Here is a 54,394-nt window from a genome sequence, read left to right as displayed (position 1 = left end):
ATAGTTTCTCTTCCCGACCAAAGTATTTAAAACGAGCTCCACCTCGACCACCTGCAACAGGAAAATGATGCAAACACATCAATGCGTTAGCATCAACAATTTGATAATGTGATATGTAATACTATATATATATATTATTTTTTTTTGAATTGTTATATTGGTACATTTAAATCAGCAAAGAATCAAGAGTACCTCTCCCACTACTGTTGTGTATGTACTAAGCTTTAAAGTAATTCCTGCCATTAACAAAATGTGTCCGTTATCTCCTGTATGGTGAAAATATTGCATTCAAATTCAGCCATGACAACCAGCCCATATTCTGCCCACAGTAATGAGCTTGACATCAGGCGGACTAAGGAAAGATGCACTGGTAAATAGAGATTGTGTGGGTGTTTTGATGGTGTGATGACCTTGCCCTCTTGCCAGTAAAAGCTTTAGTTTACCAGAAGTTACATGAGCTGGCTGGACAAATATGCAAATGATTAACCAGAGGACAGAGTGAGACGAGCACTGCAACAGTTTGGCATCAGCCATCTGTCCCCAAATTCAGTAGTCATCGGTAACGATTTTAATAAAACTCAGTCTATTTTCTCCTTCCTTCCTTCTCAAAGAGGTATTGTTAAATTCCTGGCGTGTTAATGTATTTCACTTAGTTCACATAATTATTTTAAGCCCAACCATAATATTTTCCCTAAACCTAAGTAGTTTGTTGACTATCTGACTTTTTTTATGTCTATTTTCGACGTACTTTACCATCTTTTTTTCGACAAGTGATACTATGACTTTTCCCCGACATGCTATACTGTAACTTTTTTATGACTTTAATTTGAAATACTATACGACTTTTTTGATATACGATACAATTACTTTATTTTCAAAAATTCTGCTAGGACTTTTTTTTTTTTTTGACATAATATAGACTTTTTTTTTTCAAAATGCTATACTATAACTTTCTTATGTCTTTTTCAACACAGTATACTATGACTTTTTTTGGACATACTATACAGTATACACCATGACTTGGTTTAACTCTGGCATATTTTACCACGACGTTTCTTTATACTTTTTACGGCATAGTATATAATGACCATTTTTGTCTTTTTTCAACATACTTAAATTATTTTTTTTTTTTACCCTTTTGAAATACTACTTTTACCATTTTGGAAATGTATATTATATAGGCTTATTTTTACGACATACTACGATAATATCTTTTTTTAAACATATTTTAAATGTCATGTGACGTGACATACTTTACTATGACTTTTTCCAACACACATCATCTTGAGCAAAAGAAACAATGTAAACACATCAGAAGGATACATGAAACTGGCACCGTGTTTTAGAAACAAATCCATTTTAATATATACATCCAAAACATGGAAATGTACAAAGAGAAAATGAAACTATACAAAATATTTTTTTAAGTAAAAAATGACAACAAATCAAGATTTAAAAGCTTTTCTATTTACAACACAATGCAGAGTGTGTTTGCCACCATCTCAATGGCCCTGAGAGGGTCTACGATATCTTTGAGCTTGTCCTTTCTCAGAACCCAATCCGGTGCAAATCTGAAAAACAAAAACGAGATGTCAATTACTGCTGCAAACACTTGCAGTGTATCAGTATATCAGTACTGTATACTGTATATGCACACATATACATACTTTGGCACAGGGCGGGATTTACGAGGTGTTGCTTGAAAGAAGCTTCCGTTCATCGTTGCGTTCATTTTCTGTTTCATAACAGTTCTTTCAGCATCCATCTTGTGTTTGCGAGCAGTGAGATGGTAAATACTGCGTAATCTATCCAATACCTTGGGTAGCTTCATAACCTCCTAAAGAAAAGAAAAAATGCATTACATTTACAAAGCTATAACAGCCGTCTTTTCCTGTTGAATTTTAAATTTTCTTAATTTGAATAATATCCAGTATTTCAAAAGTCATGTTATAGTAGCTACGGACCCCAGCACGGCGCTTGTCTTGAAGGACGAGAGCGAGAAGGAAGCAGGCCTTGGTGAAGATGCCGCCGCCCTTTTCTGCTACTTTATCCCCTGCCTTCTCCCTGTATCTCTGCAGCAGGTCCAGCAGCGTCTCCACAAAGTTTTCCACCGAATACACCGCCTCGATGGTCTTGTGGTACTGAGGGAGGAAAGTAGGAGAGTGTGGAGCAGAGGGAAAGAAAGAGAGCAAGAAAGTACAAACATGGCATTAAACCTATTGAACCACTTGATCAGACAAAAGGAAAAAGATTTGAGAAAAGTATACCAAAGGTAATAAAACGCTTTTAAATCACGATGCTTGGCTGAGTGGTTGAGACTGTTAACCTAACCCAGTGGTTCTCAAACTGTGGGGCGCGCCGGTATTGCAGGTGGGGCGCAGGGGGAAATGCAGAATTTTTTTATTTCAAGAACTTTATTCATACAAACTTGAAATTTGCCGTTTTGAATCAAAATATATCGTCCACGTGAAACGTGTAGATCCGTAGAGGTTTTTTTTGGGGGGGGGGGGGGGGGGGGTCAACTGGCCAGCCAGCGTTTCTCAGATTGGAGTGAGATAAGGAGAAAAGGTGATGTCGTGATCTTCACAATAAAACATCTCTGATGTGACATGTCGAGTCTTGGCCAATCAGCGTTCAGATGTGTACAGCGTCTTAATTTCCCTCCGTTAAAGTTTGAGTTACGTTATGTACCGTTACCGTTCAGACTTGCTGGGTTAAGTTAACGTCCACTGCATGCGGAACTTTGTCAACTATTAACTTTCGTCATTATCACGATTTAGGAGGAAAAAACGTAACGTGCTAAAACATGCAGCAGCCCCCCCCCCCCCGCGTGTTCCAGTTCAGTTCACGCGGTCACTCGTTAACGTTAAACCGGAACACCGGCACATCTGGTTGCAGGTTTGTTTGTTTTAACTCAAAGTAGAATGAGGATGATTTCGTGGTCAGAATAACTTTCATGACCACGATGATGAGGCCCAGATACTGATGAGATGATGAGGTCAAAGAGCTTCAGGGGGAGGAGGCTGTTTGTGTAGCGCAGCTTGACGCAGGGCTGAGCTGTGAGTGGAGCTGGGCCTGGATAAAGGCGGAGGTCTAAACAGACGTGAGTACAGCTTCCTGCTGTCAGTGTTTTAAATACATTGATAAGGCAGGGTATGCTAAATGCAGCCTCTGCTCCAAGGAGATGAACTACAGCAACAACTGCTCACATGTCCTCTCATCTCACTGTTCACTGTGATGACCACAGTCAGTGTACTAACAGTCCCACGTGCAGCTATTATTATCACAGCTATTATTTTACTTTTAGAATGCTACATTTTAAAGCCCATATTTAAAATAAAATGCTCCAGATATGTGTGAGCATATGGCTCACACATATCTGCACTTATTTTGTTTTGTACAGGTTGCACGTTATTGTTGTTTTGAAAAGATATGCAGTGTAAAACTCAGTAAAACTCTTTATTGCCAAATATTTGAACTTGTTTTGTTTAGTTTTTCACAGGTTGCAGTTTATTGTTATTATCTTAGAAAGATATTCAGTGCAAAACAGGTTAATTTCAGCCACAATAAGCTATTTTTTGCCAAATATTAGTTATTTTTTGCACAGATTGAACTGTATTTGCATTGTTCTAACAAAGTGATTGCACATTGTGTTTGTTTTTGTCTGATGGAGCAATCTGGTTTACTTGAAAGTGATTGCAATTTTCTTTATTCTATTATTTGAAAAAGCACAGATGGAGGAGTCACACAATGTTATTTCAATAAAAGTTCAACATGGACCATTTTGTTACAATTTTGTTGGGGTGGTGGGGCATGAACATTTTTCTTCCTCCAAAGTGGGGCGTGACAGAAAACGTTTGAGAACCACTGACCTAACCCAACACTAACTGTAACCTCTTTGTAATGGAAAGCTGTACAGGCTGTACTGCTGCCATGACACAAAAGTTAAATCGGGCTCTTGTGCTGAGGGTGTGAAACATGGAAGATAAACGGAGCAGGCCTGGGTTTGTACCTTGGAGAGGTTGAGGAGGATCTGGATGGAGTAGGTGATGACGTCCATGCAAGGGACGCTCCTGTTGCAGCAGCGGATGAGTGTGACGATGACGTTGGTGGCTCCGCTCTCAACCAGCCGCTCACAGCACTCCGGGGACAGTCTGGTGGCCGTCTCTGTACATTCACACACACACACACAAGGTCTCCTGTTAGCACACACACAAACTGAGACCCGAGATCCCACTCACATAATCCGAATCAAGTGTTAGCCAAGGATACGCAACAACTCTTAATCCACGAGGTACACACACTTAGTTGTTTTTTAGGTTACCTTCTTATGTAATGAACTCAGTCTTATCTCGACAACACAAGCACTTTTGCTACTACAACACAAAACCAAAAGACAACAGAGGAGGAGCTTCTTCTCCCACACTTCCCTAAAAGTCTTCTCGTTTCTCAGTTACAGTGGTTGCAGTTGGGGGTCATGACTTGCCCAGACAATCAGGTGTGTGAAATAATTACAAACTCAAGTCCCTGAACCTTGTACTGATGTCTGTTAAGAGTCCATCACAGCTGTCCCAAATTATGAAAATTCTGTTTAATCCTGGAAGTAATCTTTGACAGACTTAACTTTTGATTGATTAGTTTAAATGATAATGAAAATAATTGGTGTCAGTCCTTTTTGCACTTAATTCTGATGTAGTCTGATATTCAAACGGATCTTTCAGAATAGGAATACTGTATCTGAACAGTCTCATACCAGCACTTGCTTTGTAAACTTTTACCAGAGATGGCAAACCTTACCGAGGTTTCTCAGGGCCTCTAGAATATAGGAGAAGTGTTTGTATCGAAGGAGGTAGTCCAGGGCGGACGACGTCTTGTTGCACAGTTTGTCCTCCTCTCGGACGCCGGCGGAGACTTTGCGAAAGCGGTGTCTTAATTTCAACAACTTGGCATCGTCATTCTGTCGGCGGGAGCGGTGTCCTCTCCACAGAGCCTGGAGGGAGAGCAGAAGGGAAATAGAGAGGAGAAGAAGAAGAGACATTAAAATGAGTTGCTAATCATTGATGCATTGGATCAGATGATGTTCACAATTCTATGCCAAAGGGAGGAAACTGTGTGAGGATTGAAATGGTGCATAATTCACCTTGGCATTTCAACTACAATTCATTCAAACTAAAGATTTTGATGTTACACCATCCTCTCAAGTTTCCCTACAGAGATCCCACCAAGAGTCTTACTGCCAAAAACAGGATATTCGGTACTAGATAAACGAACTTTAGAAGATACCTGCATACACTTTCACACAGAAAAAGAGGATTTTGAATGTTGTCTTTCATCAATTCCATTGAAGAACATTAACAAGGAGTATGAAGAGGAATGATGACGACAGCACACAAAACCTGTTTCAATGTTCATATTGACACCTGACTATTGTTGTAAGAGACACATGAAAAAGTGTGAACATATCAGAAGTAATTTGTACCAAAATTCACCACCGACTGTAGTACCTGAGCTTTGACAATGCCTTGTTGAACTCTCTCCTGGCGTCTCCGAAGGAGGAACTTGCGGACGGCCTGCTGGATGACTGAGGCCGCCTTGTGGCGACGACCTAACCAGCACTTCACCGCTCTCTGGGCTATAAGCACCTTCCTCCTGTCCTCCAGATACCGTCTCCTCTGCTGCCTCGATCTTACCCATCGCTGGGGGAAAAGTAAGGCAATCGTTGAAAGAAATGTTGTGCTTTTCAGCGATTCAATAAAGCCACCAGAAGTGCTTTTCAGTGACAGATTTTGTTTGAAAAATGGCGTTGTGCGCTCCATGTCCCTGTACCTGTACGGTGATGACAGAATGGATTTGTCTTTTGGCCGACTCCAAAGCCCAGTGGGCTCTCAGAGCTCGTTGGACCTTTATGGCCCTTAGATGGTAGAAGACCGCAGACGTAAAACGGAGCCTCCTCTCTGCCTTGGCTCTCTCTTGTACCTGGAACACAAGAGCATGCAAAGGACTATGACCTTATGTTTCACTACAAAATCACATTTAAATATGGTCAGCTTCGTTCCCTTTTTTCCTATAATTTCAGTATATTAATTTTGAATTAATCTATCCACCGTATAAAATGATCACTTGTTAAAAAATAAAAAATAATTAGTAAGCCGTTATCAAGTCTCAACAAGGTTTGTGAATGCAAACTAAAGGCCGTCTGGATGTCAGGAAAAAAGAAAAGGTTCTAGCAAAGTATGAACTTAAAATAAGACCCCATTACCTGTCGTCTTGCAATCCAGGCTCGGCAGTGTTTCTGAAGTGTCATGGCAGCTTTCCTCATCCGGGAATAGTTGTTCCTCTCCAACGTGCCAAGCTGCACAGCCCGGACCCTCCGCTGAAGTTTCATAGCTGCCTCACGCGTCCTTTGGAAGATACGCCTTTGCATTGAGCATCTCCAGCACGACTGGATCACAATTGCAGCTTGATTTTGTCGGCGCATGTCCCTCCTGACAGACCAGCCTCTAACCGCTGCCTGAAGGGTGATGGTGGATTGCTTCATATTCAGGAACTTTTCCCTTTCCTGCCTCTGAAGAATACAGGCACGATAGTATCTCTGGATGATGATGGCGGACAGACGCATGGCCTGGAATTTGACTTCCTCTCTGTGCTTTCTGAAGGCAGACTGGATCACAGTGGCAGCCTGTTGCCAGCGAGCAACCTGCTTTCTGACCTGCTGACCTCTGTATGATGCCTGAAAGATGATGGCTGCGCTGCGCATTTCCAGGTATTGTGTTCTTTGGCCTTTAGCTGCAACAGCAGCCCGATATTTCCTCTGAACAACAAGGACTGACAATTTCAATTTCAGATACTGCTTGCGTTTAGAGAAGGCTCTGTAAGCTCTCTGGATAGCACAAGCAGCATGATGCCTTCGTTTGATTATTCTTCTGGATTTCATTCCACGGAAGGCAGCTTGTAGATTAATGACAGCTTTCTTGACCTCCTGATAATGTTTGACCTCAGCGTTTCTCTGTCTCTGAGCTCTAAACCTCTGCTGTAAGACGCAGGCTGCCCAGCGTTGTTTCCTGAATGTTGACTGCTGTGTATACCTCTTAAAGTTGGCTTGAATAACAGCAGCTGCCCTGTGCATCTTAGCAACGTCGGTTCGCACACGATGACCTCTGAAAGCTGCCTGCAGAACGATGGTAGAATGTTTCATTTTTAGGAAGTTCTCTCTCTGTTGCCTCTGAAGAATACAGGCACGATAGTATCTCTGGAGGATGATGGCGGACAGACGCATGGCCTGGAATTTGACTTCCTCTCTGTGCTTTCTGAAGGCAGACTGGATCACAGTGGCAGCCTGTTGCCAGCGAGCAACCTGCTTTCTGACCTGCTGACCTCTGTATGATGCCTGAAAGATGATGGCTGCGCTGCGCATTTCCAGGTATTGTGTTCTTTGGCCTTTAGCTGCAACAGCAGCCCGATATTTCCTCTGAACAACAAGGACTGACAATTTCAATTTCAGATACTGCTTGCGTTTAGAGAAGGCTCTGTAAGCTCTCTGGATAGCACAAGCAGCATGATGCCTTCGTTTGATTATTCTTCTGGATTTCATTCCACGGAAGGCAGCCTGTAGATTAATGACAGCTTTCTTGACCTCCTGATAATGTTTGACCTCAGCGTTTCTCTGTCTCTGAGCTCTAAACCTCTGCTGTAAGACGCAGGCTGCCCAGCGTTGTTTCCTGAAGGTTGACTGCTGTGTATACCTCTTAAAGTTGGCTTGAATAACAGTAGCTGCCCTGTGCATCTTGGCAACGTCTGTTCGCACACGATGACCTCTGAAAGCTGCCTGAAGAACGATGGCAGAATGTCTGGCTTTTAGGAAGTTCTCTCTCTGTTGCCTCTGAAGAATACAGGCACGATAGTATCTCTGGAGGATGATGGCGGACAGACGCATGGCCTGGAATTTGACTTCCTCTCTGTGCTTTCTGAAGGCAGACTGGATCACAGTGGCAGCCTGATGCCAGCGAGCAACCTGCTTTCTGACCTGCTGACCTCTGTATGATGCCTGGAGGACAACAGCAGCACTGCGCATTGTTTGGTATTTTTGCATTTGTACCGTCGCTGCTGCAGTGGCCCGATACCTCCTCTGAATGGTGAGGACGGAGGACTTTAAGGTCAGATACTGCTGGTGTTCACAGTGTGCTCTGTAAGCTCTCTGGATAACGGCAGCAGCCTGATGTCTTTGTTTGATCTTCTGCCTTAATTTTATTCCCCGATATGCGGCCTGTAACACGATGGCTGCGTTCCTGCACTGTTGGTAATGTTTGACCTCAGCGTTTCTCTGTCTCTGAGCTCTAAACCTCTGCTGTAAGACACAGGCTGCCCAGCGTTGTTTCCTGAAGGTTGACTGCTGTGTATACCTCTTAAAGTTGGCTTGAATAACAGCAGCTGCCCTGTGCATCTTAGCAACGTCGGTTCGCACACGATGACCTCTGAAAGCTGCCTGAAGAACGATGGTAGAATGTTTCATTTTTAGGAAGTTCTCTCTCTGTTGCCTCTGAAGAATACAGGCGCGATAGTATCTCTGGAGGATGATGGCGGACAGACGCATGGCCTGGAATTTGACTTCCTCTCTGTGCTTTCTGAAGGCAGACTGGATCACAGTGGCAGCCTGATGCCAGCGAGCAACCTGCTTTCTGACCTGCTGACCTCTGTATGATGCCTGAAAGATGATGGCCGCGCTGCGCATTTCCAGGTATTGTGTTCTTTGGCCTTTAGCTGCAACAGCAGCCCGATATTTCCTCTGAACAACAAGGACTGACAATTTCAATTTCAGATACTGCTTGCGTTTAGAGAAGGCTCTGTAAGCTCTCTGGATAGCACAAGCAGCATGATGCCTTCGTTTGATTATTCTTCTGGATTTCATTCCACGGAAGGCAGCCTGTAGATTAATGACAGCTTTCTTGACCTCCTGATAATGTTTGACCTCAGCGTTTCTCTGTCTCTGAGCTCTAAACCTCTGCTGTAAGACGCAGGCTGCCCAGCATTGTTTCCTGAAGGTTGACTGCTGTGTATGCCTCTTAAAGTTGGCTTGAATAACAGTAGCTGCCCTGTGCATCTTGGCAACGTCGGTTCGCACACGATGACCTCTGAAAGCTGCCTGAAGAACGATGGCAGAATGTCTGGCTTTTAGGAAGTTCTCTCTCTGTTGCCTCTGAAGAATACAAGCACGATAGTATCTCTGGATGATGATGGCAGACAGACGCATGGCCTGGAATTTGACTTCCTCTCTGTGCTTTCTGAAGGCAGACTGGATCATAGTGGCAGCCTGATGCCAGCGAGCAACCTGCTTTCTGACCTGCTGACCTCTGTATGATGCCTGGAGGACAACAGCAGCACTGCGCATTGTTTGGTATTTTTGCATTTGTACCGTTGCTGCTGCAGTGGCCCGATACCTCCTCTGAATGGTGAGGACGGAGGACTTTAAGGTCAGATACTGCTGGTGTTCACAGTGTGCTCTGTAAGCTCTCTGGATAACGGCAGCAGCCTGATGTCTTTGTTTGATCTTCTGCCTTAATTTTATTCCCCGATATGCGGCCTGTAACACGATGGCTGCGTTCCTGCACTGTTGGTAATGTTTGACCTCAGCGTTTCTCTGTCTCTGAGCTCTAAACCTCTGCTGTAAGACACAGGCTGCCCAGCGTTGTTTCCTGAAGGTTGACTGCTGTGTATGCCTCTTAAAGTTGGCTTGAATAACAGTAGCTGCCCTGTGCATCTTAGCAACGTCACTTCGCACACGATGACCTCTGAAAGCTGCCTGCAGAACGATGGCAGAATGTCTCATTTTTAGGAAGTTCTCTCTCTGTTGCCTCTGAAGAATACAGGCGCGATAGTATCTCTGGAGGATGATGGCGGACAGACGCATGGCCTGGAATTTGACTTCCTCTCTGTGCTTTCTGAAGGCAGACTGGATCACAGTGGCAGCCTGATGCCAGCGAGCAACCTGCTTTCTGACCTGCTGACCTCTGTATGATGCCTGGAGGACAGCAGCAGCACTGCGCATTGTTTGGTATTTTTGCATTTGTACCGTTGCTGCTGCAGTGGCCCGATACCTCCTCTGAATGGTGAGGACGGAGGATTTCAAGGCAAGATACTGCTGGTGTTCACAGTGTGCTCTGTAAGCTCTCTGGATAACGGCAGCAGCCTGATGTCTTTGTTTGAAGAGTCGTCTGGATTTCATGCCTCGGAAGGCAGCTTGTAAGATAACAGCAGCATTTCTCTTAGCACTCAGGGCTCGCGTCTCTTCTCTCATTTTCTTGTTGGCTCTGTAACGTGTTTGCAAAACATTGGCAGCCCAGTGGAGAGTCTTGTAGTAGGTTCTCTGCCGGTGCTTTCGGAAGTGAGACTGAATCGTTACAGCTGCCGCATGCTGCATACGCAACTGCTTTCTGGCCTCGCATCCTCTGTAGGCTGCCTGCAGACAAATGACTGCTGTGCGCTTTGACAGATAGTCCAAACGCTCTTTTCTTGCCAGAGTCAATGCTCTGTACCTCTGCTGACAAACCAAAGCTGCTGCCTTGAGAGCTAGGAACCCATTTCTATCCCTAATAGTGAGAAACCTTCTCTGAATGACTGTGGCTGCTCGGTGCATCTCGAAAATCCTGCTCCTTGCCCTGTATCCCCGATATGCTGCCTGGATGAATACAGCTGCAGATTTCATTGTCCTGTACTTCTGCATCTGTTGATTCATGAGCATTTTGGCCCTGTAGCGTTCCTGAATAATGAGGGCAGCACACTTGGTGGCGAGGTAAGCCATATGCATTCTGTGCATCCTGAACTGAGCTTGGATTGCTGTGGCTGCATTGTGCCTCTTCTTTAGAACCTGTCTCACCCTAAATCCACGGTATGCCGCTTGTATTTCTACGGTGGCCTGCTTTAGCGCACGGTATTCTTTCTGCTGTGCCCTGCAGACCAGAAGAGCTCTGTATCGGCTCTGGATGACAATCGCTGCACTTTGTAGGAGGAAATACTGTTTCCTACATAAAAACATCCTAACTGAAGACTGAATGACAGTCGCTGCCCAGTGACTTTTCTTCAGCTCCGTCCTAACCCTCACGCCTCTGAATCCAGCTTGGAGTGTGACACAGGCTGCTCTCATGCGCAGGTACGCTTTCCTCGTCTCCTTTCCAGCCACGCAAGCTCTATAGCGACGCTGCACGACCATTACGCAGGCCTTCTTGGATCTGTACTCCGCTTGCGCTGTGTGGCCTCGGTAGTAAGCCTGGATCAGTGTTGCGCACCGATGCCGCTTCTCCATCGTCCTCCTGTCAGCTCTGCCTCTCCAGTTCGCTTGTATGACAAGTGCAGCATTTCTCAGAGCGTCGTAATCCTTCTTCGTCTGGAGAGCCAAAACTGAGGCTCTGTACTTTCGCTGAATCACAGCTGCGGCTTTTCTCACGGCATGGTAGTGCCGTTGGGCAGCATACATCCTGAAAGCTGCCTGGATTACCGTTGCCGACTTGTGCCGTTTTTTCAGCGACTCCCGAGCAACTTTTCCGCGATAAGCTGCCTGTATGGTAACGGCAGCACATTTCATCCGCGCAAACACTTGCCTTTGCACGTCTCTTTCCACGGAGGCCCTGAACCAGCGCTGGATTATGACCGCAGCGCATCTCATCTTCGCCACCTGTTTTCTGACAGCTTGCCCCCTGAAGGCACTCTGAAGGACAATGGCCGAGTGGTGCTGCAGCTTCAACAACTGAAAGCGGCGCCTCTGTGCGTGACCTCTGCACTGGGCCTGAATGAGCACAGTGCTTCTCTTGACCTTTCTGTATTGATGGAGACACACCTGCATTCTACACCAAGACTGAATCTTTACAGCAGCAGCAGTTCTTGCAGACATCTTTTCCTCAAACCATTTCTTAAACACAGCTTGTATCACTTTGGCAGCACGGTTTTCCTTTTCTGTTTTCTGGGTTTTCCACCTTCTGTACCCTCCCTGTATTTTCACCACTGCAGCTCTAAGGGAGAGATAATGTTCCCGATCTCTTTTCGCCAAAGCCCATGCTCGCGAGTGCTTCTGAATGACCGTCACCGCCCAGTGAATTCTTCCATAAGCAGCGGCCGCCCGCCTCATTCGCCATTGTGCTTGGACAACAATGGCGTAGTATCTGAGGCGTTGGTAAGCCCTCGCGGTCGAAAACATCCTCCATTGAGCCTGCATGCACAAGATAAGAAAATATTCAAAGAACAGTTACACAAGCGGGCTTCATTAGGAAGCAGGTGTCCTTGCCGCGACGAAATGGACAGACATTGAGATTTGAGACAAATGTTCACGAACGGCATGTAAATTCAGGACCAAAACCAACGGTCTCAATCAACAAGGAAAAGCCATAAACACCTGAAGATGTTAAAAACCACTAAATGGTATATCATGTACAACTTGGTCGTTTCTATTTCGTTAACAGTCCTTTTCATCCTCACATGAGTGTAATCCCATGTAATGAACACTCACCTGGATGACAGTTGCTGCTTCGTGCTGCAGAGCCTGAAGTTGAGCCTGTTTCTTTAGCCTCAGCCTGTTGCGGGATAAGAAACCCCTCCAGACTGATTGGATGATAACGGCAGCGTGATTCTGCCTCTTAGCTCTGCGCTTCTGGAGGAAACTCCTCACAGCTAACTGGATTTTCATGGCAGCCATGTTTCTTTCCTGTGTCCGAACAAAAATCAAGAAACAAGTTGGATTTATAATTGTTCATCAATTTTGCATTTCTGAAGATTCGTGTGATAATTCCATGTCCATCTTTCTCCTTCCTGCTTACAGCGGATATAATTAATATACAATGTACTAAATGAAAAACGAATTTTTTTGCACCTAATAGACCTTTTTAATAATTCAAAGATAGCACTTTGCTTGATGACTACGACAATAACACATAGCATATTTTCAATGTAATCATTAAATACAATAGGAAATTATAAATGAGATAAATATTACACCGCACGTGTTTAATGTATCTCCAGTTACCGTTTCATACAAATATTGTATGTATGTAGCTATTATCACAGACCGCATTGAGAGCACTTATTTCAAAAATAAAGTCCATGTGGAACAACAATAGTGCAACCATGACTCAAGTAACAACTGGCACAATTAAGTTTTTATTACAACCACCAAAAGAGATGAACAATAAAACCAAATATGATAAACATTACAACACAAACCTGCAGATTTATTTTAAAGTGACGGATTAGTTTTGGTTCTATCCAGACATAAATGGCTAAATGGTCTGGCTGAGTTGAATTCGCAAATTAAATTAAATAGAATAGAATAGCATAGCATAGATCAGATAAAAGTATCATGCAGTTGTGCCAAAACATTGAACCAACCTTGTAGAGCTCTAGATGTTTCTTTAATCTAAATTTCCTCCAGGCGCCCTGTATGACCCGAGCTGCTCTGCTTTCGTTCCGCAGATCCAGAAGACGAACACACAGGAAGGAGAGGTATGACATCACCACCTGTACATAAACACATGTGGATGAAGCTGCAGCACTTTACACACATTTTAGTATAAAAAGACCTGGTGATGGATTTAAAGCAGTCACTAGTCAAAACCCTGATTACTGTATCCTTAAATATTCTGTGTATTTTTTCATATTTGGAAAGACAGTTATGAAAAAATGTCATTGGACATGGTCTCAGATTTGACTTTACCGTGAAAGGTTTAGTGTGATAAAACTGTTAAAAGGTGTTAAATCCTTGACCAACCAATCTGTATTTGTCTCTTTAACAAATAGGAAAGAAAGAATTGCTGCTAGTTAAACTGCAATAGATAAAGATTTGAAAGACCATCAAAGAAAAAACAGTAATAATAATTAAGACAAAAGGAGACCTTAGTCTTAAAGGACCAAACCGACTACTATCTGCTTGCACTCTGCTAGAGCCGATCATATCCCAAAGCATGCAGCAATAACATTTTCAAATGACCTTAAAATATCTACAGCGTACTAAAATGAAGTGAATGGGTGGAATGGGAAATGGTTGTTGTATGCACATAAAATGTATTAGGCTTATTGTGCAGAACCACTGGTATGGTCCTTTAAGTGTGCCTTAAAGCAACACATAACTCTGAGACTACACCTATGATCGGATATTTATGAACATGAACAATATTCTTTTAATGCTGGAAAACAATGTTAGACTTTCGTGCTAAAGTCTCCACTGATGCATTTATTATACGTTGGTAATGTATCCTACAGGTCTGATAAAAACTATGATCGGTGTTCCTGCAGCAGGAAGAGAAACCCTCCCGTCTGGTCTCACCTTCTCATTGGGGATGGTGTTGGACATGTCAGCTGGGTTGATCATGGCAGGAACGCCGCCCAGGAAAGACACAGCGGCGTTGACCAGTCCAAAGTTGTTTTTCTCGTTCTCCAGTAGCTCTTTAAATTCCACCGACGGAGACTCTGGGCCTGTTCACAAAAAAGAAAATAAGAGTAACAGTCACCACAAGGCTGTTCCTGTCCCTCCAATTTCTTCATAATCTCCTTTAAAAGTCCTTCATAAGAGATCATCCTATAAATAAAAAACAATAATAGTCTTTCTATCCTTGAATCAAACACAAATCCACTTCAGGTGCAAAACATTTGAGTTAAAAACCTGGCCCTCAATAAAAAAAAAATGAATTCACTGTTCAATGAATTTTCAAAGCCTGTTTAGTTTAATAACTTTAAAATAAAAAATTCTCCTTGTAGTTTGTTTCAAATAAAACAGTCTAGCTCTCACAACAGGTGGGTTCACTGTGGATAGAGCCAGCTACAATCCTACAAAGTGCATTGTATGAAACCCGTTGGACAATAAATTCGCTGAATATATTATTGAGCCCCAGACGTCTTATCAAATTAATTCCCCCCCCCCCCCCCCACACACTCTAATACACCAAAAATGTCTGTGTGATGTTCCAATGATGCATATACATCAACTTAAAACAATTTATAGAGAGCGCATCCAAGCAGATAATTGCACTGACGACGCAGCACACAGCTGACAGCCGACACGTACCGTTCAGGCCCGTCGACAAGGAGTCAAAGGAGTTGTCTGAGTCGCTGGTTGAGCAGTCGAGCTCCAGGCGACCCCTCGGCGAGCACTCGACAGTCTGGGTGGTGCTGTGACTGACGGCCCTCGCTGGCAGGAGACCGGGGTGGTAGTGGTGGATAAGGTAGCAGAGGACGCGGCCATCCGAGAACGTCACGGTGAAGTTTTCCACCTGCACAGACAGACAGCACACTTCATTCACCGTTTCTTTTTTCTAAAGTAGGACTTTTGAGTCGGTGACAGTAATTTAGGGCTATAAAAATAAGCCTTACAAGAGTGAAAGTCCAGAGAAATGGAGCTAGTTTAGCAACCCAAGCAAAACGCAGTCTGTTTAAACACGGTAGAATATCGTTTGCCCTCCAAGTGGTTTTATGTGAAACCACCACCACTCAGCACCAAAGGCTACAACACAATAACAGCTCAATAATACAGCCAAAGACAAAGTGCAGCAGGTGAACACTGTATATATTGCCTAACCAGACGAAATTAAATCATAAACAATTCAAAAACACAACAGTATTATCTTTGGCCTGTGGGCTGAAAATTAAAATGTCAAACTCGCCTTCAGATTGTAGAAGTCGCACACAGTTCGGACCCAGTCCATCAGCAGGGTGATCTTAGTGCTGCTGTGTTCATACGGCACCCTGGTCCTTGAAGGACTCGGCTGAAGGCCCCGATCGGCCCTCAGAGACGCCAGCCTCCGTTTGGTCCTCAAGGTTCTCTTCAGGAAGCCAATTTCCTCCCTCAGCTGATCGTCGTCCAAAATCACCTCCACCTTAACAGATCATTCGATAACAGCATGTTAATCTTCGGCTTTTAAAAAAAAAAGAAAAGAAAGAAAACAAATGACAATTTTGTGCCCTACTGGCCGGCTGGCAACAAAGTCTGGTACACACATGAAACGCAAAGATGATCTTCCACAAGAGGCTCAGCGTCTTCTCTCTGTGTCCATCCACGATGTCTCTGGAATCAATGTCGGAGCCTGAAAATAAAGAGACGATACTTAAAGGCGGGGTCAAGTAAGATCTGAGATTTGTTTGTAAAAACATGATGCACTTTTAAAAGATATCTGCTGAAAACATGTGAAAAGGCTGAACTATACGATACTGAATTGTGTCATGTGTCATTTTCATCTGGTGTGATGAACTCAGATCAAATATCTATTTTTGTTTTATCTGGACTTAAAAAAAAAAAAAAAAAAAAAAGTTGAACCAAATCTGTTATTCATCCATTTAGCAAAAATGACAAATGTTCTGTTTCGTCCTTCTCAAACGTGAGGAATCTCTGCTTTTCTCCGTTTCATATCTCTGGGTTTGACCCTTTTATCGCGACAAATGGCAATAACTTGTAGACATTGTCTTGAGCTTTGGGAATTAGTGATGGGGACTTTACACCACCAAGAATAAGAATAAGAATTGACAGATTAATAATTAAATAATTGTTAGCTGCAGCTGTATATGAATGTTCTTTAATAATTGTATAAGCTGCTTTAAAAAGCCTATTCAAAGCATTAGGTATGGTCTCTTTGCAATTAAGCTGATTAAGCAGACAAAGTTATTGCGTTTACTTTTCTAACTCCCTTTATGTCTCTTATCCTGGACCGCTTAGTCACTCTTTATGCGGAGGTGCACACACACAAAGAACCATATTGTCACATGAAGGGCAAAGCAATCCAATTATGTTGCTGTGCAGCTGTACAACAGATGTTTGTGATCAAACACAATAGGTGTGCCGCGGAAAACGCAGCCCAACATGAAACACACACATGCCCACGAAGAATAACACTTCTGTGGCAAAAAAAACCCCACAGAATCTCATTTTGTGGAGGACAAACTTTCTTTCAGGTTGAGCGTGTTCCCGCTATGCAGTTTGCTCAGAAAAAAAAAAAAAAAAAAAGACATAAAAGATCCACAATTACCGTGTTCATCGTTGAGGTCGACCCCTTTGCTTTTGAGCACTTGCAAAGCCATGTCGACGTTGTGGACCTTCTGCAGGCGGCTGATGGCTGGCAGACGGAGCTTGGCTGACAAACTCCAGTCCTGGATGAGGAGCTCCATCACACGCCTGAAAGCAAACCCCACATGGAAGACTTTATATCGATGCTGCAGAAGAACATTTGTTTGCCATTATTTTTGACGTCTTCGGTGGTACGTGCTCGTTGCTGTGGCCCTTTTTCACTCCAGCATCTTCCTTGTGCTGTAGAATAAATGAATGCTGGTGGTTTGAGCGACTTATGGTCATAAATGACCAGAATCTGCAACTTAACAGACATTAACTACACCGTTTACTCTTAATCTGCTGCGTGACAATTTGCAATCCTATGAAGAATTTTTGTTTTAACATTTTAATAAAAAGAGAAGTAGGAAACTAAGTTTGAAAAAAAATCTACTTCACAGCAATTATTTTATTTTACAATTTGATGCCCAAAACGTTATGCATCATTTAATTCCAGCATGTTTCTGGGCTTTGATTGTAATAGAAGAGCAGCGCAGGATTGATTATTCAACCAATTAGCTATTTGTGAATGCAGATATGTTGCTGCCTCCCCCAACTAGAGAGAGAGAGAGATATATATATATATATATATATATATATATATATAGTTTCTAACCACTAGTAGCACTATGGAGCAGCTTTTTATGAGTGAACACATTCACCTGCATAATACTCATTTTTCGACTACTCCCCCTGATCTACGGGGGGCGGTAGTGTGCCAAGAAAGCAGCAATGTGCTGATAAAGGCAGGGAAGAAGATTGCTAGAACGTAAACATGGATAGAAATGACGCAGGTTTTAAATACTTAAATCTGCTTTGCAGGAAGGAAATGCATTCAACATGTTTGTTAGACATCAAGATAAACACAATGTTGTTTTGGTGACTAGCCCCGAATGTAAAAAACTTTTACAAGAAAATTAGAGAAGACACCTTTTTAAGGTATATACTGTCATATCCCACAACCTGATGTCCAACGAAGATTTATATCAAGGATGAAAGATTCCTGCCAAAGATCTCCTAGAAAGGGTTCATGTAGCGTACTAAATCATCTCAGCGTTGTGGCTTACAGCTCAAAATTCCTGACCACCATAAAAAAAAAAGGTCAAATAATACCGAGTCTAATTACTGGAGAAGAGATTTACTCTACAATAACTGCTGGGAGTTTGCTTTTAGACTCAAGCTGCATCTCTGTGCATTAAAAGGAGGGAAATACGTCTCCAGCCTGAGACAGCTCTGCTGAACACTGAATCCCTCCCAGCTGCAGGGATACTCACGAGTTTCTGAGCCTGAATATCCCAGCGGGGATCAGAGCATCACATTAGAATTCGTGGCGCATCACTCACACTAGACGAATGCCGCATTTCAAATCAACCGCCAAATTCTTCACAGCGAAGTTGAACTCGTCCAGGGGCTTCTGAACGTGGGAGACGGGTAACCCCAGGTAGCCGAGATGCCGGGAGAGGATCCCTTCCCCGCTCAGGAAGTCCCTGGCGAAGGCCAGGAGCAGGTCTTTACTCGTCTGTTGAGAAAAGAAAAACTAACTTATGGACGGCTGTCAGGTCTGTGCCGTCTATATGCATTTAAAAATACATACCAGTGCACTTTCTCCCTCTCAGATACAAAAAGGTAGATAGGCTATGTACACATTTATTATGTGGTCTCATTTGAAACCTGCAGCCCTCGGCCCTAAAGGAATTACTCCGCACTGTGGTCACGGAAAGATTTGGTACAAGAAAATTCTAAGAAAGGGGTCATTTTCCTTCTTACTGCCGATCATGAACTGTTCAGGAAGCAATGTTAGAATTGATCTGTGTGTATGTAAAGTGTTAAGTGTTGGTTTTTAGCTCCTAAATTAGATAAGAGGTCCAGGCAGTAAAATAGGCCCCACACAGTCATTTACACAAGTCAACACATTATTAAAATCTGTCAGACTCCGTGTGTGTGATAAATGTCTGCTCCTCTAACAACTGAAGCTGACAGCACAGAAACATTTAAGTTCTGATGGAACAATGGACGTACACTTAATGTTTCTGAACCCAAGTTCTCCATTTATCTGACTTTGATAGCTCTTAATTATTATAGACTTAAAGTAAGACTAGATTTCCTATCAATAATGGAATTAACAGTATCCGGTCTCCAGATAGTAATGAAAGACTGACATCCAGATAGATCTTCGACATAAAACTAAAATCAGGAATAAATGTGTTTTGTTTTTTTATGCTCGTTGTTGACATGGGAGGGCTTTGGCCTACCTTGAACTCTGCATCCAAGCAGAACAGACAGGGGTCGTGCTCAATCAGCCGGGACTCTTTGGCTTTGTCCAGGAAACACACGAGCAGCAGCAGCTTCTTCAGAGTAAAGCGAGACAGCGCCTCCTCGTGGCCTAACCGAGAAAAGGTCCAGAGATATTAACACCAGTCCAAAGTAACCTTAGTGAAGACAAGTCTGCAAAGGTACACAACATTGACACCTTCTAGAACAACTACATGAAATACATTTGTTTTTATATTACATAGGAAATACTAATAGTTTTTAATTAATTCCCTTATTTTCACCAGAAATTTCTTAAATAACTCCAATCAAATTCACAGCGTAACTAACTATCTTTTTGGGAAGTCAAAAACTTAAGTTGTAAATTGGGACAAGTTATCCAGTGACCTTTAATTTTCTAGTTTTCCCTTTGAGAAAATATAAAATTCCAGTAGAGCTGCAAAGATTAGTTGATTGAAAGAAAATTGATTGGCAACTATTTTGATATTAGTTTGCAATTTCTTTCGTAAAAGTCTAGTTCCAGCTTCTTAAAAATGCAGGTTAGCTGTTTTATAAAACTGCAGTTTGAATGTCAGAGTTTGATCTGACAAACCAATACATTTTTCTCACACTTCACAGACTAAATGAATGATTACTTAATGACCAAATAAATCACCCGATTTTTCAATGTAGCAGGCATTTCTAGAGCCTGCAGCATAAGTTAATAAAAGCATTGCCATTAAACTTCACCTACATGCTCTCATTTGGAGATATCTGCTAAAAATGTAATGTCAGGAAATTAAAAAGGTTTTGTTTGCATGAGTGAAAGACGTTGTTTAATTAAAGTTCAACTTCTGCCCAAGTTGTACGTTTTCAATTTGCTTCATAATGGCTATTTGCCAATAGGTTTAACCTGAGCCAATAACCCACTCAATATTGCTTGAAATTTCTTCCAGTTCCGAGAGTCACACGTCACAGTTCAGACAACACAACAACCGCTGCGCTTCAATTACCGTCTTTGTAAAGGTTCGGCACTTTGGCGTGTCGGAACTGAGCAGCGATGTCTGGGTTCCAGAGCAGCCGCTGCAGGATGAACATAGCCAGACCCAAGGCGTCGCTGTTGCTCTCCAGTGAGATCAACTCCCCGAAGATCGTCTGAGAATGAGCAACATTGTGCTTAGCAAGCGCAGGAAGCGTAGAGAACAAACTAACAAGTGAACTGTTTGGAAACACCGTTTCATCAGAATACCTCGAGCCCAATCCGTAACCACAGCGGATTGTATGAAAGAAGCCAGTTGAGGACTTTTCGGCGTTCACCTAAAAGATGACGAAAAAAAAAACAGGTAAATAATGTTACTTTAGGTTATTGAGAACTGCAGAGCATTTAAAAACCCTTCATTGACCGGTTGCATGACGTAATGTTCATTTACCTATGTCCTTCCAAAGATGGCGGTCTTTTCGGACGAGCAGCCCCTTGGACTCCACCTCCAGCTCGAGCCTCTGAATGGCCTTGATCATGGCCTCAGACGTGAACAGCTGGCAGGCAGAACGACGGAGGCGGTTCAGCTTCCGTCGGGCCGTGTAGGTGCTGAAAGACATCTCCTCTTTGGTGGGAGCTTTAGGCACACTGTACTTGTCATCGCTGCCAATGGCAAGGGACACAGCACTCACTGCACAAGAAACAAAACAAACAAAAAGGCAATGTTTAAGACTTGTACAGACTTCTAGAGCTCGGACACTCATTCAAACAAAGATTCCACTGAGTTCAAGTGGTGAAGTGTTCAGACTATATTAAAATGAGTCAACGAGCATGAGGATTAGATAGTTCTTGAACCCAAACACAACACAATAAAGCTTTCCACCAATCGTTTGAGTAGTGAAAGCCTGCTGAATGCTACCTTTAGCCACTTCGGTGTTGACTTTGAAGTCGTCCGGGGTGAGGACGTAGTTGATCCACCACGTGAATCCCCTCTCCTGCTTCTCGATCCACCTCTCATCATAGAACATGTTCTTGGCAGCAAATGGCATCGGGTGTCTCGGTATGGCTGAAAAAAAAAGAAAAAAAGAGTAAATACAAAATCTTAAGATAAAAAAAAAAAAAAGCAGAATACTTTTCTACACCACAAATGATCAAATACCCGTTTGCGTCGGCTTAATAAAGGTCAGTTTTGACTGCGCAACAGCAACCACTTTTGCAGTATTCACAGATGAAATACCACACGACCCTGTGAACAATAGACAAAAAAGGTCATTTTGTAGTTCATCACATATTTATGTTGGTAAAACTCCCAGACAGATCGTCACGACAAGAACATCATGTCATACTTCGTGAGGAGAGTCTGGAGCTCGATTGCTTTGCCTGGGCAGGAAGCACAGACCTCGCAGTCTTTAGAGAGGATGAAGTCATTGATCGCACAGAGCCTGAAGGAAAAAAAAAAAAGCATCATAGTAAATCCAGAGGGTCCAGGAACATGGCAGGTATGAAACACAGAAGTTCCTATATAGTTTTGGAAAGCATTCCAATCATTGCCGACACTGAATTTAATATGCAGGCCTGAAACAGAAGAAACAACATCTACAGTATGTTCTAGATACTACTATAAAACATAATGGTTCATCACACATCTTAACATCACATCTGCTCACCTGCTGCCCTCGGCTGTGGCCTCTGTGATGCACTTCTCCTCTCCTGCGCTGACCGTGGCGGCTCAGTTTTCCCGGCTACCACCCTGCTCCTTTTGACGCGCTCGGCTTTCCCGGCGTCCTCGCTCTTCAAATACTCCTCGCTCTTCCTCTTCTTGCTCTTCGCGGCCACGTGAATGGGAAACGAGTCTTCCTGGACAAACAGAGGCACCGACAGAGTCCGAGATGCGTGCTGCGTGAAGCTGCTGTGCAGGGGAGAGGATGAGCCCAGGGGCGACGGTAGCGGGGTGACTGCAAAAGTGACGGAAGCAGAGGCCGCAGGAGGCGTGGAAGTGGCTGGGAAAGAGAAGCGAGCCGGGGCCATAGATGGGGGGGAGGTGACGGGGAAGGTGACGGGTGTGGGCGAGCAGACGGGCCGCAGAGTCAGGCTGGAGGAAGCAGCTTCCTGGACTTGATGTCTGTTATAAATCTGGGAGCTTTGCCCTCCCTCGGTTTCTGTGCCGGGGTCTATGACGGGAAGGCTCGGAGTGACCGGTCCAGACTCGCACCGACTGCTGCCGTCAGACAGCTCGAGTGTTTTCTCCAAAAGCCGTCGCCTTGACTTCTTTATTTTCCTTCCACTCGAATGGTTTGCCTCCACTGGTGCCCTGCTCTTGGTCACCGTGGCAGAGGTAAAAGAGGCCTTTTTGACTCCTGCCATCGCATCATCGTTGTCTGAACCAACAACTTTTTTGCTGACAAAGAACGTAAGTCTCAGCTCACTGGACTCGGACCCCTGCGGGCTGTCGGGTAACGCCTTGAGGACATTTCCGTCAGCTCCACGGCCGTGATTCCCACTATTTGACTCTAGTGAATCTGAAAAGCTGCAGCTCGAACTAGTGTCCCGAGGACTGGCGTTAATGTGGCTCAGATCAGAGTCAATGAGGGCCAGTGCATCTTTCAAAGAGGGAACCGGGGGGCCAGTTAGCGCACCGCCGGCATCGGCCACATTATTTGCAGACAGTGGGCCATCTGACTGAATACGTGGCATGAGCTTCTTAAACACGTCGGGCGTCCCGACAGGTGACAGCGTCCTGTTGAGCATTTTGGTGAGCTCTTTGCTGTCGGGTTGGTTTGCGTCTGGGCTTGCAGACATGTGGCCAGAGTCCATCGGCTTTCCGGCTGGGACGAGCAGGACAAGAGGAGAGTTCCTCTGAAGACGATGGACGTTCTCCTGGACCGACAAAGCCAGAGGCCGTTGCCTCTGGGTGGAATTCAAGGCCTTCATCTCCTCCGATTTCCGAAAGTACTCGTCAGCGGGACTGAGCTTGGAGACGGATCTCTCTCTGACGGCTTTGCCCTCATTGAGAGAGGCGAGCGGGCTGCGTGGCTTTTCCCGTTTGTACTGCGGATTTCGGGACACTTGGAAGGTTTTATTGGCGGCCATCTTCAATGGTTGTCCTGTCTTCATTCTCCTTGGTGCGGCTACTTTTTCAACCTCCCTTTTGTTTTTGATCGTGTCCCATAAGCTTTTCTGAAACACAAAAGAAAAACATAAAATGTATATATGCCGTGTCAGAATTACAGTACTAGATGTACTTGTTTGGGCTCCCTGATTGTGTTTGAACGGGAACTTGTGCAGATTTACCCAAGTACCAATCGACCAAATTAGGCCTGAATTTTGGGCTGAAAACATAACTCATCGTTTTCATGATGCATCAGTCTCCCAATTATAGGTATCGCTATTAATTGTTGAGTCTGTATGAGATCAGAAAATGACCCCATCATCATTTCCGAGAGGGAAAGTTAATGACATAAAAAATATTTTACTTTCTATAATAAAAGGCAAGAAAAAGCAGCACCTTTTCACACTTGAGACATTTCGTTTTTATATTTTTTTACTTAGAAAACTTCTTCAACCATTAATCGATTTTCAAAACTGTTGCCTACTCATTTAATGCCAATTAATTAACTGATTAATAATCCACACAGCCATCTGTTTGGGTGACTGTACCAGTAGACAATCACCTTTTTCTTTTTGGGTGCTTCTGCTCTCCCCAGCAGCACAGCCTGGTGTTTGAGGAGCCCGTTGGCATTAAAGAGGATGAGCTCTCTGATCCCACCTTCTTCTGTCGGAGTCCATGTTACCGTCAAACTGAATGAGTCCTCCGGCTGAAGAACACAAAGCAAGATATGGAACAACTGCACGAATCTCACGATTCTCAGTCACATATATACGCTTATATGTGTATACAACTGTGTGAAATAAGGCGATATAATAATAATAATAAAGTGTTAACGTGTCGGTATTATTTGCTCAACAAAGCTCCCGAGCATGACAGCAGCCTGGTTTACGGTCTCTGCGGGACATGTACCGTTACGGTGAGTCGTGTCCCCCCGTTAGTGTAACGCTAGTTGCTAGCTAACAGCTCAGAACGTACCTGGATCGTGAACGTGTTGCGGTCCACAGAGAAGCCTTTACTGGAGGGGATCTTCTCAACAGTAACCTCCGCCTCCGCGTCCTCCGTGGGGTTCTCGATGTGCAGAACAACAGACTTGGAGGTGCCCAGCTTCACCGATCCGAATGTCACAAAGGGAGCCTTTGAAAACAGGGTCAGGATCAAAACTGGAACATCGTTTTCCTTGTTAGCGTCGTCTCTCCTTACTGGACTGAAGTCCAGAACTCCTCTCCGCGCTGAACCTTCTGTTTCAGCCATTTCAAATGAATAAAGTAGCGGTAGCTAATAGCTCGTTACATGTTACGCGTTTAGTTTTTTTTAAACGTTTAACGTTAGCACGTGCGCTGGTACGCGCACGATACTAATGTTGACTGCTGCTCCGATACTAGCCGACTAGCAAACGTTCAAACACGCTTCCTTCAACAACACACTGGATAACGAGCGATCTCATTTGAAATTTGGTCGCGTTGTTTAATCAGCCAATTACAATCGAGGGCGGCTACCTCTTGTCCAATGGGTAAAGAGAACAGATCGAATCCGTATGAATACACGGTTTTTGACCAATCGCTGTACGACTACGTTTTTAAACTGCCACAAGCCACGCCCATAGCATGAGAGACAAAAATGCGAAGCTGTGTCCCTCTGATATTGTTTTTAGACACTAAAGCCAAAGGACTACTTCTATTCTCTCGCTAAAATTACCACATTCCACCTAAAACCAAAACAATGCTAAGAACAAAACTAAGACATAATTATTCAAAATGTACGTATAGTAGACAGTAGAGCCCATGAGTGGTTTACATAGCTTGCTCCATTTGCCTGTCAAAGCACTCTGTAAACTCTGTTTTTAAAGGTGCTATATAAATAAAGTTATTATTATATTATTATGTATCATTCGGGTTTAACATCATGTGTAACACACATATTAATAATACTTCATTACGTTAGGGAATGTTTTAAAACAAGATGTGTCCACTATCCATAGGATCGAAGCATCTCTGCCGACCGTCTGCTTGTACTTGACGTACAGCTCGCCGTGATCGTATAGTGGTTAGTACTCTGCGTTGTGGCCGCAGCAACCCCGGTTCGAATCCGGGTCACGGCACTCTTTTAGAGAGACCATGTAGCTACATGCTATGACAAAGACGCAGCCTTCCTCTGAAATCAGAAATCAAGGCTTGAAGAATAACATTGTAATGTTCCTCCGAAGATCGCTGAGTTGAACTAACCAACTTTACAAAATACATAGTCAAATATTAGTCTACCAAAAAAGCAGCAGGCCTATATCTTGCCAGATTACAGTTCCCTCTTGAATGTAGGATAGTTGATAACAAGTACCTCAAAGTTGTGGGCTACTTAAGCACAATACTAAAATTAAGGCAACTGCTTGATACTGATAAAATGCTCATCATAGTTCCATCCCTCTGTTTCCCCCCCTAAAGGGTGGAGATCACATTGCTTATAACATGCCCCCCTTGTGACCCTGCAAAAAATTTAAAAAAGCGCTACAAAGGTGCCCTATTGGATGTTCATATGGTTAAGAAAACCTTTTTCTTCTGTCTTTTAATTTGAGCAAATACTATTTTATTCATGGTTTATTTGCACCCTTTTTTGAGGTAACAATCATAGTCAGGCCTTCACCCCAAAGTATTGCTTATGGATACATTAATATTATTCTGCCATTTGCCCAAAAGATCTTTGATTACCTTTATTGTCATCATCAGTGTGACATCCATCAGCAGCTCGGATACAACTCAGCTGAGATATGAGTCACTTCACAAGTTAGGAAAGCTGATTAAAAAATGTGTTACTCTTCATCTTAAAAGAAGAACCAAACATGTGATCTCAGGATTTCTTCCTCTGAGACGTTTTGATAAACTTAATAAAAATAAAGTGTCTTTATGGAAACAGACTGATCCTGGTTCATTCAAGTGATGCTGAATGAATAGAGGAACATGTTCAAGAATAATTTAAGAGATCCATGTTGTAGAAGAAAGCCTTTATTTGTACTCTATTGGTCAGCCTGTAAATGAAGGTGCACAAGAAATAAGAATTTCAGTTCAGTTACAATTCATGTCAAAGCTCACAAATACTTCAGGCAAAGCTTTGCTTTACATGGTTACACTTACATCCAGCTGCCGATCAAGCAATGCAATCTCCTTGTGGATCTTCCTCATTTTCAGCTGGCGGTAAGCAATTTCTGTACGCAAGTACCGCTTGTAAAGCGTCCGCACATCTTCATGGTCAACCTGAAAAAAAAAAAAAGACAAGAAAGCCATTCATAACTTTGATCAGTGTGGTGGTCAGATGCAAACTAAACTCAGACCCCCCCCCCCCCCCTCACAATGTGAGGGTATTAAATGAGAACTCACCTCCCCATCCCCAGCACAGTGAGAGGGGCCAGGCTCCGGCGGATCAGGCTGTGGTCCAGCATTTGCCTAAAGGAATGCATTGATGTAGTCCAAATACCACTCACAAGGAGTGAGTTGGATAAGAGTATTAGTTTCCACAACTTGCTTTTAACACATCACCGGAGAACGCCGACACAGTCTCCTCATCGCCTGGACTGGCCTCCTGTTAGTGAATTAGGAATTATTAGGAACTTTGGAAAATTGTCTTTGGTTTTAAAAGACACACACAATGAACATGTATAGAATCATTACACAATGATGCAGCAATATCAACTTACTTATCAGTGGGCTCCTCTCCTCCGACCAACACTATGGGCGGTGGCTGCAGCAATATGACCGAATGAAGTGCACCTACCTTTGAGATAAGACCTCCCAGTACTGCCCACCTCTCCAGAGGAGCTGCCCCCAGCTATGCCCTCTATTATGGGCCTACCCCTATTGTGCTGGAGTGCCAGCCCCTCAGCAGGAGTCAAATCTGGAGTCTTAGGTCCTCCCCCTGTCTTGACCATATCAGCCCTCTTTTTGTTTGCTAAAATATGAAGGATATGACACCGACAAGCTGTTCAATACATTACCATGGCACATATTGTATTGACTCACCACTCTGAATAATGTTTTTGTGCTTAGTTTTTACTTGCTCCCATGTCCTCTTGATGGCTGCAACTACATGGGGGTTGAAAGCACTCATAATTATATGAAAGTGTTATTAGTATACCATAGCATATCATTATTGGAGAAAATGATTAAGGTGGACTCATGATACTGCTTCAATTGATTGAATTTCTGATTATGAATAATACATACATACTGATCCGCCCATACACAGATTCGCACACACATATTCAAACTCCGAGTTCTAATCTACACATACATGTATATAGACATATATAGGACATGATACATAAGCGCATACAGTACATATATCATCATAAGTCAATTCGTATCAATTAGATAATTTGTGGGCTTGTTTTTATCTATTTATTCTGAAAGAGTTGAGATAATTATTTTCGCTAGCAAGATCTCATTGGATGATGCATTCCATTAAGCCTACTGCCAGCAGGCACATTTAAAGACATATAATCTGATTGATTGGGGTGATGAGGCACTTAAAATGAGCCGATACATTTTCCCAACACTTACGCATTTAACTTGCCCGCGATATTTTGCCATGCTTCTTGTCTAGCCCTCGCAGCAGTGGCGGTGTTAGATTTTGCCGTGATTACGGTCTTGAATTCCTCATAGCGTTCATGATCATCTCCTGCTCGTCAGCGGAGTAAAAATAGGGTCTTTCTTTGAGTTGATTTGCCATTGTACTGTTAGAAAATCATGGTTTCGGTGATCGACGCTTCCCCCTTTTGAAGTAGGACGGGCACGTGCAATTATCCTGATTACTGATAGTCTGGTTCGAATTAACAAGATTGTTTGAGCGCGGATCAGCCTTTGAGAAACCGAGATAGCCTGACTTCAATCATCGGGTTAATTTAAGCTGGCTAATAGGACCTTTGATCGACTTAGTTGAACCACGTACGAGAAACGGGGCCCAGGCTCACATACAACACAAGGAATAATTCTCAGAAAACACAAACAACTACAGCGGCCTGAAGCTTTATTTATTGCAGCATCTGTGACAATGATGTGGCAATGGACGTGTGAAGAGGCAGGGTTTGAAATACTGCAGGGCTGATGAGTTGATTGATTGCAGGTGTGTGGCTTGGAGCAGGTGAAACAGCTTGGCAGCAATCAGGGAGCCGACGGAGAAGATTATGCCAGCAGACACAGAGAGAGAGAGAGGGAGACACGAGACAGTGATCATTGAGTAATGGGATCAACATAGCAAAACATACAGAAAGACTACGTTATATCACTCAAATCACCATCACGTAGTGTGACGCTGCCTCAAGTCAAATGACATGAGTGAAAAATATAACTGACTGAAAAATATAATTTACTGCAAATAGCATAATCACAAGTTGTTATTCTCCATTATGGAAGCCGAGCACTGCCGCACTTACAATTTTTTTTTTTTTTATTCCGTTATCTGGAGATTGTCACTTAATTATGTTGTCATCTCGGGAAAAGGAGCTTTTGTCTCGAGATAATCAACCAGATAATCAGGAGTGCCAAGCCAGCAAGCATTGATGGCGTCTTGACAAATAGCAACTGATTTAAAATGAAAATGTCCGACTGAACATCAATCAAGGTCTAAGAGGAGTACAGATTGGGTTTGTGTCTTTCTGGTGGACATCACATTCAAATCAGTCCCTCCTCATTTAAGGAGATTAGCCGGCTGCAAAAAAGTTAATTATCATAATCAAATCATAATTAGCATTATCCTGAGATTTTGAGGGAAAAAAAATCTGTTTTCTTCTGACAATTGATATGGTTATCTTGAGAAATCAGCCTTTTGTTTTCTTGAGAATCTACATAAATGAACCTGTTATCACAAGAAAACAAGATCATTTTACTTGTGATCTGGAGACAACACTGCGTTAACAGCATTTAAAAAATAATTGCAATCATGGCGTTCTTGGCTTCCGTACTCCCCAAAACAGATTTGCTCCTCATCCTTCTATCCGTATGATTCCTATTTGGGTTCCTCTGTTTTTCCCTGAGTTTTGATGAGCTGCAAACTACCACAGCTGCTCAAGTGAGAGTGAATCTCAAATGGTGTGCTCCTGGAAAAAAACAACGTGTTTTGCTAACAGTTACTTCATTTCGATGTTTGAGCTTCGCTGTGCAGAATGATGAATGTGCAGAGTTAGCAGGCTGTTTTCACATTTAATTGCTGAAGAGGGAAATTTTCTGTTTCTTCTGTAGCCTACTGTAAATCTGAATTCAAGGCGTGTCGGGACGAGCGTGACTTTGTGACATTTTGACACCTTGTTCCAATATGCAGCTTGTGCAAGTGTGATATGGAAAGTTAAAACCTTCACTTTTGAGTGTGAGTTATACTAACATCAGTTTAACTTTTTTAATTAACTATTGCAGAATTATATATTCTAGATTGTTTTAACATTTCACAAGGTAATTGGCTTTATTCTTCTTTCTTTTTGTTTTTATGTTTTGAAACATATTAGGAGGGATTTTAAAACAGAAAGCTAGATTAATGGTTTTAGTATCTGTTTGCAGACATTAGCATAACTACAGCAGTGGCTTGAGTCAAACCTCCCAGTATCTATCCATTTGGAAATGTCTCTAACCTCCACTGTCTTTTTGTCTGACCCCCCACCATTTCTGCCTTTAAATGATGAGTATAATCCCCACAAAAGGCCTTTAAAGATATGCTAATGTTAATTCCGCGCGCGCGTGTGTGCGTGTTCGCGCGCGCACGCCAGTAAATAAAATAGAGTTGACTACATTGCTGACACTGCTACTGTTTAAGAAAGTTAGTTGCAAGAACAGAAAAGTTGTCTCAACAGGTAAACGCTTGCATATTTGACGACCTTAAATTTGTTTGTTTTTTAAAAGCACATACAGTAAATAGCGTATTTGTGCCGCCTGCCTTCATTGTTGCCGTAGACTGTAAAAGGATTATCTTCACTTCGAGGCTGATCACGTGGCTCGTGCGTCGACCAATCCCGTTGCCCCATGGACACGGCTCGTAATTTTGAACAGACGGTGAGCAGCCAGGCAGAGCCGCGTATCATCAATGCTGCCATTCATAATCCGGGGCAGCAAAACATCGGTTAAATACATCCTCCTCCGAGTAATGGATATTTGCACCTCTCACATCGGATGAAGGGAACACTTTAGCGCTGTCTTTGTTGTGATGGATATGAGTTCTCGTGTTATCTCCCCCGGACCCTACCGGGCCACTAAACTGGTAAGTGTTAACGTAGGTTGATAAAGTTGTGAGCTAGCTAACGTTAACGAGGGCTAACTGCTGGCTAATTCATGCGAGAACGTATCTTCAACAGCAACGCTATAACTGTGAGCCGTCTTTAAAGTAACATTACACTTTCTCGCGGGGTTAGATGATATGATACAAGAGTGTTTATCATGGTTACGTCCTGCTAACTAACATTCATTCAGCGAAGTTAGCGTTACATGGTTCACTTCTCCAATACTTTGCTGCATAAAACCATTTTTTGACTGTCGTGCTTGTAACGTCACCAAGTTTCCTGAACTCGCCAACCGAGTCATGTTTTAGTCTTAAAAAAAACACGAAATATTTACCATTCAGAAGGTGCCGAAATAGCTTTATTCGTCGTTATCAAACATATTTTTACTTAATATTCTCTATATCACCTCAATTAAAAACGAAGCTAATAAAACATAGCAGTCCAGCCTCCTGACAGTGAATTACAGTTACCCTCTCTCTATGTAAGAAGCTTTAACTTGTTTTGACACACCTTCAACTCATAGAAGTGAGCCAGCTGATGCTGCATACTGCATCATGTAATATGATCACACAGCTCTGATATGTCTTCCAGGGCTGTAACTGAACAAGATGTTCACTGTCCATCAATCCTTTACTCTTTTATTGAAATGTCAGAAGATAATGGAAGTTTGAAAACAAGGTCATGTCTTCGATTTGCTTGTTTTTAATCTGACAATCAGGTTGACAAACCAAAGAAATTCAGCTTCACGGGCTTCCAAAGTGGTAAATAGTCGTAATAAATGCGTCCTTTATTCTACAAGCGTCGCTGGAGTCGTGATCCTTTGTCTCAGCGCTGTGCTCAGACAAGGACATGATTCAGGAATGTCCCTCAGGACTCATAGTCTGACCTTTCAAATTAAACTGGCTAGTGACCTAACTTCTGCTGTACATGAACCAGTTGCTCTCATCCTCTGTTTCAGTGGAATGAGGTGACTCGGTTGTTCCGGGCTGGTATGCCTCTAAGGAAACACCGGCAGAACTTCCGGCACTACGCCTCCTGCTTCACCGCCTCTGCCGCCGTGGAGTGGATGCACCAGCTGCTGCGTAGCAACAGCAATTTCGGCCCCGATGTCACCCGGCAGCAGACGGTGCAGCTCCTGAAGAAGTTCCTGAAAAACCATGTGATCGAAGATGTGAAGGGTCGCTGGGGCGCGGAGGATCTGGAGGACAACAACGTGCTGTACAGGTAGGCAGCGCTTTTGGAGAAACCTGCTTTGTAATCATTTTTTTTTTTTAAAGGCACACAGAACTACACACTCTTGTCCTCTCTGCCCCCCAGATTCCCCTCCATGTCCCCCCTGAAGCCCATTCCATGTCCCGCTTCAGGCTCGGCCCCCGGCTCCATTAAGAAGAGGCCTTCGTTCAGGGACAAGGACAGTTTCTTCAGGTTCAGACACATCAAGAAGCAGCAGGAGAAAGAGGCCCGCGTGAGTTAGACCGGACATAGATTATTGAATCTGTGCAGGGCTCATCACCAACGTTTAAAAAGTAGTGCCAGGCTGGCAGCCAGGCATCAGTTTACAGTTGTCGTTATAAAGGTCTAAATAGTTTGGTTCATGCTCTGTTTGTGGCTTCCAGGAAAACGTAGACCCGGCCCTTGAAGCCAGAGGAGAGAATCCTCCAGCTGGAGAGCAGCAGGTGCCCAGACGAGAGCTAACGGTGGAGGATGAACAGGAGATCTGGAGAGACATCACCCTGACCCAGTACGAACCCTTCACTTTTTAAAGACACACAGACCTTACAAGTTTGTCACACAGTGGAAGCACACGTTTCCTTTTTATAGAATACATTGGGAGAAAAAAGTTGTTGCGCGAGACCAAAGCAAAGGTTGATGTCTAGTAATCGGCGAGGAGGATTTTATTTGTGTCACTAAACCTTGCGTGTTGTGTTCCAGCCTGCAGAGGATTCTGGGCGTCTCATCTCTTGATGAGGTTTTAGACCAACGTCATGTAAACCCACAGAACATCATCCATAATATGACCAAAGTCAACAAGCACGGAGTGGTCACGCTGGACGACAAAACCAGTAGGTTTATATAGCGAGAAAAACACGTTTCCATCACCAGAAAGCATAAAAATCATCATTTATATAACCTGTTAATCATCTCTCCAGACGACCTCCCACACTGGGTTTTGTCTGCCATGAAGAGCCTGGCCAACTGTGAGTTTTACATATTTTTTTGATTTTCCACACCTACATCTTGACATTTAAATGCCATCACAGCATTACTTTATGGACTGCATATTCTCAGGAATCTCAGTGAACAATCAGTCAAATTATTTTAATGTTTAGAATTCTATGTAAAGTTAGACAATGTAAACTCCTACATAGGTCTGTGTTGGGATTTTGTATGTAATTTGAAGTGTATCCTTCCCTCTCATAGCTGCGTTGACCTGCTGTCTGTTTCTAGGGCCGAAGTACGACAGCGCACAGCCGTCCTACCCTGGCTTCGAGAGAGACGTCTTCAAAACGGTGTCTGATTACTTCTACAGCCTTCCGCAGCCCGTACTCACGTACGAACTGTATGAACTGTTTATCAACGTCCTGGGTGAGCACGTTGGACCAATTTTCAGTGGGCTTTTATTTCTGATCCTGGAACAGCAGTTAAACGGAAGTGCTTTTAATGAAGGGGTTTAGTTCTAAAGGAGGCTTGCTGTGTTACAGGGAAATAACTGACCCTTTAACGGTGTCTTTTGACTGCTAACTGAGGTTTTGGTTGTTGTCACTTCTGTTTGTTGTGTCCTAACAGCATCATGAGCAGCTGTACTCTGTGTCCATGCCCGTTATGTGTCGTCTCTGATCAGCTGATGGTTGTCTGTGTGTACAGTAAACGTTTGAAATAACTAAACCCCTCTCCCTCTCCTCTTCACCGTCTGCTTGCATTGACGCTCTGCCTGACCCTGCTCGTCTCTTCTCCTTTTCTGTGCATCCGCTCTCAGTGTTTTGCGGCTACGTTCCGGCACCCGCGACGCACCAACGCGGGAAACGCAAGAAGCCCGACCTCCCCTCGGCACCCCCTCCAGCCAAGACCTCTTTCCGCTCCACAGAGTGTCTGCTGCTGTCGCTGCTCAGGCATGGGACGTGCGACGAGGCCGAGTCGCCGATGACCGAGGTGCTCGGTGGGACGCTGCAGTCGCGGCTGGCGGCGCTGAAAGGAGGCGTTGCCAGCGGGGGCAACGGACAGCTAGGAGGCAGCTGCACCAGTCTGAGCACGGTTGGTTTCGCGAGGCCTCAAACCAAGAGTTGCTCGCTGGAAACTGTCCTGGATGACTTCGCCCCTCTCACCAGGCAACGGCTGTTCCTGTCCAATGACAGCCTGGCATCCTGTGCCTATAGCAACACCAACCACGATGACAGCACTGCTTGTGAGAATGCTCCAGCAGGTACAATCAGAACCAGACTTTCGGTAGCAGGCCCGTCGGCGGCACACCGGCGGCGCTCATCTCGGCCTCGCAGCGCAGGCAGCTGTCTGGACATTGTTGTAGAAACCAGGGAGGAAGACATCAACGAGTCCAAGTTGCCGGGTCGAGCAACCAGCTGCCTCAACGTGAACACTCCCGCGGACCATCATCTCTCCTCGGCTTCACGTCCTCCCTCGTTGTATCCCCATCTTCCCTCCTTTTCCTCCTATCATCTTTTTTCCTCATCTGCTTCGGCCATAGCCCGAGGGTCTCGTGCTACTGCGGGACCCAGACCCGCCTCCAGCACCTCCGATCTTTGGACGCTCCCCCCGCCCGCTGTTGTCCGCCGCTGCATCAGCTCGCTGGACGTGTCGAAGCCGCCTCGACCCATTTCACTGTTCAAACCGCCTGTCTGTGTGCCCACCAGCATCTCCCAGCACCCCCAACCCAAACCCGAGCACAGTAAGACCCCTCTCTCCTCTCTACCTGTCTGCTTGTCTGTTGTTGTCTAATCAAACTAACATCTAACCACTGCTGGTATGCGAGGGTTTGAACTCATAAATACGACTCCTGTTGAACTCAAAAGGTGAGATCTGAGTTGAGAGAGGTGCAGACTATGATTTCACTTTTTGGGGGTCTGTTGTTTAACATTTCTACGGTTCCAGTTAACAAAGAAAGCACTGGCTCTAGGTGCATATTTCACAGGAGTGCACAAGCTTTTAAATAGCAGATTACAATACAACATTCTTTTGTTTTTATATCTTACCTGACTCATCTGTAGTTGATTAATTCCGTCATCCATTCATTTGTCTCATCTATTGAATATGATGTAGCAGTGATGGATGAATCACAAAGAGTGATTCTACCGCTGTCTCTGCTGATTGCACTCCAGACCTCACCTGTCTCTATCATCATCGTGTGTGTGTGTGTGTGTGTGTGTGTGTGTGTGTGTGTAGGCCTTCTTCAGTCTCACTGTGAGCGCGTGGCCATCGAGGCCCTGCAGCTCTGCACCCTCCTCCTCCCCCCCACCTCCCGCAGGAAGTTGCAGCTCCTCATGAGGATGATGTCGCGCATCAGCGAGAACGTAGACATGCCCCGCCTCCACCCGGCCATCGGCACCAGAACACTGGTGAGGCACAAAACGGACGGGGCGATCTTTTTCTTTTCAGCTCAAGACCTTCACATGTTTCCCATATTACACCAATTCCCTTCCTGTCTCTTTATCTCCTTGTCGTGGTTCTCATTCCAGATGGTTCACACGTTTTCGGGCTGTGTCCTGGGCAGCGCAGTGGAGTGCGATCTGGACGAGCTGTTGGCTACCAGGCTGGTTTCATTCATATTGGACCATCAACAAAGCATCCTCTCTGTCCCAGAGTACCTGCTCAGTGCCATCAGCGACCATATACAGTACCTGCGCGATGTACAGGTACTCTCATAAACTGTCACAGCATATGCACCCTGAAACCACATAGAAAACCACATCCACAAATATATTGTTAGTTGTACATGCACAGGATTAAAACGGAGACGGCTATCTTGTCGGCTAATTTTGGCTTCATCTGCTTTGATACAGCACATCAGAGACATACAGATGTTTGTTTTTTTTCTCTCTTTCTCCCGGCCCCAGGTCCCGATCGATGGCGTTTCCAACGTCGATGGCGGCGATCCGATGTGCGTTCCGATGCCCATCTACGCGTTCTGCCGTCAGATTAGTGGCGCCGAGTTTGAACAGCAAAAGCTGGCATCTTCCCAGAAGGCCATGGAGGAGCTGCTGGAGATGCTGCTGACCGACCAGAACATGAGTGAGAAGGACCGCCACAAGAAACTGAAGCAGGTAACAAAACCAGAGTAACAGAAACGCAATGCAACTGTCCCAACAAGGCAAGTTTATTTGTATAGCACATTTCAACAACAAGGTAATTCAAAGTGCTTCACTTAAAAGCATCAAAACATAAGGCGAAAAGGAGAAGAAAAAAAACAAGCAGTTCTCCTGAAGCATACTAGCAGCTTAACTTAGAAAGTCAATCCCTCAGTCATGAGTTTTATTGTCTTTGCTAAAGTTTCAGAAGCAGTACCCGGACATCTACAGCCGTCGGCTCCCCTCCTCAGACAGGGAAAACAAGACCGACAAGCCAAAGATTAAACCTCCACTCTTCAACATCAGGAAGACCAAAGTGTTCAGCATCAGGAACTGAGCTAACCATACAGGTTGTCCACCACTACAGAAGCCACAGTCATTCTCACTGCACTGAAGCTGCACTGATACCAAGAGAGACAGAAAATCCACCGATCTTTGCAGCCATGAACTCTTTCTTGTTGCGTTGGGAGTGAATTCCTGTTGTGTCTCATTTATGTCATGATGTGAGAGTTAATGCAGACTGGAAGTGTGCGCGTGCGCGTGTTAAGACAAAGGCAGGTAGACACAGTTGCTTCCTGGAGCCGTTCACATTGATTACTGTTTTCAAATCTAACCTTTTTAGTGAAGCAGGTTTTTGTTGAGTAACATCTGTGTTTTCTTTTCCCATCGCCGACCTTCTCTATCCTAGCTGATACTGACCTGTGTGTGTGGGAACCAGTGCGAACAAGCCTGATTGCAGGCTTGCATTTTGGGAGACAAATGTGTCATTTTTAGGATCACCGGTCCATATGTGAATAATTAGATCTAGTTTCCTTCATTCATTTGCCTGATGGCATTGGGAGCAGTGATGGAAAGGTATTTCCTTGAGGTGTCTCTTGTTTTTTATAAATATATATTCTAGAATCTCGAGTTTTCTTTGAAACAAACTAGTGACGCTGAACCTTTTTCTCAAAAATTCCATTCTTGTCATTTAGTTGCTTTTTTGTGTGGTGTGCTTTTAAAGGACTTTTACGTTAGTGTTTGAGTTTATTTAGATTTTCAGTATCTCAGATTTTTCAGACATAACTCAGTTCAATTTAAATGGAGCTTGTCCTTCCCAGTTTCTGTTTGTGTGTCTCATCTTGAACCCATCTCCGCTTAGGTTATTGGATACATAAATATCTCTGCACTGGATGTAGGCGTTGTAAATTGCCAGTAAGCGTATGCCAATAATAACAGTAGTTAATTTATACGTATTTAATGCTTATTCGCCTCCCTACAGAAGGTTTCACCAGACACCCGTCATATTTTGAGTAAATTGTTGCTGATGCTTATAAATACAACCTCATGAATCATTTGAAGGCAGTGAAGCGGCTATTTGCTGAACCTATTGCCTCTAATGAAAGAAGCTGGTGTCCATCATTCCCCTGATGGGTGCCAACAGGTAGTTAGTAGACAGAAGTGCAATACACAACCCATATTATTAGTGTCTAAGTGTCTGAAGGAACAGGTTTGACTTAGAATTGAATTTTTTTTTATGGGTCTTATATGAAGTATTCGTTCTTCCCGTGTGTGTGTGTGTGTGTGTGTGTGTGTGTCCCCCCATATGTGCACTCATCAGCAGTGTTTTTTTGGCTTTCCCATAGAGGTGCTATGTCGTACTCCCACACAGTTCTACTCTTCCTCTCCATTGTTTACTATGCAAAGTCCTGGGAAATAAATCTGTTCAGCCGTTCTATTTATATGCCGTTGTCCGGTTTGTGTGAAGTGATGTGCCATAAATACTCTGCACATACTGTATACTACACCAGGTACTAAACTTGTGACTAGTATTTGGTGTTTCTCCATTTTATTTACCATTAAATGCAGTTAAATCAAATGATCTAAACTGCTTATTCACCCAAAATGTCCCACTAATCTGTCTATTACACTTTGAAAGATGCTTTTTTTTTTTTAAAGTCTAGTAGGTCTGCAGAATTAAATGGATGTTTAATGTTTGTTTTCATTGATTTTATTCATTCGGTTTATCTTTTACTTTCTGTCAGCATCAGTCGGGCCTTTTTTTTTATTCATGTTTTTACAAATCAAGTGTTCATGACTGAGCTGAACTGATCCGAGTACCAAGTACTGCAGATTTGACCTCGAGACAACGCTAGGTGGAAAGTTAAGTGGATCATCAAAGTTAGAACAGTTGATCCAGAGGGGAACGGTAAAGTCATACCCAAATGTCACGGCAGTACACCGAATAGTTCATATGACATTCCACTCAAAACCACAAATGTCGACCTCGGGGGATTGCCAAAAGCTTTCACTTTCAATCCTCTCAGGAACATGACTGACTGTACAAATGACAACCCACACAATAGTTTTACTTTGTTCAGTTGTTTATTTACAGGCATCAGTTTGTTAACCTGCATTCAGCAGCAACACACAAACACGAGAAGACAGATTGCTGCTCCTTTTCAACCTTTACTAATGCATTCATTCAGTTGAATTCATCCTTCTATTCAACTGTAATTTATCAAAAGATGACAGATGACTAAAGAATTGGACATGGCCAATCATTCACTCTCTCTCCCTCCCAGAGAGAAAACTCTGCTGCTCTGTCTCCTCCTCCAGAGCGCCAGTTAAAATAGTTTTGAGTGTTTATCGAGGCGGTCTGGAACAAATTAGACAGGATTCCTCTACATGTAAATCCACGTACAAACAGCGACCCCAGCGCACTGCTTTTTAAAAGCTGACTTTATGAGTTTGACCCACATCATCTACCCGTTTGTGAGTGTTTGTGTTCCCAGGTTGACAAAGACCTGGATTCGGGGGCCCAGGGAACATTCTGCATGAGGCCGATGGCCGGACGTCTGAAAGGAGAGGAGACAAAGCTAGCTTGTTCAGCTCTTGGTAAAAGACTGGAGGAGGAGGAGGAGGAGGAGGGGGAAGAGTAGAGGAGGAAGAGAAGGGGAGCAAAAGGCATGAAACGGGAGGGGACGGCGGTGCAGAGGAAAAGAGGATGGATTGGGGGGGAGAGAAGGGGGTAGATGAGAGGTAAAAAGGGGGAGGGGGCCCAATTTCCATCCCTCACTGCAGGAAATCTGTGTGTGGTTTAAATACAAGCCAGACTCTCTTTCTGCAGAAAAACATTCTGTGTGAGGAACTTACAGCAGCATGGCCCGCCGGTGAGTGAAACGTTCTTGTTCTTTTCTCAAATGGTTTTGCATGTTTGAAGTTAGAAACTTATTGTTAACAGTTTTCAAGGTTTCAATTTGACTGTTTCTCAGGAATGAAATAAGAGAAAGCAGCTTGTAGACGCCACGCAGTGACGTTTGTTGTTTTCCTTGTTAAAAAAAAATGAGTCCGTTTTCTAGTTTTCCACAAGATCTTCTTTTACTGTAAATGGGAGAGAAAAACTGAACACAAGAAGAAAATATTCTAGATACAGTGATTGCTGCAGCAGTGAGAGACCCAATAAACCCCTGAAAAGTGATGTTTTACTGCGTAGTTTGTCAGGTCTAATGTCAACATATAAGGGTCAGGATTACTGGAAGCAAACGTCCCATAATTCAATATTATTTAGAGGGGTGTCATAGATGAATGTCAGGTTTTTATCTGCATTACATGAACCCCATTGATCAGTGTCTGTAGCCTACATTTGGAATACATAAATGTCTTCAGAGAAACGGCAAACCTCACAGTAACAAATGTTTTTAAATGTTTCATACAGCACAAGTATTAAGACTTGGTTATGTTGTGGAATTGTTCTCCTCAAAGTCATGGTTTTGTTTCCCTCTCCAGTGTGGAGCATCCTGCTGCAGGCTACAAGAAGATCTTTGAGACGGTGGAGGAGCTGAATGAACCTATACCTGCTGAGATCAGTGGTAGGAAAGAGAGCAGGCTGTTTTTGTCTTAATGTCAAAGCTAACAATAGAAAATTGTCACAAAGCCATTTTGCAGGATACCTCCCACATAGTCTGATAGATTGCTCTTAAAGGAATAGTTTGGAATTTTGGGAAATACACATCTTCTCTGAAGACATGTTTGTCTGTCAAATTTAAAAGGCTACAGACAGACTTTGTGACCTCAGGATGTTCAGCTGAAGTTCTTCTTCCTATGTTTTCATCATACTTTATTGCATTTGCTTTGGATTTAGTGGCCCGTCAGATTCTGCGATACTATAAGAACAATTATATGAAAAAGTGTAAGGGCTCTTTCTGCTATTACAGCAATGGAAATGTGTGACCCTCTCTAAATACTACGGAGCACCATTTTAGGTAACACCAAAAATATGTGACAAAGTATGATGAAACATCTGCGGGATGGCATTGCAACTGAAATTCCTCTTTGGGTCACATGTTCTGATGGGTCACAGATGGTGATGTAACACTTGCTTTGCTGTCCAAGGATTGAAAAACATACATCTGCCAACCAGCCCGTCTAAAGCTCATTAATAAACATGTTATAACTGGTTTGTTTAATCCGTACAAATGCAGAAGTGTAAAAGTGAGAATGCCTTTTTTGGGGGCAATTATGTGCTGGACTATTTATTGACTGAGTCATGTGCATATAAGACTGAACAACTGTGTGTGTGTGTGTGTGTGTGTGTGTGTGTGTGTGTGTGTGTGTGTGTGTGTGTGTGTGTGTGTGTGTGTGTGTGTGTGTGTGTGTGTGTGTGTGTGTGTGTGTGTGTGTGTGTGTGTGTGTGTGTGTGTGTTTTCAGGTGTTATACCTTCATGGCTTGGCGGCAGTCTTCTCAGGATGGGTCCAGGTCTTTTCGAGGTGGGAGGTGAACCTTTCTACCACCTGTTTGATGGACAGGCTCTCATACACAAGTTTGACCTGAAGAACGGTCAGGTGACCTACTACAGGAAGTGAGAATACACACTTGTTTGTTGTCTTGTGTGTCCTTTATCCCTCCCATGTCTCTTTCTGTAGTTTTTGGCATGGTTCTGGGTCTAAGGTAGCTGGTCCAGGAATGTTTAATGGATTTCTTAACATTGTATCTAGATGCAGATATTTTGTGACATCTGATTTGCGTTAGTGCAGAGATGTACGCAGGTTTGTGCAGCTGAGGAAAAGAGCTGACAGTAAATTCACCCAGCTGGAATGTGAAGGAGGCAAAAACAATACTTAGCTGCAGACCACAAAAATCCTTCACCCACCTCCAATAGTTTTGTCTATTGAGCAGAAATCAGCAATGAGTTTTTAATGGAAGTCAAAACTACGTTGACAGTTTAACTACCGTTAATAGACCATAAATCTCTTATGATTAACTGTGTGTGTAATCTGTCTGCTCAGGTTTATCAGGACGGATGCGTATGTTCGTGCCATGACCGAGAACAGAGTAGTGATCACTGAGTTTGGAACGGCAGCCTATCCAGACCCCTGCAAAAACATCTTCTCCAGGTGAACCACAAACCCAAATATCGTAGGTGTTGTGCTGAATGTAAACAGTTGTGTGTCTTGGGCTCTTGGTAATTGTGATGCACATTTCTTTTTACAAGATCAATTAATTAATCAAGAAAATAGTTGACAGATTGATCAATAGTGAAAGCAATTGTTGTTACAACCCTAAACCATTCATTATACTACAACACTAAAATAAAAGATTGGATCTGTTTATTGATGTATTCAGGCTTTCAGCAGCGTCTTTGTTAATATTACAGATGTGTTGTTATGTACATATAATAACAGATATAATGCCCCACGGTGTTAACATACTGTAACATTATTATTACACGCATTACTCACATGAACACACGTTTGCTTGGCTATCGACTGATCGTCAGCTGTCCTTGTTTCTGTCTAGATTCTTTACTTACTTCAAAGGAATTGAGGTGACCGATAACTGCCTAGTGAACATCTGTCCAATCGGGGAGGACTTCTATGCCGTCACAGAGACCAATTACATCACTAAGGTTGATCCTGATTCGCTGGAGACTTTAAAGAAGGCGAGTGCTGACTGGTATACATAACGCATAATCTTCTGTCTTGCAGACAAGATTAAACAGATGAAGAATGCAATTTTTCCCCCCAAAAAAACATTTTTAATTACCAGGGTATACATCCTTAGGGTAGATGATTGATCCGGTAAACCCATGACACTGACCCCTCTTCTTCTTGCTTTCTTTATAATCAATCTTTATACGTATTAAATCTCTGTCCTGTGTGCATGTATTTATACCAGGTGGACCTGTGTAAGTACCTCTCAGTGAATGGGGCGACTGCCCACGCCCACATTGACGCAGATGGTACAGTCTATAACATCGGCAATTGCTTTGGCAAGAACATGAGTCTGGCTTACAACATCGTCAAGATCCCACCTTCTCAAAAAGGTGAGTCAGCGGACTGAATATTACAGTGTCATGTTTTATTGATTATTTTACTATGAAATGGACGAAGATGAACTTATGCACACACTCACAAGACAATACTTATATTACACACTATCACTGCGGGTTTCCAGACAAGTCAGATCCCCTGGAGAGATCCCAGGTGGTCGTTCAACTGCCCAGCAGTGAGAGGTTGAAACCCTCCTACGTACACAGGTACCGACTTAGTTCTGCCTCACAATGAATACACAATACAATGAATTCAACGGAGTCCAAGCACTGCATCTGTACTTGTTTTGCCCAAACCATCACCACCAAATAATCCATTGTTTGTATCTGTGACCCCTCAAGATGTTGCCACTGCTGTTTATTGGATCCCTGTCTGTCTCTCTGCCTGTCTGTCTGTAGTTTCGGTATGACAGACAACTATTTTGTGTTTGTGGAGCAGCCGGTGAAGATCAACCTGCTCAAGTTCCTGTCGGCTTGGAGCGTCAGAGGAGCCACGTACATGGACTGCTTTGAATCCAACGAAAGCATGGGGGTAGGCCGGGGGGGCGTGGCCAGAGGGCGTTGGGTAGTTGACTTTTCAGGATCAAGTCTGTATATCATGGCTTACAGGCCCGGAGGGGCCCCTGGACCAGAACCTGGACCAATGTATGAAGTGACTGTTAACAATTGTTGTTGGTCAATCAAACACAACCACAAAGAGAAACATAATTACCAAAAAAAGAGACGCTAAAAGTTCATAAAGAGACACAAAACAACTAAAAAGACCAAAAGGAGACACAAGATGACCACAGACAGACGAAAAAGACAGAGGCACAAAGAGACGCACAAAGACATGTGTCCAGGAGCCCATTGTTTTATATAATGTCCAAGGCTGCAGCCTATTTAAAGTTATAAATAACAGTTATTTACCGGTATTATTTATCATATTAGGATATTTAAGGTTGTCTTCTTGGCATTTATTTATTACACCATAATTATCATTGCCAAGAAATGTTTCCATATTTTACAAATGTGTCCTCTTTCTTTAAATCTGTGCTCCAGGCTGACACTCCCAGCACTCCCCATTTACCCCTGGGGGTAGGAAGGCGAGTGTTTGAATGATTACATGAGTGCATCTGTTCAGTGTGTGTGTGTGTGTGTGTGTTGTAGACATGGTTCCACCTGGCCACTAAGGACCCAGCAGAATATCTGAGCAGCCACAAGTTCAGAACGTCAGCTTTCAACATCTTTCACCATATTAACACCTATGAGGAGGAGCAGGGATTCCTCGTGGTCGACCTCTGCACTTGGAAAGGGTGAGTGTGACCCTGCGTGTGTCTGCGTGAGTGTTACATGAACAGTGTAATAGTCTCACCCTGACATCCCTCTGTGTTTTTGCACAGTCATGACTTTGTGTATGACTACCTGTACCTGGCCAACATAAAGGAGGAGTGGGAGGAAGTGAAGAAAGCAGCGATGAGAGCTCCTCAGCCTGAGGTCAGACGATACGTACTGCCACTGGATATACACAGGGTGAGAGACACACACACACATGGTTGTCTTTGAGGAGCTGCTTGGTGCTTATCCTCGATCAGTATTCCACTCGAGTCAGAGTTTTCGCATTTTCTTACACTCCTGTATGAAATGGTGTGTGTGCGCACGTCATCCATATGCATGTTTGTGTGTGTTTTCAGGAAGAGCAGGGAAAGAATCTGGTGTCTCTACCCTACACTACAGCTACTGCTGTTCTTCACAGTGACGGCACTGTCTGGCTCGAACCTGAAGTCCTCTTCTCTGCACCAAGACTGGGTAATATACACACACACACATACATACAAAAACATTAAAACATGTTGTAAAATGCACAATCTATTACTCATGTTGCTGTCTCTCTTTCAGCCTTTGAGTTTCCACAGATTAACTACTCTCTGTGTGGTGGGAAGAAGTATTCCTTCGCCTACGGTCTGGGACTCAACCACTTCATTCCTGACAGGGTAGGAGCGCTTTTATCGTTCCCAGGAAGAGACAAAGACAGTGTTTGTGCTCGTCTCCCCATCCGAAAGATAATCCATAATCAATAATGTTAAAAGTGATGCTGATGTTGGTTGTTTGTTGTTGACTTGCTGTACATGTAGATAGTCAAGCTGAACGTACAGACCAAAGAGACCTGGGTGTGGCAGGAGGAAGAATGTTACCCATCGGAGCCGCTGTTCGTACCAACACCCGGAGCCACAGAGGAGGATGATGGTAGAACACACAAATGACACTTTCGCACACATGCTCACACACACATGAACACACACATGAACACATAAAACATATAGCACATTGTGATCTTTAGGATTATTTGATCCTGTACTGGTTTTTATTGTAGCTTTAGCCATAAATATGTTGAAATGTTGGAGGGCCAGTGTGTAGCGTTTTGGGGAATCTGTTAGCAGAAATGGAATGGGGTATTCACAACTATGTTTTCATCAGTGTATAATAACAGGAAACTACTTTCTACGGGGTATTCAGTAAGTTGCAATATGCAACCACACCACTAGACACCACCAAATCCTGCACACTGTCCCTTTTAAGATAATTACAGAAAGACAAGAGACACAGAAGTCCACTCGGCTGGTGATGAGATTCATTTGATAAACTCTTTGAATTTCAAATATATTGTACTATTACAGGGACTAGACTTTTTCCAGTATATTTTACAGATATGACTGCACACTTTAAAAATTCAACAGTATTATTAAATGTGTTGCCAAATAATAATAATAATTTAAGTTTGACTAAAATACAAAGTAGCCAGAGCTGGATTACCCTCAGGGAGCGTAAAGGCTCGAAGTTCACCGTGTGATAAGTGTTAATTTGTTTGGTAATACGGCCTGCACCACAACATTTTCAATTTAAAGATACATTATAGGGGCTTTAAGTTGTCACCTGCATTAATATATAGTCTTGAGGCCTTCATTTTAAGGTGCTCAATACATTTTTGCCCAGTAAAGTTTACACAAACTAGTTTATGAATTAACTATTAATTTGTTACTTTGGCCCTGAACCTTGAGATCTGTATTGAAACAGACAGCAACATCTAACGGTTGACTTCTATCTTAATCTGTTCCTGATCATATTTTGAATACAAACCTAAATCAAACCCACCCTTAGATTAACTTTAGTCTACACCTAACCCTGATCATGTCTATGGTGGAAACAGACACACAAACTCACCCCGTCTGTCTCGGTGTTGCAGGTGTGCTGCTGAGCATTGTGGTAAAGCCGGGTGCAGAGAGACCGGGCTTCCTGCTGGTGCTGGATGCCATGAAACTGAAAGAGCTGGCCAGGGCCGAGGTCAACACCATCATCCCCGTGACCTTCCACGGCATTTACAAGCCATGACCCTCACCTTCATCCCAGCCCAGCCAAGACCCCATCCAAAGTACACCATGTTGACCTTCTTACCAGCCAAGACCCCATCCAAAGTACACCATGTTCACTTTCCTACCAGCCAACCACATTTTACAATTAGAAATGGACTCCAAATAGTTGGTGGTTTTATTTTGTAAAGTTACAGTAAAAGATGTAAGCACTATTGCTTTCACCAGGCCCTTGGTATATTTATCATGTTGTTTAAATTACATGTTATTCATGTTAATTCCCTTCCACATTGGGCTCAAGCTGGCTGCTGAGATTGCTTGGAGCTAGCAGGGTCCGTTGATTGTAATGTACAAATCATAAAGACGATTGAACAGTGTCTTGTAGCTGGTAGATGAAAACAGTGCCTGTGTACAGTTTACGTTGCTTCTGTTAAATCACCTTAGCAAAAACATTTACTCCATTTACAATGTTTTATTTCATAATTAGCACTTACATATAGTTAATCATCATGACATGATCCTTCATCCTAAAGCAAGAGGTACAATTAAATATATAAAAAAATATTCATATTTTTGCAGCATGTATTTTAAAAGCTATTTGCATTTTTCTTCTTCTTTAATACAAATAAAAACAATCATATTCAACCGGTTACAGTGTAGCTGCTTTGACAAAAATGACTCAACACTCCTACTAGCTGTTTCTGGAGAGTAGATTTGAAACTTCGTCTCCTAGAAGTGTTTACTTCTGTGTAGATTAATTTATATAAAAACATTGTTTTTTGCAAGAGACAAGCGCTGAAACGGAGAGTTTCAGAAAGGGGGTGAACAAAGGTATATTCAGGCAGACAGTATGAGGGAGTATTACGTGTTTTTTGAACATCAAAGCACTTAAACATGTTCTAGTAGAAACCCAAAATAAAAGTATGAACCTCAAAATGAGCATTATGTCTCCTTTAAAGCCACGATAAAATAACTTACACCTGAAGTTTGACCTATGATGAAATAGATTTAATATTAAGAGCGGAATCGATGATGAGCAATACGGTTGCAATTAGAAGCATAATGTAACATGATCAATTAATATTCCTTTGCAAACTGTTTGCTGCTCGATTCGTCTTATTTGTAAAGTAATTACTAGAGCTGCATGTCGAATAATTGAAAAATAAAAAGAACAATATTTCCCTCTGAACTGTTGTGTAGTAGAAGTGTAAAGTGGCATGAAAAGAGTCAAGGTAAAAATGCCTCAAATTTGAACAGTATTGTGTAAATGTATTAGTTACAATACATTTTCCCTCGTAGACTTCCGATAAAATAAATGAATCCTGCTTCAAGTTTAAATTCAAGCATTATTTTTCTCAGAGATTTTGAAGAATATTATTTTAAAAGAACATGCTACATTTAATCAGTAGCTAGTATCCAATCACACAATGTTATTCTAATTTCATGTAATTAATGAAATGTTTGGGCGCAAGCAACTGGGCTAGGTTCAGCTCAACAGTGCTTTACTTCACTTCTGTTAAAACACGTTAGCAAAAACATCAACATGTACTGCTGTGAATTAAAATGTCCCCAGCATACTTGTGAAATTATCCTAGTAACAATATTTAAAAACACACTAGTTTTGCAATTTGAAAAATGTATTTACATTTTTTATTCTCTTTTTTGTTTTACAAATAAAAAAAACTACATTGCAATGATTAATTTACATTCGTAATTTACCCCAAAAAAAGTTACACGGAAAATAAATCAGTGCTACATGTAAAACACCTGTGAGGTGCTTTTGTATTGTGGATTTAAAATATATAAGAAAATAAATTTAAAAAAAGACAAGAAATCTGTTAGAAATCTATTTTATTTCCAACATTAATATCAGTTTAAGTGTAGGACGTATTTAGAATATTTTACAACATGGAACTGAACTGAAACAATTGAGTCTCGTGGCAATGAACACAATGGACTACAGCAACCAGATCGCAGCCTCTACATACGCAGGAGTGGTGATTGCAGTTTCTCCGTGGAAAGCTGATACTGCTGCTGTTTGATGATGTCCAGGCAGTTTCTGAGAACCTGCCAACATTAACAGATTCAAACACATCGTTAAGGAACACTTAAGATCAAATTGTGTCTTTATGTCTACTCTGAAAGGTCTAGATGAGTGACGGCTAGTAACAAAATGTTGTTATTTTACCTTCCTGGTGTCCTGAGGCAGAAGGACTCCATCGTCCCAGAGCCTGCCGGAGGAGAAGAAAGCAGAGCTCTCCTCCTCCAGCCTCCTATTTAGCTTATCCTCCTGCTTTTTCTCTTCCTCCTGCTCACTGTCGGGGGGAAGCAGCGAGCCGGCGTGACCCGGAGCCGTCATCGACACTCTGGCGTTGGGCCACAGGAACAGGAAGTTAGGGTCAAACGCCCGCCCACACTAAAGACGATCAGAAAACAAGGTTCAAATCATTGTGGGATGATGAATCCTACATGAGCATAAAGTAATTGCATACACAGTATATATGTTGTCTGTTGATAAGCTGTTGACATGAGTTGTTGCAACCAATGTAAAAAACATATCAGGCATATTTCTGTGAGAAATAAATAATTGGAAGTTTCTATGCACACGTTGATGATTTGTTGTTGTAGCTGTGGAACTGCAATAGTTTAAAGACAGGGTACAGATTGGTGCTGAAGAAAAACTGAAACAAACAACCAAAAAAGAAAAAAACTTAAATATTTGTAGTGTGACAGACGCACTTAGATAGAAAGACAAAAAATATTTTCTATTAAAAATATTTTGCAATTGGTTTCTATCATACAAAGACACGGAAAAGGACGCAATTCATGTTCCCAGAGGCAGCTTCATGTCTGCATCGATAACGTCACTTTTAAATTCGAGCAAAGTAAAAGACCAAAGGCTTTTGAGATTATCAGACAACTTCGGCTATGGTTACGGCGTATCTCACCATGGCGTAGCTGTCGGCACCGTGGCAACCACCAATCACCACAGTGATTTTGGGGACGGAGGCACACGCTACTGCTGACATCATCGAACCCTGAGCCTTCAGACGGTTACTGCTCACCTCGGCCTAGAAGAGAGAGAGGGCAACAGAGAACATACAGACATGAAAAAAGTCACTTTGGCTGATGCTGACCAAAATGATTATTATTTATACACATCCTCCATCTTCTCTTTAGGAGGTACTCCTTCAGCTGTTCTCTTTGAGTTCCCAAATTATCTGCACAAAATTGACTTCATAATAATAAACTAATAATCACAAAGAAGATGAGAGTTAAGTCTTTTGAGTTGTCCAATGTATTTTTTTTAGTTTAAACAAGCATGTGTGTGTGTTTGCCTGGGAGTTGATACCTGCGTTGTGGAGAGTGTTGGAGCTGCTGTGGGTGCCGTGTTCTGGAGGAAGAGGAGGGGGACGTCTCTCTGGTCACACAACTGGACAAAATGGCTTCCTTTCAGTGCGGCCTGGCATGACAGCTCTCCGTTGTTGGCCACTATTCCCACCAAATGGCTAGCACAGTACATACACACAGATGTGAAAACAAATACTCCAGAATAAAGAGTAAAACAGTTGGAGCTATCCTGCTGCTGCTGAGGCTTAGCCTGGGAGTTAGGCTGCTGACTCAGTATTGATAATGCTCTGATCAAGACGTTACTGAGGCCCACGGTTGTCACTGAGTTTGTGAGTATGCAAGTGTCTTCCATTTTTTATAATAAAAAAGCAATAACAGCATCAGTAAGATCATAAAAAAATATATTTCTGCACCCAAAAGTACAGAAACTGTATTTCCTGTTTTTATTGTATTTGGTCAGTGAGAGATTCTATTGGTCAGATTTTACAACAAGGTGCAAATCACACAGTTTGTAATATATGCCTTTACAATAATCCAACATCGAACGATTGAATTGTCAAATTATTATGTTGTAATAGCTGTTATTTTAACATCATTTAAAACTTTAACTTGCCGTTTATTGGCTGAAAAGTACAGTGTATGTTGTCCCTGCCCTCACTATCTCAATCTGTGTGTGTTTGTATATTTTACCCGTGAATCTTTGCAAAGCCAGTGACGAGTGTGGTCCCGTAGCGAGCTTTGAACTCCTGGAAGCGGCCCCCGTCTGTCAGCCGACTGACCACCTGGACAGACGGACAGCTTGTTATTAATTCTGGATTCAGTGAGACAGTAACATGACTGCCCCAAAAAAAAAAAAATACCAACACAGTTTTTATTTTTGCACACTGTACCATTTTAACATCCAGACTGTAGTTATAACTTTTAGGAGCGAGCCCCAGAAGCTCCATTGAATTATACAGCGGCTCTTCCTCATCTTCCTCCTCCTCCTCCTCGGGCAGTCGGAAGTTGAGGGTGGACACAATGTTTCTGGTGTAATCGTACGCCTCCTTTTCTTCCCAGGCAAAATGGTCGACACAGCCACTCACTCTGAAACCGGACGAGGAATTAACAGACTTGATGTATTTCTGTTATGATTGTATATTTGGGGCTGGTTTGATCTATGGACCTACTCGGCATGAAGCCTGGCTCCTCCCAGGTCTTCTGGTGTGACTTCCTCTCCTGTAGCGGCCTTGACGAGTGGCGGTCCTCCCAGGAATATGGTGCCTATCCGGTGCACCATCACCGCCTCTTCTGCCATGGTGGGGATGTAAGCTCCGCCCGCCGTGCATGACCCACACACCACCGCCACCTTTTGAATCATTAGTTGTGTTCATATCAAAATAGCAGTTTAAGAGAGTGCAATTGTTTTTTAATTGCTAAAGTTGTGATTTTATCAAATGTGGATTTGTCTCTTTTCTGTCAGAAAATCAGTTTTTAAGACTGATTTTGACAAAATTCTTGCAGCCCATAAAGTCTCATTGATATGTGTATACATTTTTATTTACTGTCTTTGTCAACGACATTTGGTCCTGAGACTATCTAGTGTTTTCAGATAATTTTATAGAAGTCTTGTGTCCGAAAGTATAACTGCATTTCTACCTTCTATGGCCTAAAGATCAACTCATTTATTTCATGTACTCAGGAAGGACATTTGTACATCCGATGCCACTGAAACTGCAAAATAGAGGGAACCCAAGAACAAATGCGCTGGAAAACAGTATCACACTGAATATATTGTATATATATATATGTTTAATCCATTGATTATATATTATTAGCACTGTTTCATGCCATTTGATTAGTTTGATTTGTTGTTATTGTATTTATTTTTGTTGACACTAAGGGGCACTGAGCACTAGGCCGGGCACGTGTCAAGGTCAAGGGATTTAGGTAGGAGGTGAGAGAGAGCGGAGCAAGGAGAGACTGCACGAGAAATGTTTGCTTTTGATCACTAAAATAAAATTCACCTAAACACAACTGGACATCGGATTTCTTGCCTAAGTTACAAACCAACTAAAATGGTGCATCAGTGGCCTTTTGATGCAAGTTTTGTTTTAATATTTTTTTTCTTTTTGACAAATAGCCACTACAAGCACATTATAACCGTTTTGTCTGTTGGTTTTTTTTCATGGCCGCAGGAATAGTAGCATGTCAGATGTGACATCTGTTTGATATTACAACAAATTCACATTTTATTTGTTGTTGTTCAGTTAAAGCAAGCCTGCACTACTTTATATTTCTTTACCTGTGGGATCTTCATGGCAGACATGATGGCTTCATTATAGAACGTCCTTCCTCCCTGGTTCTTATCAGGAAAGATCTCTGACTGGACAATAATAGACACACACACACACACAGATTTAGAAATAAAAATCACTATAATTCAGCTGACATTCAGATCTCCTGAAAAGACAATATTCTGATGCTAAGCTCTTATTATGGTGAGGTGTGTGTGTGTGTGTGTGTGTGTTTACCTGCAGTGGTAGAAAAGCTCCTCCCGAGTCAACCAGGTAAACACAGGGCAGGCGGTTCTGAATTGCTATTTCCTGTGCTCGTAGCTGCTTCTTCACCGTGATGGGATACGCTGTGCCACCTTTTACTGTGGCGTCGTTGGCTATAAACACACACCACAGGCCGTTGATCCTGCCAATGCCTGAATGGATACGTTATGCAAGTCAGTAGTTTATTATTCTATAGTTGTAGTTATAGTATTAAAAGATACAGGTTGGCAGCTAGCGGTTTCTGACCAGTCAGGCAGCCGGCAGAAGGGATGTCCCCGTACGGCAGACCGAGACCAGCGAATGGAGACAGCTCCAGGAAGTCCTCATCATCCAGCAGGAGGCGCAACCGATCCCTGACCAGCAACTTCCTGTTTCTCTGAGTGTGTCTGGCGATGGCTTTCTCCCCTCCACCTTTCCTTATCTTTTCACTCAACTCTATGTACCTTACAGAGAGAGAGAGAGAGAGAGAGCGCGCGCTAACGAATAGCATGCATTTAGAAATGTATTTCGATAAATAATGCAGTGGGGGAAATCAACTAGAGCTGATCAGAGCTGACGAGAGCAGAACCAACTTGTTGTGGCAGGCGTTGCTGTTTCGGAGGTTAGCTTCATACACATGATGGTGGATGGGCTGGAGAGGCTGCTCCAGCACCGGGAAGGCGCTGCGCAGAGCTCTCCTCCTCCTGGATGCAGAGCTCATGCTGCGGTGCGAACATTGCCGACGCTGCTGGGCCAGCCTGCAAACACACAGTGAATAAATAAACGACATCGTTAACAAGCTGTTGCAAGTAAGAGTTAAAGCCGAGGGTATTCACAGGTTGTAATGACCACGGTCACCAGAAAATGTGTTCAACTGTGGCTATTTAACATGAATTCTGTGAGTTTGAGGAACGGATTGAGCAGATTGCTTCATCTTTATTACAATAAATGGACAACTCTAATAATAGTGTGGAATGTCAAGTATGCCACAAATGTAAGTTTACTTAGCAGTTGAGTTTATACCTAATTAAAAAACCTGGGAGAGCACTATTTTATATGACTGAAGGAAGAAGTTGAATTTGTGATTATGCTTGCTACAATTATATAAGAAAATAATATTAGTCACAAAATGAGTTACTCAAATTGTTCAAAACTATATGTTATCTGTATATGTCATTTTCTTTTTATCCCTCACACAAAACCTATATGTTAAATAAGTATTGAGCCTGTAGTCCAGAGAACCACGGGAGTCCGAGTGATGCAGTCACCTGTGATGTCTCTCCTCTGGTGTGTCTCCCAGCGTCCATGATGGTGACTGGGTGTAAGGAGGCACAAAGGCAGGACACACTCTTCCTCCGCTACACACCCTCCTTTTCAGGACAGAGAGAGAAAGAGAGAGCAAAATATATTCAGAAATTAGTACGCTTTTGAAATTGAAACCTTGCAAAATGCATGTCCAAGGCACTAGGTCACTGATAATGATGTTCAGGGATATGCAAAGACAATCTTAACAGTTGCAATTATGAGATGGGATCCAAGACGTTACAGGTTGTTTGATGTAAACATGTGGAGCATGGGCACTGATAAGCATGATCTGCAGACTCTAACTCACGGGTGTGAAATGTTTAAGGGTTGTGAAGTCCGTGAGGCTTTAGGGCTGTCCCACTGTCAGATGGTCGAGTGTTTTTAAGGCTCTCTGGCAGACATGTTGAGCCCTTTATGAACCCTTCCTGTAAGTCAGCATTTCTGCAGACTTTGCCCAAGGGAATTACCCACAAATCATTGCAATGTGACGTTAGACGCGGGGTTACCAGTGGAAGCATGGAGACGTAAATAAAAAGTTATGGACGTCACAGTGTTCAGCCTGGCAAATTACATTTACTCAGAAACATAAAGGATTGAGAATGGAACATGAAAAAACACATGAAATCAGAGGAATGGTAGCAGAGATTATAGTATACACATATTATATATATTATTCCTTAAACATTTCATTTAGTCATTGCAGCTGTTTTGAAAACAAAAACGAGTAAATAGATTATTTGAAATGATCTGGAAAGAGCCTGGAAGACGTTCAAATCAGGGAGTAAAACGCATTTATAAATACCCACAATTGTACATATATGTTTCAACCATTCAACCATTTACCAGGTGACGTCAGTAAGTCCCTGAGAGTTCAGGGTTTAAGGCTTTAGGGGGGACATTGGGATTGGGTAATATCAATACCCCTTCTTTCATATCCATAAATATGTAGGCTAATAGCATAACGTTACATGGTGTCAACGACGACAATGTACACGCACATCATATTTAAACCCATGAATCTAAGATCTAAATAGTACAAGTAAAAAACTTAATACTGCACAGAAAGAAATGTATGCCAAAGGTCGTACAGACCTCTGAGTGCACTTCAAGTCGTGCATAGATTTGTAACTTCAGAGTCATGAATAGAAAAGACGTAACGCATCTTACCTTATAATGCAGCGGTACATGTTTGTCTGCTTGTGCTGTAATGGCTAATTAAGCCAGTATAAAGAAGGAAAACATTGTTGATCTATCGCAGCAGAAATTTACTAGGCATTACTAATCGACCTCAGCAGAAATGAACTAGGCATAACTAATCGATGTCAGCAAAACTGAACTAGGCCCTACTGGCCAAATGAATAGATGAAAAATCTCTTTGGATTTTACACATATTAGACTGATTTGAAAAGCATATTGTGTTCCTATATTAGTGTTTGTCTCACTTGTATCTGTTACACACTCCTCAAATAAGGATGTTGTCCTCAACATCAAGACATCTGACCTGTAGTGTTTGACCCTTTTGATACATTTATTTCAGCAGTATTGTCTGATACAGCTAAAGGCTGAATTACAGTCTGATGAGTATACATGCGTGTTGTCCTGCTGTTTTTAG

General features: G+C 42.9%; 4 protein-coding genes, 1 long non-coding RNA gene and 1 other non-coding gene across 7 annotated transcripts; 4 read left to right on the top strand and 2 right to left on the bottom strand.

The window, feature by feature from the left end:
• Positions 1–1,346: 1,346 nt before the first annotated feature.
• Positions 1,347–24,686, bottom strand: aspm (assembly factor for spindle microtubules). Its single transcript, XM_076088450.1, has 26 exons — positions 24,382–24,686; positions 23,969–24,112; positions 21,965–23,474; positions 21,644–21,739; positions 21,457–21,543; positions 21,217–21,363; positions 20,749–20,988; positions 20,568–20,635; positions 20,332–20,473; positions 19,321–19,451; positions 18,412–18,587; positions 16,992–17,137; positions 15,970–16,055; positions 15,636–15,848; positions 15,041–15,245; positions 14,303–14,451; positions 13,369–13,497; positions 12,494–12,688; positions 6,260–12,196; positions 5,827–5,976; positions 5,505–5,696; positions 4,798–4,990; positions 4,013–4,167; positions 1,965–2,141; positions 1,668–1,837; positions 1,347–1,571 (listed from the first exon to the last, which is right to left on the bottom strand). The coding sequence occupies exons 1-26, from the start codon at positions 24,655–24,657 to the stop codon at positions 1,469–1,471; spliced, it is 11,217 nt and encodes a 3,738-aa protein (XP_075944565.1). The 5' UTR covers positions 24,658–24,686; the 3' UTR covers positions 1,347–1,468.
• Positions 17,854–23,506, top strand: LOC142946855 (uncharacterized). The gene is made up of 3 exons (XR_012953152.1): positions 17,854–19,521; positions 20,275–20,661; positions 20,765–23,506. It is a non-coding gene; the product is annotated as an uncharacterized LOC142946855 (long non-coding RNA).
• Positions 24,687–25,432: 746 nt separating the features above from the next.
• On the top strand, positions 25,433–25,504 carry trnah-gug (transfer RNA histidin (anticodon GUG)). The gene has a single exon. It is a non-coding gene; the product is annotated as a tRNA-His (tRNA).
• A 4,956-nt stretch (positions 25,505–30,460) lies between these two features.
• Positions 30,461–38,232, top strand: LOC142947040 (DEP domain-containing protein 1A-like). The gene is made up of 12 exons (XM_076088685.1): positions 30,461–30,633; positions 31,611–31,876; positions 31,970–32,117; positions 32,269–32,393; positions 32,585–32,715; positions 32,803–32,850; positions 33,101–33,238; positions 33,630–34,553; positions 35,048–35,220; positions 35,341–35,517; positions 35,719–35,925; positions 36,152–38,232. Exons 1-12 carry the CDS (start codon positions 30,580–30,582, stop codon positions 36,284–36,286), a joined length of 2,526 nt encoding a protein of 841 aa, XP_075944800.1. The 5' UTR covers positions 30,461–30,579; the 3' UTR covers positions 36,287–38,232.
• Positions 38,233–39,709: 1,477 nt separating this feature from the next.
• LOC142947038 (retinal Mueller cells isomerohydrolase-like) lies at positions 39,710–45,629 on the top strand. The gene is made up of 13 exons (XM_076088684.1): positions 39,710–39,800; positions 40,640–40,790; positions 41,218–41,325; positions 41,729–41,870; positions 42,107–42,254; positions 42,386–42,467; positions 42,660–42,792; positions 43,410–43,555; positions 43,643–43,772; positions 43,934–44,048; positions 44,139–44,233; positions 44,375–44,486; positions 45,484–45,629. Exons 2-13 carry the CDS (start codon positions 40,678–40,680, stop codon positions 45,627–45,629), a joined length of 1,470 nt encoding a protein of 489 aa, XP_075944799.1. The 5' UTR covers positions 39,710–39,800; positions 40,640–40,677.
• A 430-nt stretch (positions 45,630–46,059) lies between these two features.
• Positions 46,060–54,069, bottom strand: LOC142946852 (methylcrotonoyl-CoA carboxylase beta chain, mitochondrial). Of its 2 annotated transcripts, none has more exons than XM_076088448.1 (13): positions 53,950–54,069; positions 52,746–52,847; positions 52,071–52,235; positions 51,745–51,974; positions 51,472–51,650; positions 51,243–51,323; positions 50,128–50,306; positions 49,849–50,044; positions 49,649–49,740; positions 48,960–49,116; positions 48,556–48,678; positions 47,796–48,023; positions 46,060–47,674 (listed from the first exon to the last, which is right to left on the bottom strand). In XM_076088448.1, the coding sequence occupies exons 1-13, from the start codon at positions 53,967–53,969 to the stop codon at positions 47,588–47,590; spliced, it is 1,839 nt and encodes a 612-aa protein (XP_075944563.1). In that variant the 5' UTR covers positions 53,970–54,069; the 3' UTR covers positions 46,060–47,587. The 2 variants fall into 2 exon arrangements, with proteins under 2 accessions (XP_075944563.1, XP_075944564.1); XM_076088449.1 differs by having other exon boundaries at positions 51,745–51,941.
• Between the last annotated feature and the right edge of the window lie 325 nt (positions 54,070–54,394).

Source organism: Anarhichas minor, unplaced genomic scaffold (assembly GCF_050575085.1).
Source record: "Anarhichas minor isolate MPS153535 unplaced genomic scaffold, ASM5057508v1 ptg000010l, whole genome shotgun sequence".
Taxonomy (NCBI): domain Eukaryota; kingdom Metazoa; phylum Chordata; class Actinopteri; order Perciformes; family Anarhichadidae; genus Anarhichas; species Anarhichas minor.
Note: the sequence above shows the minus strand (reverse complement) of the source record. Positions and strands in the feature narration are given on the sequence as shown.

Bases quoted from the DNA above. Each gene is read 5' to 3' on its own strand.
- LOC142947040 (XM_076088685.1), top strand. From the start codon at position 30,580: ATGGATATGAGTTCTCGTGTTATCTCCCCCGGACCCTACCGGGCCACT. The intron at 32,394-32,584 runs GTACGAACCCTT...GTTGTGTTCCAG, and splicing joins AGAGACATCACCCTGACCCA to CCTGCAGAGGATTCTGGGCG. The intron at 35,926-36,151 runs GTAACAAAACCA...TCTTTGCTAAAG, and splicing joins GCCACAAGAAACTGAAGCAG to TTTCAGAAGCAGTACCCGGA.
- aspm (XM_076088450.1), bottom strand. From the start codon at position 24,657: ATGGCTGAAACAGAAGGTTCAGCGCGGAGAGGAGTTCTGGACTTCAGT. The intron at 15,849-15,969 runs GTGTGTACCAGA...TGATCTGTTAAG, and splicing joins AGATCATCTTTGCGTTTCAT to GTGGAGGTGATTTTGGACGA. The intron at 2,142-4,012 runs GTACAAACCCAG...TTCCTCCCTCAG, and splicing joins TCCTCCTCAACCTCTCCAAG to TACCACAAGACCATCGAGGC.
- LOC142947038 (XM_076088684.1), top strand. From the start codon at position 40,678: ATGGGTCCAGGTCTTTTCGAGGTGGGAGGTGAACCTTTCTACCACCTG. The intron at 42,255-42,385 runs GTGAGTCAGCGG...GCGGGTTTCCAG, and splicing joins GATCCCACCTTCTCAAAAAG to ACAAGTCAGATCCCCTGGAG. The intron at 43,773-43,933 runs GTGAGAGACACA...GTGTGTTTTCAG, and splicing joins TGCCACTGGATATACACAGG to GAAGAGCAGGGAAAGAATCT.
- LOC142946852 (XM_076088448.1), bottom strand. From the start codon at position 53,969: ATGTACCGCTGCATTATAAG. The intron at 51,651-51,744 runs GTCAGAAACCGC...GTATCCATTCAG, and splicing joins TTCTGCCGGCTGCCTGACTG to GCATTGGCAGGATCAACGGC. The intron at 50,045-50,127 runs GTAGGTCCATAG...GTCCGGTTTCAG, and splicing joins GGAGCCAGGCTTCATGCCGA to AGTGAGTGGCTGTGTCGACC.